The sequence below is a fragment of the Cyprinus carpio genome, chromosome A17, assembly GCF_018340385.1.
Source record: "Cyprinus carpio isolate SPL01 chromosome A17, ASM1834038v1, whole genome shotgun sequence".
Taxonomy (NCBI): Eukaryota; Metazoa; Chordata; class Actinopteri; order Cypriniformes; family Cyprinidae; genus Cyprinus; species Cyprinus carpio.
In genome coordinates, this window is record NC_056588.1 from 7,415,104 (window position 1) to 7,487,192 (window position 72,089).

At 38.3% G+C, this 72,089-nt stretch overlaps 1 protein-coding gene across 2 annotated transcripts; it reads left to right on the forward strand.

Annotated features, from left to right (window-relative positions):
* Nucleotides 1-13,215: 13,215 nt before the first annotated feature.
* LOC109099293 (B-cell lymphoma/leukemia 11B-like) lies at nt 13,216-60,326 on the forward strand. Of its 2 annotated transcripts, XM_042773823.1 has the most exons (4): nt 13,216-14,309; nt 25,804-26,193; nt 55,213-57,066; nt 59,068-60,326. In XM_042773823.1, the coding sequence occupies exons 1-4, from the start codon at nt 14,252-14,254 to the stop codon at nt 59,088-59,090; spliced, it is 2,325 nt and encodes a 774-aa protein (XP_042629757.1). In that variant the 5' UTR covers nt 13,216-14,251; the 3' UTR covers nt 59,091-60,326. The 2 variants fall into 2 exon arrangements, with proteins under 2 accessions (XP_042629757.1, XP_042629756.1); XM_042773822.1 differs by lacking the exon at nt 59,068-60,326 and having other exon boundaries at nt 13,217-14,309; nt 55,213-57,391.
* Nucleotides 60,327-72,089: the final 11,763 nt, after the last annotated feature.

The window sequence follows — 72,089 nt, forward strand, 5'->3', positions numbered from 1 at the left end:
ATCAAACTTTTAATGCTCTTAAAATTGTCTTCCATAATTTATTTATGCCATTTTATATACTTTGTTGCCTCAAAATCCCTTGAAAATACTTCATTGTATCTGGTGCAGCTTTCCCATAATAGAATTCTGGCTTGTGTCGCACTGAAAGTGATAGAGAGCATTTTGTGTTCGGTACATTTCTGTAATAAAAGAATTACATTTCTGAGCTGGGGAAAACGAATTTTGTCTTTGTGAGATCAATATGTGAGTGCTCGAAGAAATGTTAGGAGAAGAGAAAGAGAAAATTGATGTCTTGGTTCTGGTATGTGGCTTTGAGGACCATGACTTGTCTTCAAACTCGGGTTCTTTCTCTGGAGAGAATATACACATTAAAAGTCATGCTCTCTTTCAGGTGGACACTATGACCGCTAGACCAGCATGCCCTCTGAGACGTAACAACACGCAAACTGGTGAAAGCACTCCTCAAGTGACCAGAGTCACCAATGCCAATCACTCGGCCTCTGTAGGAACTGTAGAGACAGTGGTGAGATGTTGTGTTACACCACTCACACTTTGTAAAACAGTCCTGACATCACTGTTTCTCACATCCACAATATTCTTCAGCGGTTCATTCATATGCTTGACCCTAAATATGCAAACATAGATTATTGTGAGGATCTTTGCAGCTAGAGCTGGGAAAGTTTCATCCTCAGATGAAATGCAGAGGGTCTAATCTGACTGACTGGGATGCACAGTTTTCAGATTCAAGATTCACAGGTCATATAAGGCTACTGCGATCAGTGCTTCAGAGAAAGAAATAACAGAGATTTTTTGAGGTTCATGGCATTGCATTTTTAAATGTACTATACTTGTACTACATTCCAGACATCTGAGAATTGTTGTATACCTACTTAAAAAATAACCACTGGAACCACTTGAGGTCAGATCACCCCTAAATTCAGTGAGAAGTGTCATTTGGTGTCAGTTCAAGATGGTGGTGATTACATGCACAATACAGAGACAAAAATTGATTGATTGATTGACTGATTGATTGATTGATTATGTATTTGTTTTTTTTGTTTTTGATTTTTTTTCTTTTTATGGCATTTATGTACTTATTAATCATATGGTCTTTTTTATTTTTAGGTATTTTGAAAAAAGCAGTATAATACTTAATTTGAGTATTATTTATATACTGGTATATTATATTTTTATATTTTCAGTTTTCCCCGGGTACCCTAGCAACCACATAACAACACCCTAGCAACCATCACAGGTACCCTAGCAACCACATAGCAACACCATAGAAACTCTCTGAGTACTTTAGCGACTCCCTAGCAACCATCCCGGATAGCCTAGCAACCCCATAATAACACCTTAGCAATCATCCCAGGTAGCCTAGCAACAGCATAGCAACTTTTAAACTTTAAACTGTTTCAGACTGAAATTTAAAACTTTTTTGAACTTCTTAAACGTTTTAAACTTTTCAAACTTTTTTGAACTGTCTGGTCCGGCTTTCTCAAGCCAACTTAAAGTTTTTAAATAATTTTGTTATGTGCTTTTTGCCATTTTTATTAGTTTTCTTAAGTTATTCTTATATGTAGCTTTATTGCTATTTCAGAGTGGATTAGTAATTTTGGTACTTTAGTACTTTTAAACTAAAAGTTTTTAAACTAATATTTATATTTTTATTTCAATTACAGAAACCTATTTTTAGTAATTAATAAAAAAATAATACAGTAAAAGATGAGTTACATTTTTCTTATTGTTATAATGATGATGATGTAATAATAGTAATAATTATAATCATTATTAATAATAAAACATAAATTTATCTCATTTTATAACAGATTTGAAAGCAGCTCATTATGGCTGATTTTTGTATTTTATTGTATTTTTTTAAATCCAATTTCAGATTGAACCACTCCTAAAAATGTCTAAAACCAAACTGTGACTGCTAACTTTAAATGTCTGTTTCCAGTGTAATTGGACAGTTCTTGGATAGAACATGTTTTAATGTGGACCAGGCTTTATGCTGATGGTCATAAGTCTGGCAATGCAAGGCTACAGCTGCAGTATCAGACTCTCCTTCACCTTTTCCTGACCCCCTGTATTCCAACACTCTGACCCTGCAAAGGAGTGCCAGTCCCTGAGGTGTGACTTCAGCTCCACTGGCCTCTCCTCATCGGCTCTGCCTTTACACTGAACTCTCTCCCCTCTTCCTCTGCATTCTGCTTCCACAGACATTCGTCCTGATAGTGGGATGAGTTGGCTAGCTGGAAAGCCAGCATGCCACAAGCCATCTCGTCTTCCTCTCTTTGCTACGTCCACCTGAGAAGCCAGCTCATGTCAGCTGGGGCCCCTCGCCCCCTTCACCGGTCAGCCGGCTCACTGGGTCCTCTGTTTCTAGGTCAGGGTGGCGGGAAAATGGCTGTGGTGCATATATGGTTGGACACTAAAGCATCTCCTGTTTTCTATGAGCGAACTGTGAAAAGTGCAGTTCACCGGTGCGGTGTGGAAAATCATAGCTGATCAAAGGTGAATGTAGCATAACCTTGTCTCTCTTCCTTTCTGTCTCTTCTAGCTCAGGGAGAAGAAGCGGGGCGGGACACAAGATCTTTCTTAATGGATTTTCACAATAAGACCAGAGACTGACCGGGCTGTAGAGTGTCACACATCAAAAAGCTCTCAGTACTTTGCATTCTTTTTCATTGTATGCCATAAAAGAATAGTTCTCCCAAATTGTGAAATTCTGTCTTCATTAACTTCATTTGCCTTTATTTCTTCTGAGGAACATGGAAGAAGATGTTTTGCAAAACGTCCTGGCTTCACATGTCCATACATGTACATTCACCAGACACTTTTAACCAAAGCAACTTAGAGTGCATTCAGGGTATACATTTTTTATTTTTTTTGCCAGTATGTGTGTTTCCTGTGAATTGAACCCATGACCTTTTGCGCTGCTAACGCAGTGCTCTACTACTGAGCCACAGGAGCATACAAAGAGCCCAACAAAAGACAGAAACCAGAAAATTTTTTAAAGATATGCAACTCATGTCTAAAGCCATACAATTTAGGGATGCACTGATATTAAAATTCTGACAAATAACGATAGACCAATAATTATTTTCATGTTATGGCTGATGACCGACAAATTGTCTATGTTAAAATTCTCTATTAATGTGTCTAAACGAAAAAAAAAAAAATTAAATAAAAAAAAAATCAATCAATCATTTTAAATGTTACAATTGAATGTAGTCATTACAACATTTTAATGCACAATATGTAAAATGGATATTCAGGATTTTCTAAATATAAAATAGGTGAAATGATCATGGACAATTAAATTATACAATACCAGTCAATGTATTTATATCTATCTAATGACACCAATTAAAAAACAAAACAAAACAAAACATGTACACTGCCGTTCAAAAATGTGGGGGCAGTAGGCCTACATTACTTTTTTATTTTAAAGAAATGTAATATTTCTGTTCAGCAAAGATGCATTAAATTGACTGAAAGTGGAAGACATTACAGTATAATTTTACCCATGATTTCATTTCCATGTAAACACTTTTCTATTGAACTTTCCTATTTATTAAAGAATCCTGAAAAATGCATAACGGTTTCCACAAAAATATTAAGCAGCACAACTTTTTCAACACTGATAATAATAAGAAATGTTTCTTGAGGAGCAAATCAGCATATTACAATGATTTCTGAAGCATCACTTGACACTGAAGACTGGAGTACTGATGCTGAAAATTCAGCTTTATCATCATAGGAATAAAGTACATTTTAAAATAAATTCAAATAGAAAATGGTTATTGTAATAATATTTCACAATATTGCTTCTACAACACTTTTGCATTACGGTAAGGTAGTTCCAATATACAGTGCATCCCTAATATGATAACTTTGTGTTGAGACAATGTTGTTTCATTAAAAATTTCACAAGCTATGTTACATTGCTAGTTTTTATGAAAAGTTACATCAACTTTTGCATAACTACTTTTGTCTGACTGAGAATCACTCTCTCCTCCAAAGTGGAAGTGCACTCAAGTCATAGGGACTGATTTAATGGTAATGGTTTAAAGGCTACTTTCTTTTCATTTATTTATTTATTTTTTGGGAAGAACTATTATAAAATGGGTAAAATAATAGCCGACAGGTGAATCATAGCTCAGCAATCTGCAAAAACCGAACCCTTGGAGAACGGCAGTTTATATTGTCTCTGAACTTGCACATAGTGTAAGTACCACAAAGTACCACACAGCAGGAGCAAACCTCTAGAGAATAATCACAATAGAATTGTGCGTGTCTGCTGTTTACAGAATCAATTTCTGCAAGCACTTGTTATAATGAGCTGAATTGTTATTAGTAAAGCATAATTACATTAAAATTGATACAGGCTCTCGGCAGCATGAGCCTTCGATGGTAATTCTCTCTATTCTTTGCTGATAGGGCACGACGCCTGTTGACATAGCAGTGCTCATTACTGCTTGATTAAAGACTTGTACTTTAACAGGAATTAGGCTCCTGAACTGTACACAGATACTCTTCATATATTATTCAGTAGGCAATTAATATTTAATTGTGCTTTCATATTGGTGGAATGGCAACCTTTTAAATGTGACTGTGCTACCTCGACTGCTGTTAATTAAAGAGAGTGGTGCAAAGCACACACACCAGCAGGAGTTATGAACAGAACTGGCATTAGACGGGCTAGAGCAATCATACAATGGGGTTGTTAAGGCTCTGTACAGGACTGATTGCTTGTTGCCTTTGCAAATAGCTCTATAATACCTAAATGATACAAAGCAGGAGTGCATATTTTAGTTAAAAGGTGATTATTCCCCTTTGACTTCTTACTTATTTGTTTCTCATACATCATACCACATTGGCTTGTCATTTTCACCATTAGGAAGCATTCAACCAGATGAGGGCAGTAGTGGGTAGTTAATGAGTCAAATCCTGCAGTTAACGAAGGTGTCAGGCACAATTCTGATCTAAAGGCTGAAAATGTTTAATAATAATAATACATGCATTTTGACTGTTGAAAAATACAAAAACACTTACCAAGTGATTTGCAGTTTCTTCTTTTTGGGCCACCGAAAGCTTTGATAGCAATGGATATTGATCTTTTTTATGCTGTTGCTTAACTTATCAACTTATCATAAGCATCATTTATGCTTTATGCTATATTATTATTATTATTATTATTATTGTATTTTTAAAATTACTATTTATTTATTGCCATGGCCAATTTAGTCCCCACCAATTTATTTATTTATTTTTTAGTGTATTATAATAGTTACTGATGTCTTTTAATGTTTAATTTTTCTTTTTAGGTTTTTAAGGTTTTGTGGCATATTTGCTGTGGCAAGTCAACACTGTCAGAACTAAAAAGTAATTATTTGTTTATTTATTTATTTATTTAAGATTTCAGATCAAATTCATATATCATATGCAAAAATATTACAGTCTTGTTTATCATTTAAAATCCATTCTTACTGATGTTTCCCAGGCAAATCACTCTCACAATTTTTAACAATCTCAACAAGAACAAGTCTTCATCTGTGTCAGCCAGGTAGATGATGTTAGCTTGATGACATGTTTGCATCAGCAAAAGAACATTTGCAGATTGTTGAAACATAAAATTGCTATCAACTTCCTCGCTCCTGTCCTGGGCCTGGTTTTCTCACGCTCAAAGCAGAAGGCTTACCTCTAGACCAACAAGTCATTCTGTTTTTTACTCCCTACTACTTTTTAAAACAAAGTGACATCCATTTAACGTATTACATAAACAACCACAAGGAAAATCTATTTGGAATAAAAAAGTGTGTGAACTCGAGTGTGAAAAGATATTGCAGAGTTGCTGTGAGTGCTGTGCACTGTATTGTGTATTCCACCTTTTGGGCTAGTGTGGCATGTTGTGTGCTGATGAGCCATCGATTTTAATTCCAGATAGAGGCAGATTGAACTGATAATCACAATTCTGTCTAAACTAATTTATCAGTCACCTCTGCATAATTAAGGGCAAGCACTGTATTGATAAGGGATTAAAGCGTACTCGGATACAAGGCACTACATTTCCTCTAATGAACGCATCAGGCGTGACGCATGCTCTATGGTCGCAATCTAACATTATTAGGCTAAAATGGTCAATTTATTTATTCCTAATAAATCTTTTCCTGTAACACTGTGCTTTCCTGTGTTTAAAGTTAGAACTTCTTGTTTTTAACATCTTAGATGTATGGCTGGAACCTTTTATTGACCAGTCAGCATCCAGGACCATAAATATCCATTCATCTTTTATTCCAGATCTAGTTCCAAGCAAGCTTGTATGACTTTTCTCTTTTTCTCATTCTTCCCAGTGCAATGTGGCACAGTCTGGCTGTTGGCTGAAGGGGCTGACATTGAGATGGTAGATAACGCTCAATGACGGAGAGGCCGTTTGCTGCTGATCCTGGGGTGATGAATCACACAACCGGAAAGAGATGAGCTCAGAGCTCCAAGGGGAGAAATGTGAAACAAGAAAATAGTCTGCGAGAGGCCAAAATTAAGGCCCTGTCAAGACAGCGATGCAGGGCTGGCAAAGGAGGACATGGGCGGCCTGCGAGGACCCCGTGTCAAGCCTGCAGGAGGGAACGTAGTGTGATAAGGGAAGGTAGGACTTAATCTTCTAAAGTGCTGATGGTGCTGGATGGAGAAGACTACAGCTGGAACGCCATTATTCACCATCAGACTGCAGGGCCTGCGAATATTGTATAGATAGTGTGTGTGCAAAGACCTATTTGTGTAAAGTATTCATAGTGTCCCTCGAAACGCTGATTCCTGATAACAAGTCACGGCGACAAACAAATACAGCAGGTTCAGCCTGTGGGGTCACTGTGTGTGTGTGTGTGTGTGTGTGACATGTTGATTAACTCTGTCCATCGCTTACAGTTATGGTGTGAAAGAATCTGCATCACTGCTCTTCACATTATGAGCAGACCAAAACTGATTTTTCGAAAAACATGATTTACATTATAAAGGTCCAAGTTACAGTCTGACTGGATGAGTGATATTCAAAGCTGATATACGCACACCAGATTATTTGAATTCTATATATATCAAATTGGCTACAAACCAAAAAAGGGTTTAAAAGAGGTTGCAAGGGGTGTGATTGCGGATCATTTGAGGGAGAAAAAAAGACTGTACAAAAATATATTTTTAGGTCAGAGTTAATGCATTTATTAAATATGTATAATGCAACTTTTTTCATCATATTTGATTATTTAAAAACATATTTTATTTATTCATTTTGAAATTATTTAGAAATTAATATGATTTATTAATTTGCAAATAAATACATTTTGACAATAAATTAATAATACGAATTTATAAATAATTTCCAAACATTTTTTTCTAAATAATAAAAAAAATATTAATGAATTAATTTAATTTATATATTTATTTATATTTACTCGGATAGTGGCTACACTGTCAGCATGCAAAGTGAGTATCCTCTAATTACAGTAATATTTGAATAATATATTGGCTTAAGTACAGTGAACAAATGAAACATTTTTTTTATTTTAGAGTTTGGAAAACTTGTTTGAAAATTATCAATTTCTTTTGTAGTTCAGTTTGACATTAGTGGCACAGAAAATACACACTTTACTGATTTATTTATTGAACGTTGGTACTTTTTTCATATTGCTATTGCCTCCATTTTATAAAAGAAATTGACAAGTTAAGGACATGGTTAAGCCTCTTGTGTCTTACTACTTTGTAAATTCACCTTGCAGATATTTGGCAAAGCTGTTTCTTAACCATTCCTGCACGCATGATAACAGGGCAACTGGATTGCCATCGTTCTCTTGTACCCTGACACTTCAAAAATGGCACTGTTAGCATTGCTTATGATTGCATCATTGCAACATGCCTGCAAGAAAACTATGAGAGCTAATTTGTGTCATCATTTTTGTATTTTGCAGCAGTAGTGCCTGGTCTTCTTGTTGAAAGCGTGTCAGGCCTTTTGATATGGTACAGCCCCGAACCATCCCACAAGCTCTCGGTGGGAGGACATGTGGGTACGCAATCCCACACACACATTTGTCATCGCTTGATGTAAATAAGACCCGTAGTTACGGCTGGAGTAGTGTTATCGGTGTGAACTGGGAGTGACTTCTATGTAAGGATGACAGGAGATGGCCACCATACTATTCATCACTGCAAAGACCTCACGGTCACCTGACCAACACTGACTAGAGACAGTATAGAGACAATATGGGCCATTAAAACATGCTAGATTTGATGATGGACAGCTTTATGCCACAAACACCTCAGTGATGAAATGTGCTGCCAGGGGGAATGTGCAGGAAAAAGGGACAGCTGAGTGAAACTCTGTAGTCAGCCTGACATCAGTCATGAAGCTGAAGGATAAAGATGAGATCTTCTTCATATTTCTTCCCTTTAATCCCTGTGGTCTCCTCAAACGCCAGCTCTTCCTCCTCGTGGTGGTTTTAAGTTGACAGATCGGCACTCTAACACCTCTGCTGAAAGTTTCTCCACAAAGCAAGCTGGATAGTAGACGATCGCCTAATTTGTGGAGCACTTTGAACGCTGGAGGCTTACGAAGTTACATTAAGAAGTTGGGTACGTCCCTGTTTATCTACTTAGACTCCTTGATGGGCTGCCACTCCTGCACTCCTCTGAAGATTTTGAGATCGGCAGCCGGCAGTCGTAAATGATGTCAGCCCAGAGTGAAAGAGAGACGTTCCTCTAAACAAAAGCAGGCGATTAGATAACCAACTAGGGGATGGATAACCAGGGGGTTGGGACTGAAAAGGTAGCTAATTGTTGTGAATTTGCGCCTTTGGCAACGCTTAACTTTCCGATCTGATGCCAGGATTTGCAGGGCCTGCGTTCTCTCTTGGGAGCGGTGGAATCAAGCCTTTGTCCGGCTGCCAAGCAAACCGATTTAGTCACACTCTGTTGCCATTTTTCTTTTCAAACAGTCATGTTTTACCCCCCGGACCCACTTGCTGGGTCCTGGAAAAGTGCAGGGGATGCTCTGTCCCAACAGGGGTTGGTGATAGGAGACGTCCTGGAAGCCCCTGGGCAGAAACAAACCTGTTTGGTGTTATTGGCAGGCCTGAGGTTAAAGCCGCCCACAATATAGCCACTAGGCTTTGAGCTGAGTGATGACGGGAGGCTGAGATGTGATTTATCAGACATTCTTATCGCTCACATCTTTTATTGCTTGACAAAGCCATGTCTTTCCATTTTATCTCTTTTTCCCCAATGAACAGCAATTAAGGCTGACATTCCTTTCAGATTCAGTAGATTAATGTTTCTCTCTTGCTGGTGACATAGCAGGGGTGAGAGAGAGTTGGGGACAGATGAAATAAGATGAATCTTCATAGACTAGTCCTAATGAGCTCTATGATGTGGATAAGCTGGGTGTGTATTCGTATTCATTGTGATTTTCAGGGAATATTTAGATTTTGTTCATGTATTTCAAGAACTGATTTGAAATTTAGGAAGATTTTGTCCCTCTCAATTTTTTTTTGAAAAATGTCCTAAAAGCAATTTCCACAAATTAACATTAACATTTTTTTTTTTTTTGTACACTAGGCTATTTTTTTACAATGTATAATCATGTTTAATATAATGCATGACACACATTTGTAAATCTGTCATCATCAACACATTTTAGTTTAATAACTTTTCAAATTGTTACATTGCTATCTGCAAGCATACACGCATCCAAGGCATTTGTGATTGACTTACATATTGTTTTCCAAAGTATTGTTTGAGAGATGACAAGAAGTCGAGTAAAACCAAGAAGGTTGCTAAATGCTTCTTAAACATCTCTTTATATATCCAACTGTGAATAGATCATTTTGCATTTTCAGAAAAACATATGTAGATAACTAATTCCGACACAATGCGTGATTCGAAATTTTGGCATGAATTATTTAATAAACAAAGAAACAAATAATAATAATAATAATAATAATAATAATAAATAATAATAATAAAAAAAAAAATGAAGTGTGAAATGAGTGTTTGAGATCCATGCTTGTGAATCTTTGTGTCAGTAACTGGCCAATAGAGGGTACTGTTGCATTGCAAGTTCAACACATAGGAGCGCTAGATTGCAAGATATAAATATATCTCGTCAGGTGTGGTGGACACACTTAGTCATTATAAATCTCTCTCTCTCTCTCTCTCTCTCTCTCTCTCTCTCTCTCTCTCTCTATATATATATATATATATATCGTGGTAGAAAATTTAATGTCCTGGACTTTACATCACATATTATGGTAATTATTGCAGGAACATTGCAGTATTAAAATACAGAGTATTGTATCTAAATTCTGAAGTAAACAATTTTTCCAATATTTGATTTGTGATTCACCTCAGAACAAGGCAGTTTGTCTTGATAAAAACAATGATGCCTGTTTTTTTTGTATGTTTTTAAAGAACCCCATTTAATTGAGATGCACAAAATGTGTTTAATGTCATTTTGGTGTTGTCTCCTCTATAGGCTTATATATCGAAGTTGTCTTTTATGGATCTTGCCATAAATGAAGATCACCGTGTGTGCAAATTACCCATAAGCACCTAAGAAAAAATTGAAGGTCCAAAATACAGGTAACTTTATTAACATAAAAATAAAAGTGCAATCAACAGTAATGATACTGTATGTATTGAGACTAGGTTTTTTGTATCATTTTTAGATAATCATTTTAAATGCTTTGAATCTGTATATATGTGCACACATTTCCTGAGGTTAACAAGAACTAAAGACACTATTTATACACCCCACTAGTAATACACAGTGGAGAAAGTTTGCGCTAAGAGTTTTTTGACTGCAATTTGAGCCAAAACTATTGTTATAGAGAGATTTATTGGCATAAGGGGAAAATATTCAATACAAAACAGAGGACCGAGCAAAGTAAAGGATGTGTCCAATGAATTCATGCAGTAAAATAGGATTCTCAGTTGTGGGCAACCACTGCTTTTCAGAGAACATTTCATGCTTTTCATATGGAGAATAATCCAGCAGCAACAACCTCCTCCAATCCTGATTTCCAGGAAGATGATTGTAAATCATAAAATGTCATTTTTTTTGGCAACACCTGGAATTTCTAATGTAAATCAGTCAGCTATTCTTGCCTCACTTTAAGGAAACAGAGTCTATCTATCTATCTATCTATCTATCTATCTATCTATCTATCTATCTATCTATCTTACATGATTTACATGAAAGTTGGGGTGTTGTTTAACAGAGTTCAGGGGCGGAGGATATATCAGAGACAGCGGAAGGATATATGGCATTGTTGGCGAGGCTGTGCCACCCAGCGTCACATCTCATGATGGATCATGAGCAGATGGATCAACGCAGACATGCTCTCATCTGGGCTCTCAGCCTGAAATCTACCTGCCTCTGAACTGGCACAAGCCAGACCCTCTGTGCGCCTTTGGTAGCACCATGACTCTATTACTCACAAGTTAATCAACAGCTGAAGGTAGATACAGTCTCCATGAATTAAAACGGTAATAACTTGTTCTGTTCCCCTCAATCTCATACCATTAGCTTACTTTTCCACAGCATGTCTATCTAATTGGTTTCAATTTACACTAAACATGTTCACATATTACATGTTACTATAATTAAGTGCTATGGCAATAATAAAAAGAATGGCTAATTACACGCAGTTCAAGAAAATACTTACATATTTAGAGCATGTAGTTCATTAGCTTTTCTCAGCGTTAACACATGTATTAACACTTAAGTGTGACCTCTATTTTTTTTTTTATTGAAATATCAATTTAAACATATTAGCTGGTTATTTACATCTGAGAACATTAGTTTAACCCTAAAACTCCAAAACAAGGGTGATTACTGGTTATTTCCTGCCCTCTTTGCATTTGCAAATAGATTACCCAGAAAGCATGAATCATGGGAATTTATTTCAAATTAATAGTGATATCAGAGTGGAACATTTGTCACCATATTTAGTCAGTTTGACTTTAGTGAAACCTGTATTTTTAAAAAAAAGTAAATGTTGTAATTAAAAAAATAAAAATAATAATAATAATAAAAAAGATTTACAGTCTGATAAAGAATTTTTATTACTTAAGTCTTTTAGAACATAGTATTTTAAAGAACCTAGAAATGCACACACTGATCTGAAGTAACTGTTCAAAGATCCTATAATGGCAAAAATTATTTTTCAAACGACAATACATTTTTGCTGAACCTAAAAAAAACACACCTTTATTTTTAACCTGTGTATTTACTTACATCCCATAATATAGTTTTTTTTTTTTTTTTTTTCAGTTTCCATATCTCAGTAAGAAATTATCCAAAAAATCTGAACCACATGACCAGCTTTCATATTACTGATGTACTCTGTGTGAAACAGAAGCAAAGGAACATCGCTTGCATTTCACCCAGTAAACTCAAATCATGCAAGTATTTGCACAACACACCTTCTTATTTTCATTTCCTCCAGTATACAGTCTTGCATTTCCACTCATGCAACAGTTTTAATGTAGTGTTCATTCATTTGTTCAAATAGATTTGATACAATTATTAAATGCCTGCAATATGTGGATTTAAATGATAAAGATATACATTAGATTGCCTATCAAAAAGGATTAAGAAATGTACATTGAACACTTTACAATATTTTTCTTCCTTCTGATGTTCTTTTCCTCTCCAAATGTGGGTTTAATTTAATGTCATTTCTGTAAGACACAAAACACATAAAGAAGAAATGTGATGTGTGAGCATATCAACGCCTGTCTTGTCTCATGTAATTTATTGCATACGAGGTAAACAGCACACTTATGTCTCACTGAAGTATATTCTTTGTGCATCCGTCCGTGCTTTAATCTTTTCCATCAAATGATTTGAGATTTTCTGATTTGAATATTTACTGTTAATGCGTGACTATCAATATCACAGTTTCCCTATTCATTTATTTATTTGCATGCATAAAAGATGTACATTTAATGCGCATTCACATATGCACGCTAGCATCTATTATAAGTTTTTTTTTTATTATTATTATACATTTTTTTTTTTTGATCAAAACCATTTGCACCCCTTTCTCCTTTAAATTCATTGCAAACGCTGTAGTGAATGCAATATTGCATTGTTTTATTTGCATTAAAGCGGATACAGAGAAGCAAGCAGCGTACCGGTCTATCAGGCGCTGTGTGTTTGTGCGCGTGTATGTGTGTGTGTGTGTGTGTGTGTGTTTGTGTGTGTGTGTTTGTGTGTGTGTGTGTAAGACAGCGGCTCGCGATGTCCACGCTCTACACCACTGTTCTGGTGATCCGATAGTTGTGAAAAGCCACCACTAGTCGCCCCCAGTGCTCTTGCAGTCTCCAATTTTCTTTCCCACTGTAGACTTAACGTCACGTCCGCACTTGAACTTGAATTTTATCCCATTGTACGGAGGCAGCCCTCGCCACAGAGACACAGAGAGCTCCCGGAGAAGCAGGACTCCGCCATCTTCACAGAGGCAGAAAAGGGAGGAAAAAAAGCATCATACATTTGGAAAGGAGGTGGCAAGTCCATGTCGCTGGTCTCAAGTGCGCAAAGCCGAATAGGGGAGCAAGTGCAAAGAGTTGGAGAGAGTGCAAAGTAACTGGACATCACATGCACTTAGAGCCCAGGAGAAAGGAAGAACTGTCCAGTGCTTGGCACACGCAAGTGCCAACTCAAGGAGAAATTGGATTCGTTTCAACCAGTCTAATAAGTAATGACCGCATTTATTTTTTAGAATTATTTTGACTCAGAAAAAAAAGTCTAATTGCCTTTGACAAATCCACAAGGCGCAGACCGGACGAAAAGAGAGCCAGCAGAGGGTCCAACCTATCCAAACGCACCGGGCATCACGGTCTGAGACATTTCCAGTGGTTTCTTCACAACTGTCACTCGACAAGGATATTTTCGCCCTCGGACAGATCGCGCTCGGCACACAGCTGAAGTGCATGTGTGTGTCGTTGAGGTACTGAGCGTCTGCGCGTCTCTGGTCATCTGGAGAGCCGGAGCGCAAAGACACTTTCGCTTCTCTCAGATTCACGGGACCCCTATCTGTATCCACGGCCCGGAGCTGTGGCAGTTCTTTGGAAGTCCCAGGAAAAGTTAGTTACCGAGGGGGGGAAAAGCCCACGCCACGGACACGGAGGACAGAAGGCGCGAGCCGACTATTCCTTGTGCGGGTCTCTGGGCGATGCCAGTGTAAATGCCAGGGCAATGTCCCGTCGCAAGCAGGGAAACCCTCAGCATTTGTCGCAGAGAGAAATTATAACACGTAAGTCCATCTTTTATTTGACTTATTTGTGTTTCAGAGGTTATTCGGTCAAGTATCGCCATTTTTTTTCAGTAATAGGTGTGACGATCTGTGTGTGAGGGTTTGTGTGGTGTTAGTGAACTGATTTCATTAAAATGCGATTAATCTTTGATATCTTTAAAAATGCAATAAAATAGAACAGTTAAATTCATTAAATTAGTTGTTAATATATTTATAGCTTCAGCTTTGAGCTTAGTGTGACTTCAAAGAATTAAAAAGTGATTTGGTTGAAACTGAATTAAATAATTAAATACAACAATTTTCTGGACGTTCTTAAAAATCAAATCTTTCATTTAGTCTGTATTGTTTAAGTTCTGTTTTAATTTTAATATCAGATAGTTTGATTAATGTTAACATTGTTAGCAGGCCAGGAAATCAGAAACTTTAAATTGCAGTGATTAATCAAGCACTTGCAAGGTTTCTGTAAAGTTAAGTTTAGTTAGGTTAAATTAAAGTGTAGGTTAAGTGAGGTGTATGTTATTTTAATATTTAAAATCATAATTTAATCAATTATGCTAATTTAGAGTGAAATATTGTGTTTTTTCATTTTCTCTACTTTTATCCATATAAAATGTGGGCCTGTATTAGGCTATATTTGGTTATTAATTTTTTTTTCAATACATATATTTTTAGTTCTTTTATTAATTAATTCATTATTATAATTCTTTTGTTACTTTCAAAAAGTGGCATGCTTGAGTTGTAGGCCTGTCTTTTCAAATCCTGATGCAATGGAACTTTATGGATCATGTTTCATTTTAAACCAAAGTCTTTTGCACATTTTTACAAGATATTTGTAGTAGTTCTCAAGGGGAGCAGCTACCTGTAACCACCAAGCACAGGAATGGTTTAAGGTATTTACTTTTGCAGCGCATGCTGCACAGATGCAGTGAGTTTTTTTAATTAATTAATTTTTTTAAAGATTTTGTTAAATTGATTGTAATTATGCAACATCTGTGCTTTTAAATCTTAGACGTGCACTTGAATGAAAAGAGGTGCCAGAGCAAGGAAAATTATTTAAATGAAATTCATTTGACATCTTAATGTCAAATTAGGTGACACAAATGTCAAGCATGCTTAGTTTTACTTTAGTACTTTTACTTCACTGTAAAACTAAATAAGAAAACTTATTTTTTAATTGGCTTCTTACACAACTCATCCTTTTATACTATGCCTTTATTTTTGTTGAGAAAACCGAACTTTGCTATATCAGTATGAGTGTAAAAGAAACAAAGCAGGAATAGGTCTAATAATGTTTCTCACACTTAGCTTTGCCCCCGAGTCAAGGTTGTGACTGTAAAGCGTAGGTAATGTGAGGCAGACACTGATATCGAGAGACTTTCCCTGACAAAGTTATATTCAAAGCCAACAGTTATATTCTATTGCTTGAAATAATTTCCCTTTTAGATTTTTCTGTGAGAGACTTTTACATCATTTGCAGAAAACAAGTCCTGCAATTTATTTTGAAACAGTGTATTCTTCCTAGAATGCATCTGTTGCAATTAAATAATCTAATCCCTCAAAAGACAATGAAATCTCTCCAAAATTTAGTTTCATATTCATGCTTAAGTGTAGTCTAGAGAAACTAGATAATTCATAGCAGAGCCTAGTGATGTAATACCACCCAAATCTGTTTTGTGTTGCAGGGTTAGGGCCATGTATGCTGTGCATATATACATTTACACACACCATTCTTTCGATAATGGCTTAATCTGTTACTGTACATACACATAGGTATGCGGTTGCACTGTAAACATTTAGCATGCCTTTGCATTGTGTGTTTGAATTTACTGTTGAGTTTACAAATATGACTTACGACTTACAATTATGACTATGACTCATGACCAAATGAGAATGGACATGCTTTTAATGCACATTATCTGGCTTGCATTGCATGTAGCTAACTTTGCCATAGGGCATGCACGGTTCTTTTTGTATGTCGTCTGCATATGTGATTATGCCAGTAATTTATATATATATATTTTTCCAATTTAACTGTGCACTAGCATGTTCATGTATGCAAACCGATTGTGTTTACTGCATAAATGCCATCCGTTCAATATGTGTGTAAAACAATCATTCTGGTTTTGTAGAAAATGGCCCTTTTTGAATTTCTGTCGCTATAGTTATCACATGTCCCATCAGTCATTGCATGTACAATGGCTGTGGTTATTAATTTGGGCTTTAAATTTCAGAATGCTCCAGTTACACTAAGGAACTTTCCCTGAGTGCTTTCTCTCTCTCTCTCTCTCTCTCACACACACACACTTACTCACAAACGGACACAAATGCAGACGTGCACAGAGTAAAGCAGACGCCAGTTTAGGCATCAAGCTTTTGTATTTTTTTACATGCACACAGTGAGAGAGAGAGAGAGAGAGAGAGAGAGGGGAAGGTGGTCGACTTTTTCCTTCTTAGAAACTAGAGATTGAAAGGTGTTCATTGCATCACCAGTGACTGAATATATAGGGCTTCAGAGAGGTTCCTCAAACGAATCATGCCTTAGTGGGTTTTATGCAGAGGGCATGTAGGCCAGGTACTAGCAGATAGTCATCTGAGCTTAGGGGTGCGTTCTTTTCTCGTAGTTTAGAATTCTCCTCACATGCTGATTGTGGCTATGATTTTGATGTAACGAGTGTTTTTGTTTGTAGTAGGCAGCGTATGAACTCTTCATGCATGCTAGTGTGTGTGTGTGTGTGTGTGTGTGTGTGTGTGTGTGTGCGCAAATGTGCAAGCTCAAAGACCCTTGTTCACTATTATTCCATTTGATATGTGGCTGATTATGTGAAATAGCTTCTTGTAGAGCAGGAAATGTGGATGACAGTTGATATATCTGGTTTTTCTCTGTAATAGCTAAATTGTCAAATTTTGCTTTAAATGTCAAGGCCAAAAGCAGTGGTTCCAACCTCAAAGTTTAATTTTTGACGACATATTTGGAGCTAAAAACAAGGGTGTGTGTGTGTGCATGTCTGCTCGTCAGCATGTCTTCTGTGGTATTTAGTTTTTGTTAACCACCGTGTCTTAGCTGGATTAGCCTCAAGTTAGTGAGCAGTTTTTGTCTGCTCAAGTGTTCAAGTGTGTGTGTGTGTGTGTGTGTGTTTTTTGTTTATGTAATTTTGTTAATTTTTGTGTTATGGTGTTTTTTTTTATGAGGGTTTTGCAGTGCTGTACATCAGTAGTTTTAATGGTTTGGCAGGCTGTGGTTGTGTGCTACATTATGCCACTCAAACACATATTCTATAAACCCAGTGGTTTATTAGTTCTGTGTGAAATGTAACCAGTTGCAGTGTTTAGTAGATTTTTGCATTTTCATTACATGTTGGGATTTTCTTTATATTCTATTGACTGAAGTGTATTTTAAATTTTTTTTTAGTAAGAATTATGAATATCACATGCCTTCCAAACCCTTAACATTCTATTGGTTACTATAATTTGCAGACAAATTTCTAAATGTTTGCATTCACCTCAGTGTTCATGTGAACATGTCGTCATTGAATTAAATGAGATTTTTGACACCTGTTCAGTTTTTCATGTCATTGCACAAAGTGTTTTATAATGTAGTGATTTCAAATAAAAAAGTGAGGTAACAGATGTAGTCGTCAAATGAAGAAAATCAGATTACAGCGAGAAGGTAATTTTTCTCTGGTGAGCTGCGGAATTATAAAGTTGTAACATAAATTTTCAGCTCTTGCTTAAGATGCATGTTTCACATTAGACCTACCAGCACAGGAAACTGTTTTTATCGGAACTTTGCTTTGAATGCATTTAGGACATACGTTTTTATCCATGTCATCACATTTGAAAGATTTGACTTTCTGATAATAGCTTGTATTAAAACACAATCATACTTGTTTAGATATAAACAAAAACATATTTGATTATAGTAAAAAAAAAAAAAAAAAGTCAAGATAGCTCTGTGAATTTGGATGCAGACACAGGCGTTAATACAAGAGAGTTGTGCAGCTGCATAAATCCAGACTCAATGTCTTTTCCCATTTTTTTCTTTGATTTATTAACTTAATTAATTTATTTTAGTAAAAGGTTTACGTATGTATGAAATAGGCAGGGTTTTATTTAGAATGAAACAAGGCATATTTTAAGTCAAACTAAACAGGTCTGAAATATGTTTAAGTCTGCTATTTAAATGCTTATTTTATTTATTTCTGGGTTACAGTTCAGGGAATCAAATGTCCTTGTTTTTATTTAATTTTCTCTGTGTGCTGAATTGGGCCATGTTACATTTGCAGTGCTGAGTGTGCTGGCCATGACCTGCTAGGGGGAGCTCTAAGTCTGCCAGAGGGGGTGGAAGGCAGTTCTGAAATGTGTAAAAACATATTTCATAAATGTACTTAAATGGGTAAGTTGAGTGAAATAGGGGGCTGCCGCTTCCGGCGACTCGACAAAGATGTTTCAAACGATACTGCCATTAACACACATGCTCAGATGCAAACTGTCGACGCCTCACAGCAGCAGCTGGTTTTATAACATGAAGGCTCTGTCATTCTCTCTCCTTTTTATTTTTATTTATTTTTTTTTAAACTTTGTATTTAGCACTAAAGAACTTATTAAATTATTTACAGTGAGAGCTGGATTGCTTCACGGTGCTCATTTAGATGTCCAATAAGTATTTGATAGGTGTAGCTTTAAATATAGATAAGACATCAAGCATGACACCAAGACAAACAAATTTAGGCTGAACGTCACCTCGTTCGTTTTGCCAAGTGTGCTTAAAAAGTGAATGATGAAGTGGCTCTGGAACTTGTGGGCCCCTCTGACTTAGGACCTATTGTTCTTGCCATCTAAATAAATAAATTTAAGTCTGTGATATAAAAAATGGTAGCCTCTACAGAGCTTACACTCTCCCCATAACAATGGGCAAAATGTCTGCCTGGCACGTTTGATTAATATGCTTGTATATTCTCTCTTCCTTTCAGTTTCAGGTGGCTTTTGTTTGCGCCACAAGCAGGAGAGTGAGAGTGAGAGAGCAACAGAAAGCTGTCTCTGATGAAATGTACAGAAGTCTATGCCTGTCTGTCAGTATAAATGCATCAAGGCGACTGAATCCTTTGGACGGCATCAAAAGTGGGCATAGTTTTCCATGGCTTGATTTATGAGTCATAGATACTCATAATAGTGGCTTGAGTGTTTGACGTCCCACAGCTGGCTGAGTTCTGACCAGCTCTGAGCATTGAAACGCTCTGCTTCCTGTGCATCAGATGAGCGTGTTGTGTGGGAATGTGTTACTAGCTCCATGATTGTGATATACATGCCTTTTTGGTGCTATTTCATTAGAAACAAAACCATTGAAGGGTAAAAAAAAAAAAAAAAAAAAAATAAGATGCTAAGCTTCAGGTGATATTTATTCGTTTCACCTACCCATAATTCCATTTCTTGTGAAATTATTAGGTAATATCTCCCTGATGAGATTAGCTGATAAATGGTTAGCGATGCTTAGGCGGGCTCCCAGTGGACATCATCATGTTAATCTCTTTTTACCTGCAAGACGACTCATTTTCTATTTCCCTCCCTTTTTTAATTAAACAATGGCCTAGCGCCGCCACAGTGGCCGAGGATCACGCTTTTAAAATTCCGCCACCGCTGCTGTGTGCCACGATGATCCCTGTTCTCTTCTTGTTAACAGCTTCATTTGCACATGCGCCATGCTTTCCGCTCATACATGCACACCGCAGCCACTGAGCACGGTGGGTTTTAAAACCTTTGCATCTGCACAGAAGCGCTCAGCTAAATACAAGACGACGCTTTGGTTTATATTTCACAGGATTTTGCAAAGGCCTTCAGGCTAACAGAACTAAAACATGATGGTGTCCCTTGTGGAAGAGTGTTTTATGTCACATATTTAGCTAAACAAACAGGTCACAGAGAAGTTTTTAAGCAAGAGAAAACAGGAAAAAACTAGAGCGCTAGCACAAGGCGGAGGTTTGCGGTTTGAGCGTCAGTGCGTTTGACTATGGGTTACAGATTCATGACAGACTAATTAATTCCTGATAGATTCCTGTAAGTGCCGTTGCTACATGTGTTACACAGGCCTTTTGCGAATGTGAGATGACTAGAAAGACGTCTGTCGCTAACTTGCTACCTCTATGCCAACCTGTTTGTGTGTGTGTTTGTTTGTTTGTTTGTTTGTTTGCATGCTGTCTGAGTGGAAGGCTCAACCCAAATCCAGCCTGTCCTACTCAGCTAGCCTGCATCTGTGTTTTGTGCTTGGGTAGCGGGCAGCTCAGGGTAGGTATTTCAGAATTGGAATTTGTGGGGTGGGGTGGTGAGATTTGTGTACGTAGCAGCGTGACTAGCAAAGCCCCCACCCACTGCTTCTGCTCTTGTGCGGCTCGTTTTGATGGGAAACAGGAAAATAATGCACAAACAGTAAAGCAGAGCTTTTATTGTTTGATTAGACTGGCTTTCATTTTCAGCACGCTCTCCCCTCCACGCACACAGTTCTATGAATGGCTTTAATTGGTGGATGGTAAATCTTTATATCTGGACAGCATTATAAAGTCTTTCAAGATTTAAATAGGAAAATTTATGGACCCAGTAAAAAAAAAAAAGAAAAAAAATCTGTTAAATGGTGTGTTGTCTAATTAGGCCCTAACAGTTGCAATGGCTAAAAAACCCCCCTCAAAAACCTTTTTGACTCTGACTTTTCGTTCTGGTATCACTATGGAAAATCTCAACTGTTCACCTTTGAGCCAAATAGCGCTGAGCGTTAATGGTGGGGTTTGCAGGGTGACAGTCCGAGGATGAAAGGAACGTTAACGCGGGGCTGTTAAAGCGCTGTTACGTAACTTGCAGAACTTTGTGTGTTTTTGGAGGGAAAGCTAGACTGTACCGTGATCAGCCAAATACCTGTCAACAGCAATTTGGTTCCTTACAAACAAAAAGACTCCGTTAAGTATGAGTCAGAGGGCCCCTGAACAATGGTGCGTAAATCCAGAATGGAAAAGGATAAATCCAAAACTGTGTTAAGACATGCCTTGTGGTGCATTCGTTTTTGGAGGCCATGTCTTTTTTTAGTTTTTTGTTTTACTGAAATCCCATTAGAGTTCATTCTGAGTCATATACATGTAGCTTTCTTAGGTTAATGAGGCTTATTTTTAACATTACCATGTTTTACTGATTCCAGGATAAGGTAGCATGTGCATGAAAAATAATGTCTATTTATTGCACTTTTTCATTCAGAAATGAAATAGAGGCAGCATTTTATCCAAAGTCTAGATTTCATTTCATATCCTCATTTTTTAGCCAGCTATAAATATTATTCAGGCTTTCTTACTTCCACTGTCCCTCACCGTCTTTCTCTCTGGCTGCCAGAGAGTGCTTGATAAAGACAAATAACATTTGACATTTCAGTGGCCCTGATAGAATTATATGGAGTATTTGTTGAGGGATCAGAGAAAATCATGAGCGGTAATGTTACCTTGGTGACAGCATTGTTATCGCTGGTGAATGAGAGTGTGTGTGAGAGTGTGAGTGTGAAGAATTGCAGACTCTCACCTGTTTGCCTAGAGCAGGAAACGTACACCATCGGATTGGGCCTGCGTAGTTCAATTTCATACCTTCCAGAGAGTTATTTAAAGGAAAAAATCTCCTAAAAATGAAAATTCTGTATTGTATTTTTTATATGGTATTTATATACTTGTATTGATTTTTTTTTTTTTTTTTTATGCTAAAGTAGACATTTGGAAGAATGTCTGAACTGCTCTTTTCCATAGAAGCACCATGATAATTGCATATGTACAAGTGATTATTCACTGAAATTTTGCTTTACAATCACAGTTCTCTCTTATTCTATTAAAAAAAAGCTGCTTAGACATTCTACATGGAAAAACTTCATAAAGGTTTTGAATGACATGAGGTTGAATAATTGACATCTCGAAATGTTTAACTCACCTATGGATTAGTTCAGTATCTATGGGCAGCACTAAGACTCTGCCGTATGTTTACATGATTACAACACCTGGTGTGTGTGTGTGTGTGTGTGTGTGTGTACGGGGGTCCCTTCTTTTGAAGTGCGTACTAGTGGCATTGCTTGCAAGCAGCGTGTTTCCTGTGGTTGGCACAGACAGAGCAAAGAAGGGGACAGAGGGAGAGAGAAAATTTCAGCTGTGCACATTTTTTTTTTTTTTTTGTTACCACTCTGGGTTTTTTCTCCAAGCTGTCACTTTGATTCAGGTCTGTGCTAGACCTATGACACATTAAACTAACGCTTTCCACTAGCGCACCTCAAAATTCTCTCCCACAGTACAGAGGCTGGTAATCTCACTATTACCTCCTGTTATGCAGTTTGAGAGCTTATAAAAGCTTATAACTTCTTTTTTTATTTTATTGTACAACTTATTACCTGTTTGGCTAATTATAGCTGTTCATCTATTACAAATGTCAAAATATGCTCTGTGGTGCATGTTGTCTTTTTGAACTTGTAAATCATTTGAAAAATACCTCTTCCTGTAGTAGTGTTTGTTTGTGTATTTTTGTGTGTGTGTGTGTGTGCGTCTGCGCGCACGCGTTTCTGCTGGTGCAGCTTCCCAGGATGCACAAATGCGTGACATACAAACATGCATGCATATTGCTCATGTAAATGCCTGCAAGCAATCTTCATTTATTGGTCCAAATGCATATGCTTTTTTTTTTTGCTTGTGCTCACAGGTGCAAGTACAGTTACAGATATATGTAAAACAGTTTTTGTTGTGAGACCTTCCCCAGAGATAATTATTTACAGTAGAGTCCTTGCATTTAAAATTATTTAAAGTGTAATTTTATTTTAAGCATTACATTTTAAATAAAGGAACATTATTATGTAAAATGAAGTTTTCTCTCAAAAGCTTCTCACCTCTCTCTCTCTCTTTCTCTCTCTCTCTATATAAAAATGTCTGTGATTCAAAATAAATAAATATTACAATTTAAATAACAAAAAATATTTATTTGAAGTAAGTATCTACAATGTAGCCACAGTCTCATTTTTAATGCAGTGTACTGCATAGGTTGATGAGTCTCTGTGCAGGCCTTTCTCTTTATTTACATGCCGACTAATTTAATGCACAGATGGCCTGATATTGCCTGAAGGGGGTCTGTGCTCCACTCCTATATGTCTTAGTTGGTGGGGCTTGTTTTGAGGGGGGTTTAACTACTATAGTCATCTTCAGTTATTTCCTTCATTATAGTGCAAAATCTGAAAACAGTGCCATGTGTGTGCAGATGTAATATATATATATATATATATTTGTAAAGCTTTATTTAATTGAAATGCTTTCTCAATGTGATTGCAAAGTCTTTAGATGCTGTTGTTTAACAGGATGCACATCTAAAGTTCCTCTAATGTAGTACGTATCGTCTGAAATAAAGATAAGAGGGGGTTTAGTGGTTTCATTTTCAAAGCTGCATTCTGAGCTTGACATTACAAATCTGTCCGCATTCATAATTTGGACCGTGGACAAATTGCAGATGGATGCGCAGGCTGCTTGTAATTTATCATCGAAAATTAGTGGTTAGCCGTTCCTCTGGGAGATGTAAACAGGGCTACCTGTGTTGTGTGAGCAGTGTGGTCCGTTCCTCCATCTTTGTCTCTATCGCCGTCTGCCTCTTCTCATTGCATTTCTCAAAGAGACTTTTAGGCCTCGTATTGGTGAAAAGCGTGTAAAGTGCACAGGCCAAATTTTAAAATTAAAACAGTCTAATAAATTAATTTTCATTTGTGTTTTGGTTGTTCAGCAGGGTTGTTGTTTCTTTAAAAACATCCCACATTTGTCCTTTACTCTCTGACAATTTGAGAATTCCTCCCTTCATTCGCCTTCCAGATTCATGTGCACTTCAAAAATCCGCACCTGCTTGCTGTGTGGCTTTAAGTGTTGCTATGGTAGTGTTTTTCTTCTTTTTTTCCTGCTTACACCCAAATCATGCAGCGTGTTGAGTAGAAAGAGCATGAAAGCAGTGACAGGAAGCTGAAGAGTTTAAAGTGGCAGTCAGAGAGGTGTTTGTCTAGATCTTATGATTAGTATGGCGCAAGGATAAGCTGTCAAATGTAACATCAACAGAGCTGTCTGTCAGGGGGTCCCGAGGGGGCTTTGTCAAGGGCCTCTACTGTCTTTGATAAAACTGCTCTTGCACTCGGCGTTGGGCTACAAAGGGCCGATTGTGGCCACGTGCTGAAAGGTGAGGCTGTAATTTCAAAATGGAGGCAGAGGGACCGAGGTTGTCCGGCAAACTCTGTGGTTTGAGCACCCGCTGCTCCGCGCTGTTTATCTAGGTGACAGAATCAACCAGAAGATCTGCAGGGCCTCTTGCTCTCATGGCTGTGCAAATATCTCTCACAGCCAAAAACGGAGCCCTCCCTCCTTGCTTCTTGCTTTTTTTTCTTTCTTCTCCCTTCAGACTTTCTGTTTCAGGTCTGGCAGTCTCATTCTCAACTTCACAAGTACTGTAGTGTATATTAATAACAGTGCCTTGCTGTTGGGTCTCGGCCTCACATATGGATGTTTATCAAGAGTTGGCTGGTTTCAGGACAGGACACGCCGAACTAGAGCGAGGCGCCTCGTGTGTGGCTTTTGGGATGATTAAATTTAAGTCTGCCTTTATTTTCTGTGCTCAAAGTTTAGTGGAACTGTCATGGGACGTAGGTGAATGCTTAAACGGGCCCCAACATTCATTTCCTTTATTTTAACAAGCTGCCAAATAACTAAATGCTAAATGACCTGACCCTGAACTCTTAGAAAATGTGTGATTATGTCTCAAGTTCCATGCCATTTGTATTTTATTTCAATTTCCCTCACTGATATGGTTGTCGTTTTTTTTTTTTAGTGTGTGAAGGCGGTTATAGGGATGCATGGCTAGAATACAGTGGCAAGTTATAAGATAAAGATGAATCAACATTTGTTAATGCATTTAATTAGCATAAAGTGATTAGTGTATTTTTGAGTGAAACAGAATATTAAGCAGGAAATAATTTTGAGTGAGACTTGATTTTATTTATTAGGTTTTGATTGGATCGTGAAGGTGTATTATGTTATGCTATGTTAATATTTTTTTTGACCCAAGACCCATTTCATTTGTAGGAAGTGATGTATTTCAGAGTGAAACAGAAACAAAAATATTAAAGTTTTAATGTTTTAAATAACAATTTTACGCTATTGAATTGTATTAATGTATCTGAATGAATCTAAATGCATGAAGCAACGTATTTCAGAGTTAAACAGTATATTATGTGGAAATTATTTTAAGGCGGAACTTCACTTTAATTATCAGGATTATTTTTCCTCGCCCACATGGCCTTGGTTACATCAACAGAAAGAAAACTCATTTCAGAAGCGGAGTAAGTTATTAAGTTTAAATAATTTTTTTTTATTTGTTTAGACTAATATGCACCGTTTATTCGTGCACAGATGGAGCATTTATTAAGAATTTCCTATTATCTCAAAATGCTTCTTTCTTTTGCTCTCCCCTATAGCGGAAGCTGAGCATGTGGATGCGAGACTGGCCGTGGCTGATCTCCACTCTCACCCTCACCCGCTGCTGGATCCCAGTATGCCTGGGCCTCTGCCTCCGGGTCTGGGTGACCACGATCTCCTAACCTGTGGCCAGTGCCAACTAACCTTCCCACTGGGGGACATTCTGCTCTTCATCGAGCACAAGAAAAAGCAATGTCAGGGTTTGACGACCGGCCACAGCTGCTATGACAAGATGATGGACCGCAATAGCCCCTCGCCGCCCCGCGCAGAGCTGAGGAAAGTGGTGGAACCGGTCGAAATTGGAATCCAGGTGACACCTGAAGAGGAAGATGAGAGACTGTGGACGCCCCCAAAAGGAATTTGCCCCAAGCAAGAAAGTGGCCTGGCAGGTAGGTCAAACTCTCTCCAGAAAAGTTTTGAGCAGGCGTACGAAGCTGACGCTAATGAACCCACAAGTTCTCTCGCGCCAGTGTGTTTTCTAAAACTGATGTGCGCAAATGTACACTTACAGCCTGCAGAGTTGCAGACAAAGGGAGACACGCTTTCATTTACCTCAGTAGGACTCTGTGCGTCCTGTAGTGATTGTGATACCGCTCATCTGCGAGCCTCAAGAGAGATTGTTTTTCCTTCAGCTGATTTCATTAGGGGAGCCTACGCCGTGCAAAGTGAAACATCACATTACTGACTCAAAAGCCCTAAAACCCCCTGAAGGACTCTGGTAGTTGAAACAAATTGTGCAAGACGTGACAGAGAACTCACCCTACTTTCATGGAGAAATCCTGCCTGAGCCATCTGCTTAAAAGGTGAAAAGCTCATTAAAATTCAAATGCTTAAAAGAGAGAGAGAGAGAGGGGGATAGAAAGAAAGAAAGAAATAGAGTAGGATTAAAAGAGTGAGTTTCCTATTGAATAGGGGTAAAGAGGCAGTTTAGTTTAGTCCAGCTGTAGGGAGAGAACTCTCCCAGTTATCTTACAAAACAGTGCAGTCAAGTCCTTCACAAAGAACCCGGAGGGATCTTGGGAAATGGGTCTCATAAAATAATATTCTAGGTTGGACAAAGTTACCGGGGGAAACGCAGGGGAGCGGCTTATGACACTGCCTCGGTTTTTAATAACGTCGTTTTTTAATGCCTCGCAATCCTTATTTGCGAAAGTTACCCGCGGCATCAGAGACAATTTATTCCGTGCCACCACAATGCCTTGTGTATTTAAATGTCTGTAATAATGAGGCCGCTGCTAAATTACTCAGTACCTCACATGATGCAGGCAGACTTCACTCCCAGACTGACTGACTGGCAGGCTGCTCACACCGAGAGAGAGTGTTGGCGTCAGTTGTGAAATATGATGCAAGCGTCCACACATTCACGTGTAAACTGTTCCACTATAGTTCGTTGTTGATGTTTCCTTTTTAAAGATTGACTGGTAAATGTGTGCTTTGCTAACCACACACACAAAAAACTTAAGGTCAGGGTTCATTTTAGTGCACCAATATATTGTTTAAATATTTAAATATTTAATTAACTTTTAATAATTCTAGATAATAATATATATATTTTTTTCCTTTTTAAATAAAAATAATGCACAGTACAGTTAATTACTGGTAAATTAAGCTGTTATTTTCTTGCATATTAGTGGCGAACAGTGCAGTACCAAAATATGAAGGTGACGTTCTTTACTTCTTTCACTTTTCCCTTTTTTATGCACAAACGTCATTATACATTATACAAGTCAGCAAGAGTCAAATTTCATAGAATTATTATAATCTGAGTCAATTTCACTTGAAAGTGACAATTGTTGGGTATTTTCTGTGTATCGCCTATATTTTTTTTGTTGATGTAAACCTTTAAATTACTTATTCTGAGTATGATAAATTTTTGTTCCTAAAAAAATTCTCATTTTGTAAATGTTAAACAAAACATTAGCTTGAATTTTTAAGGACAAAAAGGAAGAAGGCCACTATTCATTTTACTTTTATTGCAAATTAAAATATATACTATGTATATATGTGACAGAATCAGATTGTCCAGTTAATGTTATTTCAGTCATTGCTATATAAAATTCCTAAATCTCTCTTTATTTTGATCCACATTTGTAGTTTGCGCTTATTTAAACATCAGAATTTGAAAAATGGCATATGAAAGGTGAACATTTGCCTTTGTAAACCATATTGCAGTTAGCAAAAGTAAATTTTACACCTTTCATTAATTCAGGGCTGGAGAGGGAGGCAGTTCGCAGAGAAGAATATAACGGCAGATGAAACATCCTCTGAAAGTGATTAAGACGCTTGAATGTCAGCTTGAGCATGCAGCTAAACACTCACAGGCTGCCTTGTATTCATAATTGCCTCCCAGCAGGTTAAAGTATTCTTTTATGCTAAACCTTTCCCGTTCCATTTGTTCTCGACGTGAAACAGAAAATGACACGCAAAAAAAACATTCAGCCACTCCGCCTTGAAAATAGCAGTGGTACTCTTGCTCGGCAAAGCACAGATCATTTTTCATGAATTGTTTTTTTTTTCTTGTATAATATATCTATAATATATCCATCTGCCAGCTTCAAGTGGAGAAATGAGAGAAAGCATGAGAATGCGGTGAGAGAGATGTTGATGAGGAAGACCACTTCTGAATCTATCAATAAGATTCTAAAAGCTAACTCTGATTAGACCAACATTATTTTCTCGAGAGTTCCCTCCTCTTTTTTTTAAGCCAGAGTGCATTTTGATCTTTTCATTAAACGGTCTGTGTAACCTTGACACATGAGCAATGTTGTGACAGGTTTTAAACTCCACCGCTTCATTCCTACACGTCAACCTCCATCACATCAGCCTTCTCCTCTTGGCCTCTCACATGCGATTCACCAATAGTCCAACAGGAGGAGCATCATTTCAGACCTTACTTCCTGAAGTTAACATTCCCAATGTCATGGCTCATATCTTGCGTATATTACGGGCCTTTAGGAAGAAAATCATCCAAGTGATTCTTGGTTTTTGGCTGAGTGAAGGTTCTAAATGGCAACTTCATTAAGTCACATATACAGTACGTAACTGTTCTCTAGAGACGTGATGATAACTGATTGTGTGCTTTCCTACGGAAACCCTAGAATCAGTTGAAAAAGACCCTGTGATAAAGTATTCTGATTACTGAAATAATTCTCCCAGTGGCTTTTTCTTTATTAGTGTGTATGAAAAAGTCAGCGTTATCTATGACAATATGGGACAGCCATTGAAGAGGAACCACTTGAGGGTTGAATTCAATATTTCTCGCATAAATATCAGCAGGACACAGGCTCGCTCAGCACCGTATTGTATTGCCACTTAGCCATCTTAAGTTTCAGCAGAATTTAATTATATTTAATAGCCCTAATTAAATAAAATATGACATTCTGCATACCCTCAGGCAATAGGAGCTGCTGCTGGGGGCACTGGGAGGGCTTGGTTTGCATGCGCGAGCCACTAGAGCCTGACACGCACAGCTAGGTTAAAACAGTTCAGTGGCACTGAAAAATAGGGCCCTGAGATGGCCAATATAGGTAGCTGTTACCACTGTGCACCATTAAGAAATACATACATAAATAAACAAATAAATAAGACATTTACCACCCTTTAATGCATCTAGATGACTTAGCCTGCTGAAGCTGGCCAGGCATTTAATGGTACCTGTTATTTAATTATAGATCTCAGATAGAGGTGCTGTGAACCATAATGCATTGTGCTGAAAATTTTCGCTGTGAGGATGCCTTAATTTAAGAGCAATAATTTAATATGATCTCACAAACCTGAAACAAAAGGATTATGAGATAATATGTGACCCTGGACCACAAAACCAGTCTTAAGTCGCTGGGGTATATTTGTAGCAATAGCCAAAACTACATTGTATGGGTCAAAATGATTGATTTTTTCTTTTATGCCCAAAATCATTAGGATATTAAGTAAAGATCATGTTCCATGAAGATATTTTGTAAATTTCCTACTGTAAATATATCAAAAAAATAATTTTTGATAAGTAATATGTATTGCTAAGAACTTCGTTTGGACAACTATAAAAGAGATTTTCTCAATATTTGATTTTTTTTTTGCACCCTCAGATTCCAGATTTTCAAATTGTTGTATCTCGACCAAATATTGTTCTATCTCAACAAACCATACATCAATGGAGAGCTTATTTATTCAGCTGTCAGATGATGTATAAATCTCTGTTTGAAAAATTTACACTGGTTTTGTGGTCCAGGGCCACATATTATGCACACAATCTTAGAATTTTTTTGGTTTAGGGTAGACTCAGTCTAAACTGGTCAAGTTAACAGATATTCATGACTAAATACAGCTGGAATAATCAAAATTCTTCAGGAAATGTGAACTTACTATTCCTCTCTTTTATTTGCCTATTGATGTTTAATTATCAAAATATGCTTTTGAATCCTCAGTCACTGACTTTGTGACATATAAGTGATCAGATGCAAAATTTGTACATTTTAAACATGCATGTATGATGATGGAAGATAAAAAGATTGTGTCAAGCTCTGTTTGTCATCTGTTTGTTTGTGTTCTACAGCATCCAACAGGGATGGTTGTGTTTTAGTTTTTCAAGAAAACCAAATCACATGTGGTGTAAAGTAAAGTGTATAAATAGAGGCTTATTTCTCCGAGTGTTTGGTGTTGGTTGTAATCAAGCTCTTCTTGGTGTGCATGTGTGGTGATGTAGCCATGTACCATTCCAAACCAATGTTGCAATTGCGGTTGCCTTAAATATCAGTATGCAAATTAGAGTGACAAATAGGAAGCAACCATTTCCTTTAGGGTTTTGATTTGTTCACATTTATTTGGTTGCAGTACTGTGTCAACATGACCTTTTTTGAGCATTAGGGTATTTGGGTACTCAAATTATTATTTACCTCAGTTTTATTTTATTTAGTTTTTTTTCTTTAGTTTTATTTAGTCATATTATGTTGACTGACGTTCAAGACATGTAAAAAATGTTCTAGGTATGTTTAGTTATATTTAGGTATGTTTAGGCTAATCACATTTTCGGTATGTAAATAGGTATAAGAAGGAAGACTAATCAAAATTCATTAAGCAAATGCTGAACATTCTATCAATGTTACTCTCAAATGATCTAAAACCAATATTTTAGATCATTTGATTTTTTAATTTGATAATACAGATTATTAAATAAAGATGAAATGTTAATGCATGTTAAGCAGTTTAGCAGTTAATTGAAGTTTAATACTTAGGGGATTTGAAATATATCTGTATCTGAAATATATAGGAAGGAATAAACATAAAAATATATTATCATTATTGTTTTTGTTATTAAAAAGTGACTAAAAAATGCTGTACAATTGCATTAGTGTTCAATCTAAAACCTCACAGCGGGCTGCATCAGTTAGCTCGCATTCTATCACCATAGGAACGCCAGCTGGCCACGTGATGGGATGGTGGACATGTCTTTTGCCATGATGGGCCCCTGTTTCTGTCAGCGTTTCACTCTCTCGCCCTCTCTCGATTTCACACCATCCAAGCACACTCACACAGCTTTACACGTCTAACAAGTGCTGCGACAGGGGGAGTTATTTCTGACCCTTGGCTCACCAGATCGTCGCGGTGAATATTTCATGAGACATGCTATATTTATAAAGAAATTTACCTCAAACATTTTCCTCTCTCATCCTGCCTCTCCCTGAGAGTGATCACACCGCTGGGCTCCTTTCGCTTCGAAGCCCGCACCTGCCATTAATGCCGTCTCGAGTCTAGTGCCAGAACCATTTGTAGGTGTTATGCAAATTGATTGATCAGGAGCCAAAACGCTTGATGTTTGGGGCCTGACACCCTCAGTGTCAGCATATTGGATGGTCACAGATTCATTGTAAATGGTAATTAAATGTGCACCCAAGTCTTTTTTTTTATATAATTATTTATTTTTACTTCATTTAAAACTTTAACACATAAAGGAATGAACAGTTCTTCAAAATATGTCTAAAACATGACCCCAGTCTTAGTATAAAATGAAAAAATATTTTTACAGTTCACCTCATGGGGTCCACCATGTTGAGATCAAATGTCCAACTGAATAAAATCACATTATTAGATTATTTTAATAGACACTTTTGCTTGCAGAATAAATTAATCATAGCTGACTGTGCACATCTCTGCTTTGGTAACTGAAAACTTTAGCACAATTCAATAAAGTACAACATTAAAATATTGAGTGCATCTTTAATTATTCAAATATGCAAATTGATTATGTTCTATTTATGGAGCACACTGTAAAATATTTGCAGTGTACTTCAGATTTTATTTCTGAGTGATAAAATGTGGTTATAGTATCTCAGTAGCGAGATTGTGGTGTATCTCTAATCTCAGAGCTTTTAATGCTCTGGAGAACGATCCGGTCCTGGCTACAGTGATACTGAGCCTGGCCAGCCGGTTCCTGTTACCTGCCCTCACTTCCTACCTTTTTTTGAGGTTTTGCCCAGAAAGATTTGTCTCAGAGTTTTTGTTTTGCAGTGGTGCGGTGCCAGCATGGTTTGCCAGCGTTGTAACTGTGCATGATGTGCTTTATTTTGAATGTTAGCTTTTATTTAGATTTCATCTTTGTTTGTTATTAGGCATTAGGTTGACTTTTTTTTCTTTCTGATGTAATGTCTAAATTCAATATTTACAGAGGGGAATTGAGAGAACATGTGCTGCCCATTAGATGTTTTACATTGTTATAAAGCAGAATGAATTTTGAGTATTGTACATCAGAAGATGGTATATTTTTCTTATTTTCTGCCCAGCAGAGATGAACATGCACAGTCCAGAATAAACAGATATTTGGATCCTCCCTCGTTGCGCAGAACATCTCAATTGAGAGTACATGTCCCTCTCTCAGAATCAACATATACACTGGGAGGGCTCTTCAATAAATAATGACACAACACAGGCGCAGAGATATCGAAAACATTCCATAATATGACACACATGCCATTTTTTCAATTAAGATTCACAAAGACTTGGCAGGAGGATGGCCTGCCCTGGTGCAGAGGCTATGCCTGAATCAATGTGCACAGATTGATGTGTGTTTGATTTAACATGTTGCCTCAGACACAGTTCTCTTGCTGTTCTTCTTGTTTTATTCCCTTTCAGTTGTTTCAGTAAAGCCTGAAGTCAGACTAAGCGGCTGTTTTGAAGTGATAATTTCCCACTTTTGTCTAGTTTTCCCATTTATTTTGCCTCACTTTTTAAATGTCTGCATTAGCCACATTAGCCATTGTCTACGTTCAGATGTATAATGCAGCATTTTGCTTTTTTCCCTATATGTGCATTTCAAATTTGCAGTCTGGATAGTATTTTGCAAGCAGGATTTTTTTTTTTATGTTTTCCTAGACTAGATGTATCATTGCACCTTTTAAACTTATTAACACTTTAGATTAACATTCAATTTTGCATTAATAGTTTGTTTACTGACTCAACATGCTAAGCCATTGCATTTGAAATAATTTGCATTTTTACATTACCACAAAATGTAATCAAGCTTGCAAAATCAATTCAATTTATATATTTAGAGCTATTAGTTTCCTGGCCGTCAAGTATCTGATTTTAGCAATATCTGTTAATTGGCAGTTGGTTTTGTGGCCCTCTTCAATTAATTTCAAACCATCCTCCGTAGTTATGATGAAGCCTTACATGCCGCTAAAGCAGTTCCCTTTAGTGAACCAGACTTTAATTTCTTCCCTCCTGTGTGTTTAATCCACTACTTCAAAATTCAGGAAAGTGCTACCTTTACTTAGCTTTTGAAATGCCTTCCAAATCCTTGCATTTGGGTCGTGTCCAGCAGCGGCAAGAACAGGAAAAGCCATGAGGAGTGAGAAGCTGAAAACGAGAGAGAGAGAGTGAGAGAGAGATAGATAGAGAGAGTGAAAGAATGAGAGAAAACAGTTTTAGTCATTAATAGACCATAAAAAAGGAAAGCTGCATCCATGTTCTTCTCAGCATCTTGAAATCCTTTTCAGATTTTTGCCTCGTTGCCTTTTTCAGTTAATCACTTTGCATGCACTCATTTAAATATTAAAATTTTTCTTTAATCATCAAAGGCAGTGAGCCTCATGCATATTCATATACGCACCCCCCCCCCCCCCCCATATCCGCAACCCCCCCCACCATGCTTCCCCCAGAATTACAGGTTCATTACCTCGCTCCAAAGCCAAACAGTCATTACCAAGAGCCAGCTTTTTAATTGCAGATGCCTGGCCATCATCGCCTTACTGCTAAGATTTAAACTTCCATAAGAATATAAAAAAAAGATTTTGAAAGTTCGAAATAACTTAACATACTTGTTATACATTCTCTGTGCCTTGGAAAAAAAGTACAGAGAAGAGAGAGAGACCGAGAGCAAGAGAGAGAGAGAAAAACCTGTTCTTTGGCTGGAGCTCTGAATATTTGTCAAGAGGCTTGACGAAAGTTGCATTTGCATAATGACTTTGTAGTTCTGCATTAATAAAATTTGCATATGAAGCCGTGTTAATTACTCCTGATCAGGCTTTTTTGCATTCATGCATGGTAATTTTCTGCGACTTGCGAGAATTGATGTCCTGGCGTCAGGGCTGTGATTGGTGGCAGTGGCGCTTGTGGATGTGGGGATTTGTGTGTGTGTGTTTGCGTATTTGTGTTTTGGGGGGGGTCAGGAGGAGATGGCGTCTGATGTACTGAAGAGAAAGAGGAGATGGCACATTTGTGTCTTTATTGCATCGCTCTCATGCTGTTGTCTCAGATATCTCCTGTAATTGGTCTAAGAAAAAGAGCAGTCATTTAAACGGCTTTCTATGTAATGAAACGTCATAAAGCAAGCAGAAGAAAACAGCCCCTCAACTGCAGACAGGCATTTCAAATCTATTGTTTGGCCTATTTATTTCTAAACAAGACGACTGTTCTCTGCAATAGAAGGCTTCAGTGTCTTTACCATCTGAATGGGGGATGTTGTGAGAATAGAACCAAAAATAGGACCGTTTACCTTCCTAATTTTCATTTTGTTCCAGATCTTCCCGTTTTCTTCCTCCTCTAGTTAGCCCCCTCCCTTTTTGTCTCACACCTGCTTGGTTTAATCCGTCTTATTGCTATTATACAATTAAGTAACATGTTTACGTTTCGCTTTCTTTTCTTGGTTTACTTAGCGTCATCTTTTTTTCCTCCTTGCAAACCTGATAAAATGTTTCTAATTGGAGTCTTTTTTACTTGCATGTGTGTGTGTGTGCTTTTTTAATATCTGAGTATTTTACCTTTGAAATGAGCTCCGTTTAAGGATTTGCCTTAGTTTAAGCAAATAAATTTGTACACTTTTCACTAACGTTACCTTTCCACTGATTTTTCTTTTCCCTTTGTCACAGCCCTGCTGTGTTCAAGCATTTGCTTATGGAATTTTGGCCCCTCACTTGTGGTTTGGCAAAGTCATCACACAACACTGTGTTGAGCATGCGTGTGTGTATGTGTGTGTCCGGTTGTGTGTGTATGAGTAAATGCCCCTTGCTTGCAAGACTGAGAAGAGTGTATGTGTGTTTCTTTCTCTTCTTTTCTTTTATAGAAACCGGTGGTCTTCTTGTCATTTTGAAATAGCGACAGAATTAAACACAACTTTTACCAGCATGAGGATTCTGGGGCTGGTTCCAAAACAAAGAGATGTGTTTTGAGCCAACAGACGCTCAGCATATGAGCGTTATGCTGCAATGCACTGAGTGTGTGACGGCTCTTGCATACCTGAAGCCTGGCGTTTTCTAAATGCTGCCATGTGTGCCATCAGTGTTGTGATAATGGCAGAGAGAAACTTACAATGCCGCTAAACCCTCAAGGGTTGTGCAATCATAGCATCCCGCTTATATTACATGCATCAAATGAGAACTTAAACATCTGAGCAAGTGATTTATTTGAGCAAGAGGAACTAAATTGTATATTATATATACAATATAATATATATATATATATATATGTATATAATATATATATTATTAATTTAGGAAGGCAGAGTTGAGCCAAAATTGACACTCTTTAAATTTATGTATTGGACGTTTGGACTTTGAATTGAATTGGCCACACCCCACAGGAAGTTGAATTGGAAAGATAGGAAGAGGAATGTACTGAACTGTAATTCAAATAAATTAAACTTTTTTCCTTTCTTCTTTTTTTGGAATATATATGTACTTTCACATTGGTCCACAAAGTAAATTTATTAAATATAATAAAAATATTAACTAAATATAAAACAATATTTGCCAGTTTGCAAAGTTTGTATCTTTTCTAGTTAATTATTTTTATTGATTTCAGTACAGTTTATTTCTGCTTCCTTTAAATTTGAATTCAGCATCCTTTCTGTTGTCCCAATTCACCCCCAAATAATTAGCAGTTTATCGCTTTTGTCACAGACGAGGGACTGACAGACTTCCCAGCGATCTGTAAAGAAGTAAACAATTCCCTCCTACTGTAATTGTGAGAGTGTAATCTTGTGTGCTCTGGACTGCGTACAAGCTTTAAGAGGTTACTATATCCCACATGAAGACATCAAACAGTCCCTGTGCCACTTTGTGGCTGTAGTATGGTGGGATTTTAGTCTCTCCCAACCACAGGCAGGGAATAAACTTGTCACTAATTTGGACTGTGAGCGCTGGCATGGCTCTGTGCACACGCTGGTGGCTTTCACCCTCATGCTGGCCTTTGTTTTATTTATTTTTCAGTTTCTTTTATTGTCAGCAGAGATGTACAAAGCACACAGATTTCTCCTGCATCACTCGTGCAGAATTATTAAAGGTAACCAACAGCTTTTAAATCCTCTTAAGATTTTAGAGTTGACTTCTCAAAACCAAAAAGGTATATAGTGGTATTTTGTATTTATCTTCATTTGTTTAGCCCTGTCCTCCTCCTGCAGGTTTGAAAGCTGCTGCACTATTCAGGAAAACTGAGCACCTTCCTGGCTAGCCTTTTGCATATCCTTACAGAGGCTCCATCAAACTGACAGTGTTTGTTTTGTGAACTAGTCTCCATGAAGATTTGAATTTGTAAAGCGGGGGAGATGCTAGGGACGAGAGCATATTGTAAGCCCCTCAGGCTGGGTCTAAGCAGGCCTAGATGGCAGTCCCTCTATACCTCTCTCTAAAGCCGATTTGGCAAAAGTGGATTGGCGACGCAAACAATGGGGCGGGTGTAGAAAGCAGTGGACAGGATGGGATTACCAGGTTAGTGCAGGTTCCTCCCAGCGTTTGCACATTCTCCTGGGCCGTTCAGGCTTTTTGACATGGCGCGTCTGAGGGAATTAGTCCATCTTGCCAGTTTAAATCCGAACCGTCTAATGAAGCCTCTCAAGCCTGGAATACTTCCCACAAAAGGGTGTTGCCATTTAGCAGGAGAAATCACCACTTAACAAAAGCTAATTTTTCCCTCTGTTAGCTCAGGAGGATTAGGGGCCAGCGGTTGAATAATACAAAGTTTGTGGATCATGCGGAGAGGTGGGGGAGAAGCTTTTAAGAGTGAAATTAAAGCCCGGTGACAGTCTACGGAGGGGCTGTTTGTCAGTGTTGAAGGTAGGAAGCGTGGCGGAGTGCGTTCGGAAGGACTGGAGCGCTCTATGGAGATTGCGTGCACTGGTGTGCGCGGGCGGGTGGCACAGCTTGACGAATGCGTGTTGATCCCCTTGTTTAGGGGGTTTTAAGTCTACCCAATTTCACATGCTAACGGTCGCAGAGCGGGCCCTAGACATTCCATCCTGCCAGGGTGGTGGCTCTAGCCGCTTTAAGCTGAAATGCATCCTGCAATATTGATATTTGTCCCCCTGGGTCTCTCTCTTCCCCCCTCTGCCTTTATTCCCCTTTGCTCTATACTGTCCTCTGTCTTTCTTCTTTTGAAACCCCCGGCATGTAAAGGAGCAAAATGCCAGGCCTTTGTGGATATGGCAGACCTATAATCATGCTTCTCTTACAGTAATTGCTCTCGTCTGTGGAGTTTAGAGAAATCTCTCTATCAAAGCGTTGGCTGGAGCAGGGGATCACGCGCTGGCATAGTTCGATTGTCCCGTGAGATGTTCTCAGGTTAACCCTTTCCCTCGCCTTTCACCGTAACAAACCGATTGGCGTTTGGTGAGTCTGCAACTGTTTCCAAATTTTCCATCCACCCGTCCCTGTTTAGGTTTGGCACATGTAGCTATCAAGACTTTATTTTGTTCCTCTGTGGGTGAATTCTGGTGTTACTTTACTATTTACTCTACACCCGGGACTGTCTGGGTGGCAGCGTGGTGAAACTAGAGCAAGTGTCTGCTTTCATCGAGTGCCGCATTCCCTCCGATTACTCATCAGAGGATCAGGCTTGTGCATTTAATCCAACCTCTGTCTTTATCGAAACACAATAAGCTCAATGAAACGCTTCCAATTATTCCCTCAAAATGGCATGAAAAAGTTAAAACTGGCTGCCCATGCTAACGTTTTCCTTACTTAGAATCAATTGGATTACTTTTTGAACTCCTGAACAACAAATATTGGTTAATAGCTGTGCTTGTCTGATAACTTCATATCTTTGACAAAAGCCGCTGTTGTTGCAACCTTTTGGAAGGCCAAAACCACCCATTGGCAGGCTAATTCATTTGCTAGCTCAAGGGCCTTTTAGCTGTAAACAATGCTGGACCTCAGCCAACAGCAGTCACTTATTGTGCTTTAATACACGTCCTTCTGATTAGACGCAGGAAAATAAATCACTTTCTTCAGCACTCAAAGCCACCGGAGAAACCCGCTGGTTAATCCAGCAAAATTGCTTGTGGCGGATGAGTGGAGTAAAGAAGAGAGTCCTGTTATTTTAAGATGGCACCCCTGTTGTCTGTATAGAAAGGTGTTAATGCACCTGGCATGACTTGAAGGAAAAATTGAAGATGAAAGGAATATCTTTCAGGTAATTGAGCCACTTTTGTCTAGTTACCCTCTCTATCCTCTTAATTAGGACCGAGTTTTCTTAGGAAAGCATTATATGCATGTGGGCAGTTAGGCAGTTTTTGTGTTAGGCCACCCTGTTCACTTAGAGCCATGCTAAGTCTTTATGCTGTGTCTTTATATGCAGAATTTTCTTGTGTCCCAGGTGGCCATGTCTTGGTCGGGAAAGATCTGTAGACCCCCGGCTGGGAGCATCGCTCTGTCCGCAGTCTGTGGCCCCTGTTGTTGGAAGAGGATGCCATGTGGAATTTTGCCTCTGGCGGAACTTTGGCCATCTGCCTAATTTGAAAGTGAGAGGTAGCATGTGAAATTAAATTAAATGGAGGCCAGTGCATCAGCCCAGTTTAATTGGGGCTGGAGAGTCCACTTTCTCTGTTTTTGCCAATTCAAACATCACTTCCCTTGATGGCACTAACCGATCTCTCTCTCTCTGTCTCTGCTCAGTTGGTCTCAGAAATCAGATAAGAATTGCAAGGCTAAATGAGCATCATTAAAGTTAATCAGCAAAGCTGAAATAAAGCGGAAGGTAATCGGCCTCGTCCTTAGATGGTAGTGATATCAATCAACCCTGTTTAAACCTGAGGTGTGAAATGAGTGGTGTGAAGTCAGTCAGTAAAACTAAGCAGCTCTTTAATTTAATATTCTGCTAGCTAACTTTTTCACTGTGACCTTACAATATATTTCCTTGTTAATCAGTTTTTAGTGTTGATTCACAGACCATCATCACCTTACCCCATGTCACGTGATCATGGTTTTTAGTGCCCTTATCAAGACTGTGTTGTCTGTGCAGTTACAACCTTCAATGTCTAAAATGTGCGTCTGGATATCCCAGCTGGCACGGCTCCCTGCCTGCCCCCTGCACATTTCTGCACACACATCACAGGGACCTTTTATAGTGCCCTGCTCTCTTTGTGAAGGGATTGCTGAATGCCCAGCTTTTTATAGTTACATTTAAAGGGAGTTGGATGCCTGTCCCAGCTGGGGCTCATTATGGTATACGCCATCCAAAAATGCATGTGTAATTAATTCGCTCACACAGGCCCCCATTTTCCCTCATTGCTTCGGCTCCCAAGACCCACCTGGCCTCTGCTCTGTGCTCCTTCTACACCTCTGAAGGACTCCTCGGCGGACCGCACAAGTCTCTGCTCATGATCAATAACCCAGCAGAGCAATAACATGCATGTGGATCACCCTCTAAAATCCAAGGGTTGCACTGGCAGAAAGCGCTTGGCTTTTAGTAATTTCCGGTTGATGTGGAATAAAAGAGAATGAATCATTATCCTTTCAGTTTGCACAATGCCTTTTTTCTTGGTCTCTTTTCTTGCAGTCCTCTTTGGGTGTTTGAGACACTTTGACATTATTTCAGGGCCACGCTCAGCCATAACAGAGCTGGAATCAAGGAAAGACGGTCCGTTTTGGCTCTTATTGTGACATCGTTCCCAGGCAGTGATGTAAATTCTCTCAAATGAAATGAATAGCTCAGCTAATGCAATTTTTTGAAGTCAAATTTTTCCTCTCTGCTGAGGCAGTGCCAGTGCTCTTTGACAGTAAGCATTTTCCAGTTTTCTAGTGTCTGACTGTCCAGACATTTTTAGTGTCTCTGTTCCAGCTCTCCTTGATGGCATGGACTGGGGCAACCTAGTTAAACTTTTAACAGGTTTACTTTCTCATTTGCTAAATCCACACTGCACTTTGTTTACACTAATTTGACTTGTACATAAAGTTGGTTAAAGAAAGAGAAAAAGTGTCTTAAAATCTTAAAATCTATCTTAGGCTGACAGCAGTGTTTTGGAACATGCTAGCTGGTTTCTGGCTGGTAATATTCTGGTTGACTGACTAAGAAGTTCCAAAAACCAGCTTGACCATCATAAGATGAAAGAAAGTCACAGAAGAAAAGAAAGTCATACAGCTTTGGAATGACACAAGGGCTGAGTAAATGACAGAATTTTCTTTTTAGGGTGAACTATCCGTTTTACCAAATGAACTAAATATCTTACGGCATCAGAGCATACAGTATATCAGTGCATATTTGAACAAACAATCCTTTGAATTTCGTCCCAATGTTTATAATGTGCTAGAATGTCAATGGTTGACCAGTTAGAAGTGAGGAGTTGATATTTAAAGTTCTTCCTTTGCTGAGGACCAGGTTTTGGGAGGAGAGAAGGGGGCGTTCGAAGAGCTCTGTTTCTGGCAAATGAAAACAGATTGGACTGGTTATGGGAGAGGGCCTGGTTTCAGTTATACTGGAGACAGGCGTACTGTGTGAATGCCATACCCCCCACTACCACCACCCTTTCCTCCATTTACAGTCTCTGACATGTTTTTTCCAACATTACTTTCTGCTGTGCTCTTTTCTTAAGTTTTTTTTTTAAGCATTTTTTTTTTCCAATTCCCTTTTTCACTTGGGAATTAAACGGAAGGAGAGCAGCTCACGGATCCTGTAATCATGCTCACCATTTTGAGACATTTATTTTTGTTGTCAGGGAAAAAAATTGGTTGCAAAGAGTTAAAATCTCACTCACAAAGAGCATTTTCAAGCGTGTGGTTTGACACGCTGAGCATGCCAGGGTTCATGCCGCTGAGAGTCATGTGATTATCATCATCTCTATGACATCGGGGCCATTTTACAACTTCAACTCACGGTTATAATCATCCCTTGAGAAAATGTTTTCTTTGCGCTGACAGGGAGGGGTACTTTGTTTGTGCTGACTGGAGCACCTAATTTCTCTTATTATTTTGTCTAGCTGAATGCTTTACAGACAGGGATTCCAAACATTGCCTGGGTAAGGCAGACCTGGCCCCCTTCGAGTGTGCGTCTTAAAAACCCCCGGCCTGTCAGTACACAAACCTCTGTCTTTTGTTTGCTAATTGCAGCTACATCATCCTCCGTGTTTGGTCTGGCTCAGTGATTTAAATATTTCATGCAGTTTGCAGAAAGGCTTTAGTTACAGTCTTTTTTGTGTGTTGCTCTAAAACAACATTTACATTCAGTTGCAGTGCAGCCGAGTGCCACGGAAATGAAGTGCTTGTGCAATTAGTACGTTATTGCTAGCTGTTCCTCCCCGGTCTGAAGTACAGAGTGGGCCTGGACACAATGGCTGGCGTGATTATTGGGTGCATTTGGTACGCCTGATTACATTTTACAGGTGCTTGTTAAAGCGAGCCTTTCACACTCCTGACTGCCTGATGATAGGAAGCACCTCTTGCACAGGTCATGTGTTTATATACGTGCGTGTGTATGTATATGTGTTTTCACCACCCCAGAGGTCCAACAGTCTCAGCTGCCCCCTGTCACAGCGCAGTCCATCAGGTGCAGCTTGCGTGTGATCAGGCCCTTATAAGGGATGTTTAAGATAGAGGACGCACATCCTCCCCCTTTCTTCAGCCCCTCGATTCCTACTATAACCAATGTCTGGTATGAATCTGCTCTTCCAGGACACAGTGCACGGTTCTCTCTGTCTCAGCAGTGTAAACACAGAGAACTCGGCCAAAGCACATGGATGCTGCCTCCGAAACCACGTAAGCACACTCACAGGTTTGTTCAAGTATACAGTACTTAAGGGTTGACTGCTAATGGTTTTAAAGGTGCTGTAAGTGTTGTTAGCCATTCTGGAACTTCTATTACTATACACCTATGATTAAAATATAGAAATTTCCTGAATAGGCAGAAAAAATAATAATTGTCCATTTGGATTAAAAAAAGTGATGAAATGTTACTGTCAGATAATAGGGACATTTTCTACGTGCCAACACTCCTACAGCACCTATTAATTTAGCTAGTTACTCCAGATTGACCACAAAAGGTCTACCTGTATCCTTAAACTTCTGGCATTTTTCATAAAGATTTCTTTTAGCAATTAGGACCCTATTTACATGACTTTTTTTAAGTAATGCACATCATCAGAAAGAGAATGAAGAGGGTTTTTTAACGGTGAGAGAGTGAGTGAATTGACAATTGTGAGGCAATTGCTCATAAAAGTCTATTTTTTGAAGGTAGTAAGAGATTTAGCTGTTCTGTTAGTATGATTATGCTTCATAAGATATCCTGCTAATTTTTTCGGATGCAAGCATCACCCATAAAATGCACCTCTCTCGAATTTCCCCCAAGCTGGCATCACTGCACCAAAATTGCTGGATAAATAAAGTTGCCCAACCACAAGCCAAAACCTAAATTTTGCTCTGCCGTGGGAGACATTTTTACACCCACTACTGAGTGTAAACGTGTTTAGGAGTCCACAGACCGATCAGTGAGGCAGTTGTTTGAGTCACCTTCCTCATACATTAGTCTGACAATTACAGGAGTCAGTCAAGAAGTAACTCAGGATGCTGGATTTTTCTACAAATCTCTGCCTATAGCACAACAGTTTCAAAAGCACCTTTTCAGTTCTTTTAAACAACTTAAAGATTTTTATATAGTTCAGAGGTTGCTGTTTCAATTACAGTAGGTATCAATTCTGTCTCCAATATTTTCCCTAAACTTACTTTAGGATAAATAAAAAATAGAATAAGAAGTTAGTTATAAATCTGATTTGATTTGCATAGGCCAGATAATGTGGTCTTGGATGAATTTGACGAGGAATATTTGAGTTCATATTGCATTCTGTTATTTAAGTGAATGGGAGCACAGTTTGTCACATGTCCTGCAGGGTACCTGATAAAAGTACTTTGTTACTAAATATATATATATATATATAGATATATATATATATATATAATATATATATATATATATTTATATATATATATATATATATATATATTTATTAATTATTTTATTTATTTATTGAATATACAGTACATTTTCACAGGTTATTATGTAGATGTAATGGCAGTGCCTGTGCCCCAAAGGACTGGAGACTTGTTATATCATACAGAGCCAAAAAGAGACAGTTGAGCCAATAAGCGAGGCATATCATGTGGGGATGCTCCCTCTTGGGCCTGTACACTTTGGACCCTCTCACTCTGGCATGAGGGCAGACTGAAGAGGCTGTCCAAAAATCTGTTAGTTTGTAGTCCTGTGCAAATCAGGCTTATGGTGCGTTCACAGTGGAAGCACCAGTCATGGCATCGATGCAAAAAAAACGGTATGTGTCCAGTTAGACAAAAACATGACATGAGTGGCAACAAAACAAACATCCTCGCTTTAAACATTTAGACCATGATTTAACAATTATTAAAATTGTTAATATTCACTAAATGGATGTGATTATCCGTATCTATCTTGCCAGTCACTTGTGATGTTTTTGTTTGATTTAGCATTCAGGGTAATGCGGCATTCAGAAATGAATTAAGAGTGCTATTTAAATTCCTGAATTAGAATATAGGGAAGTGGAATTGTGATTATTTTATTCAAGGAGGAGAAATGTAATTTATTTGTATTATAATTTATTTTTATTAGAAAAGCAAGTTTTGACAAACATTTGTTTGAGTTTAAAAAATGAAACTTGAAATTTGAACATTCGCTTCTTCAATTCTATTCTTATGTTTTAAACCCACAACATCTGCAATTCTGAGAAGTTCTCTCTTGCATTTTGAGGCAGGCAGGTGAAGCTGGTGCTACTTAAGACCTGTGTAGCAGGATTAAGAGGTTTGAATTGCCCCCCTCCCCCAATCTAATCTAAACGCTGCCCACTTCCTTACTCTCCCACCCCCCTTCCCAGTGCTGACCAGCCTGATGCAGATGTTAAGCCATGTCTGTCCCATTCACCTCTAATCCTTTTAATTTGTTAACATGACACAGGCTTTCATACACAGAGCTGCTGACTTAGGTCTTCCGCATTAGCTCGGGTTCCACATCTAGAAACTACTGAAAGCATCTACCTTTTTCACACTGTCACGCACACACGGCCACACTTCCACACGGGCACACTTATGGTAATTTTAAAGCCTTATTTAAAAGCTGATGTTCTCCAGAGGGAGTAAATCCAGTGGACTGGTAATGACAGTTTGACATCCACCTTTCCCCCGTCCGCAGAGAGGATGAAGGGAGATGAGACCTTCTGTTCTCCTTTAGCTCCCTCTGCTTGACAGTGACCCAGCGAGCCACGGTTTCCTGACATGATGTTAAAAGTTCTGACCCACACACGCACGTTTGCACACACTCCCCGCCTATCTACCGCTGGCCTGTTTTGGAATGACATGACCTCATTGGAGAGAAATTGTTAATTCTTTTCTCCGCCTTGCCACTTTGCTGTCACTGGGTGAGTTAATGAATTTAATTCATTCTGATTTTCCTAAGCTGCTCAGTGTTCATTTAAATTCATAAGAAATAATGCCAGTAACCCTTCAGCTCTGTACCCCCTCCCAACCTGCCTAATCCCTGCCTCCCCTAATCTCACGTGAGGAGATGGGCCGTGGCGCTGCCACATGCACCCGGATTTTGCTCCACACGGCAGAGGAAAGGAGAGCGTGTCTTTGTCAGTCAGGGGAAAAGCTTTAACACAGACAGTCATATAAATGTCAGTTCTCACGGTCATGCACTTTTCCTGTCAGAGATGAATATAAATAACATCCTTTGCGTGAAATTATGACAGGATAATGGACATTCATGTTGGTTTATGGGAGTAGAGGTTTTGGCATTTCGTAAGGGCTCCATGCTCCACCTTAAGCAAAAGTTGAAATGGCTAATCACTTGTGGTGAAAATTTTTTGAGAACTCTCTTAGTTACAAACTCAGACTTGATTTACCATTTGCTGTTAAAGAAGATCCAATGCTTGCAAAAAATGTCTAGGTAGCCTCAAAGTTAGTGTAAAGCCTTTAGCCATGTTGCTCATGTGGCAGATACCAGACTGAATCTGGTTTGTGTACTGCAAAAATTATATTCTTAAAAAGTATTTGTGTATTGTCTTCCTGTTAAAATATATCCAAAAATTTGATGTATGTATCTTTAATATGCGTATATTTTGTGTTATTTCACTGGCAGATTTTAAGTGTGAAGAAGCTAAAATAAAGACAAAATACACTTTAGTCATGATGTAATCCATGAACATTTCTTAAAGTTCTAATTTTATGCAGTGTTGTTTTTCAAATAAATTTATCTTGTTTTAAGGATTTTAGGTACTTTGTCTGTAATACAAGACTGCTTCTTAAAAAATCTTTGCAGTGTGACCCCTTTCTTCCCATCATTTCCAGTCCTGTTTCTCACGTGTGCTTATAAAAAAAAATGGTGATAATGACAAAATAAGATGCGACATATGTAATTAACAGAAAAAAAGGGGAAAAGAATTGGGAGAAAAAGTAGTGAAGTAGTATTGTCCAAACTGCTGAAGTGTATTTATCCTCTTGAACTCAACCTGTCCAGTTGGGGATTTGGCAGAGAGGAGGCAGAGAATGTAAAGCAGATGTTTGCTGTGGGAAATGGCTGTGCGCTGTCCAGTCTAGGTCTGCACTAGTATGTCAAGCAGGCTGGAAAAAAAAACAGCTGCTTCTAGATTCCTTTGCCTCATTTACACTTAGTAAATCACTCATGATTCCCTGCTCCCCTGCTGAATGCTATCTCTCCCCCTCAGATCTGTCTTTGTGGCAGACATTGCTGTCTCCGCTGAGCACATTCTGAGATGTGTAACTTTGCGGCTAAGAATGCCCCTGCTCTTTATGGCACTAGTTCACAATTATCTCTCCTCTTTGAGGCTTGCGGAGCAGGTGTAGCTCTTCCTACATGTGTACGTCACCTGTGTAAAAGTGTGAAGTGTTCCTCTGTACGAGGGGAAACCGGGTGCAGGCGCAGTTCTGACTTTCCACAGCTTTGCTCACAACAGCACAATGCGCCGGGACTGATTTGCATGTAATTGTTACCTCCGATTTGCCATGATAGTCATAAACAAGACATTAGCAATTCAAGGTGAGGAATTAGAGGCCTAAGAGACTCCCAGATCACACACATGGTAATGAAGCCCCTGGCTTAATAATGCAAGAAATGTCAGGAAACTTTCAACAAGCTGGGCGGACGGGAGGGAGGCACCCTGTGCCTAGGGCTCATGTCATCTTTGTTCTAAATGCAAATCAGCTTGTCGTGACATTGACTCTATCAAATTTGGGGTTCTCAGGTACAGGGTTTTTAGTGGTTGGATGTTGGTCTTAGCTTAGTCTCCTAGGTCCAGGACTTTCCCGTCCTGCGCCACCTACTTCATGGCATTTGGAGTTATCGATCCACAACACGGAGTACTTGTTTTTGTGTTTTCCTCTATGTTTCTTATTTTTAATCTTCTTGCAGGAAGACTTTACCACAGCAAAGCGCTGGAGAGAGTCAGTCTGTTAACAGGAACTCAATCCGCCTAGTCTGCAGGTACCATGAAATACAAGGAATATAATCTTGACCTTAATAATTTAAGGACTCCTGTGTGTGAAAAACTCCAGGCAGTTCAAAGAGAGATGACTCCAGCTCAGAAAGGGAGACTTCTAACGCTCTGGAAATTCCAAGGTTATCCGAGTAAGTCCTGGTTAACAGGATGTCCAGTTTTGAAGTGGGATTTGCAGTCCTATGTGACCAATTTTTTCTCCTTCTTCCCTTTGCTCATCTCCAGCATGAAAAGACAGAGTCTCCCAAAATAACTCCAAAGGTTAAGATATTAATTAAACGTTAAGGGGCGAGAGGACGGATAATGAGGGAGACTCATCACAAACAGACTGCCTAGTGCTCCAGTCAGGAAGCCTGGGATGAATGAAGGTACCAAATCAGTTGCTCTCCACTCTCGGTCTCTGCAGTCATTACACAAATTACCTCCCAGCTTCAATATCCGCCTGCACCTCTTGCAGTTGTCATAAGTAGCCCTGGTCATTAGAGTATGCTGGGTAATCAGATGGAACAAAATTCATCCCGAGCAATTAAAAAACACCTCCAAGACCCGGTGGCTGGCAATTAAACCTTTCACTGCGCATCTCGACCATCATCGTCTTGGTTGTTTTTCTGTTAATCTAATAACTTCGAGTGAAGTATTTAAAAGCTTGACTTTAACACAATTCCTTCTCAAATCAGATGTTTAAGCCCTTTTCTTCCAAGTTACCTTGCATCTACAGTTTGTTTAAAAGCCTAATCTGTTCCAGAGCATGACAAATACCCTTTTGATTTTGCCGTAATAAGGCATTTGCATACATTTCTCTTATTTCACAGCACACAGAGTTTAGAGCGGGGAATGAACGCTGTAATTTGATGGCCTTGACACAGTTGACATTAATCGTAAACTGTCTAGTGATTGGCACTTTCCCAGCAATTGTCGATCTAGAGGTAAACCTGTTTCCTTCACCGACTGGTGCAGCCTTCCATAATAGCCATGATTTAATTTAGCTATTTAACCTGTAATTCCAGCAATATTTATTGAAGAGCAAGGGGAGAAAATTGGGCCATTAGGCGCTGAGGATGAATACATTGAGATGAAAATGAACACGCCTAACTGGTAGTTGACCTTCGCGTTTTGTAGCAGTTTTTATTAGCGCGGGCCACAGTAATTACTGCAAATTGAATCATAGAGAAAACTGAAATCATTTGGTAATGAGCATTTTTATTCGTTATTACACTTTCCGACTGGGCTGTGAGGTATGAAGTCTCCGCTCAGGGCCGGCATGCACTCCTGAGAGGATTCCAGTACATGGAAGCCCGGCTAAATTAACACTGCCGAATATTTTTTCTCAGATCTGCGCCGTGAAACGGTGTTAACCAGCTTCTCCCACTCACACCTCTTACGGGTATAAAGACATTCATTATAAAAATCTCTCTTCTTTTTTTTTTAACCAGATGATTTTCTCCTCGAACCTGAGGTGATGTTTTGTTGTTTGGTTTGTTACAGACGGTGGCTGGATTTTGTTGTGTGCCATCTTTAAAACAACATTCTCTCACATCCTTAGATGTTGTTTTTCTGAGCCAGAGAGAGATTGGGGGTGGGGATGCCAATTTATTTGTGAGCATTGTCTTTTTTGGACGGCATATGGCACGTCCTGTAAGACGTTGCAAGATGCAAATTCAGGGGAGTCTGACTTTAAATGAAGCAGTGACAGTGACAGGAGCCCTTTTGAAGAGCACACATCACAGTACTCAAGGGAGGAACAGCAGGGGAGACCCACAATGCCGTGCGGCTCTCTCATTCTCTCTCTCTCTCTTTCTCCCCTCTCTGTCTGCACCACCCACCTCTTCCTTACAGTACGATGGCATTCATCATACAAGAGCCCAGCATTACTGTATGCATGCAGCCCTCATTTACAGGCTTATCCAGCACTCTCCATTCCTCAAAGGGAGGCTAGCCATAGTTGAAATCCTGCAGCCATAACATCATCTTAGTTCTACCAATGTTTACAGTCTTATTTTGTGTTTTATCTGAAGTGTCTTACTTTGTTAGCGTATAGCGGTTAGCGTGAGGTGACATGCTGTGTCGTTTACGTATCCATGGATTATTTCCCTGTTCTCACAAGGGACACCAATTTGCCCCCCCCTCTCGCCTCCCTCCGTAGATTCAGATAGACAAGTATTTTGCCTCACAATTGCATCTCTGTTTGATGCGGTCATCTGGTTGAATAGAGACGTGTGGGGATTCTTTACACTTAGCTGCACAGTGCTTTGCAGCCAGACGCCGCGCTTGAATGAGGCTGCCGCCATGTTTCACGAGAACTGTCTCTGCTCTGCAAAACAGCAGCTTGAGTCCTAATTAATGGGACATGCGTCGCTCTGCATATCTTTCCGAGGAGAATCTAACTTAATTTTCGAGCAAGGTGTCCACACTAATTATCGTTCAACAGAATAGTCATCCCGAAGCCTGTGGAGTTTAGTCCCTCTAAATTATCATTAATCAATATTACAAAAAAATAAATAAAAAATAGTCTGGGAGAGCACGCCAGGATAGGGATGAAGATGGAGCTTATTAGAAACGTCTCAGAAGAAGTTTACATGAGGCAGGCCTTACTCTAAACAACCATAATAAAACCAGAGAGTTAAGCTTTGGCGAATCAGCAGAATTACCTGAATTGGATGTACCGAATCTTTTTTTGTGTGTGTGTGTGTGTGTGGGTGGGGTGGGTGGGTTGGGGGGGGGGGTTGTATGGAATATGAAGGAACAGTGTAGTCTGGGATGTGATTTCAATGTTACTCTCTTAGAAAAATTACCCATAATTCTAAGCTGTCAAATTTAGCACATCACGGTACTCTTAAATGCGTTTTCAACACAAGTACCCTTAACCTGTTCTTATTAACAATTACGGAAATTTTTCACTTTTCAGCAGCTTCATTTTAATTTTGTTTCAAGTTGAAAAACGTTTCCAGACCACCATGATGAAGCACTTATGTCTCAAAGGCATCTCGGTCAGTGGCGTGACTCTCTTTACAGTACTATGACTGTAGTTTCTGTTGGAAATTTGGATAGCATAACTGTAAATGCCGAAAATGGGACACCGGACTCCCTCGTGGGCTCAGAAAAGCTACCGTGCACGAGTGAGCTAGTTTCTCGCTCTCCCTTTCTTTCTTGTGCGCGCTTTTCCCTCTTTCCTCTGTTAGCTATCCAAGAAGCCCCCTGCCAAAGCTGTGTGTGAACCACAGCCAAACAAAACACAGGCAGCCGTCCAGGCCAGCGCGGCACGCTTCCACTAATAGAGAGAGAAAAGCTTCCAGACCCAACACGCTACTTACAGGACGGCAAAATTCTTTACGCTAGATAATAACTTAATGACAGCCTAAATGAAGTCCCTATAGTGAAAACCACTGTCAGCAAATGAGCACCTCATTAAAAGATGCTATATCCCTTTCCTCCCCCCTCCCTGTCAATTTATAACCCGCCTTTATTGTGTCAAAAATCTCAAATTCCTGGAGATTTTTCTCCTTTGTCCTCGCAAGACAATCTGCTTGTGTCTCATTCACTAACACACACACACATTCACCCTATGCTTACAAAGCAAATAATTTAAACTATGTAATAATTTATGCCAAAGCAAAAATTTTTTGCTTTTTAACTCTCACTCCTTTTTTATTATTATAATTTTTTTTTTATATGATGATATGGTGTACTTTTAATCTCATTTATGGTGCAAACAACAAAAGCCAATCCATTCACTAAGCACATCTTCAGGTGTAATTTACACTCAAACATTGGCCTTGTCACTGTTAACGACTACCGCAAAATAAGCGTCATGGTAAATTTGTGACACTGACTGTGAACTGTAATATAAAGATGGCAAATTGCAGAGAATACATGTTGAATAATTTTTATTCCTCTTTTATTTTATTTATTTTTATTTTTTTTTATTTTTTTTTTTTTTGGGTGTGAGGTGTAGTGTGTATTATTGTACCTCTCAGTGCGATGCTGAAACCTATTAACTGTCATCTTTTTATTTTTTTGGTTAATGTGTCTTTAAGCCCGGCCGTTTAAATCAGTGTGTGCGAAGAGCCACGATTGTTATTAGTGATAATTTCTCTTTAATTGAATTGGGGTCTGCATGCACGACTGATACTGACGATGACACACACTTTCATACAAAACCTTCCTCGTTCTCCTCTCCCGCCCGGCAGCTGGGCCTCGTTGGGAATATCTAATTGAAAATAGAATCAGCCAGTGCTCAGCATGAGAAACTAATCACTTAAAACTTATCAGCAGAATGGGCAGGCTGCTATTTGGCCCTTTCATTTCCAAATCTGAGAAATCTAAATCATCATAATGCACTACAACAATAAAAAAAAAAAAAAAAAAAAAAAAAAAAAAAAAAAAGATGTAATGTGGTAAAAAAAAAAAAAAAAATTGTAATTTAGCTTCATGCTTTTTATTGTATTTGCAAAGGTAAATGTGTACATATCTGTGCTTGTATACATAACTATGACTTTTATGAGATTTATTGGTGGATGCTATCTGAAGCAATCTTTTAAAGTAAATTTTAGTTTTATTATTGTGTATGTGTGTTGGTATATATGTAAAAAAAATATTAATCAATTTAACAATAAAATCAATTTAAAATAGCCTAACAAAACCGGACTCATAATCCAATAAAAAAAAAAAAAAATGTTTTTTTTTTTTTTTTTTGGAAATCACATTACGATTGTTATGTTTTGTGCATTCCATTTTATTTTGCCTTGGGTATGTCTGCATTTATGTATGCATTTTTGTATTTAGGAATGTGTGTTTTAGGTGCATAGTTAGTATTAGCACATTTAATATTTATGTATCACTTTGTAAAATATTACCTGTATAAAAGTGTGTCGTGTGATATTTAGGTCTAAATGATTCCTTATGGTTATTTTAGGTGGAAATGTGTGCAAATGTGTGTGTTGATACAAGAATCAGCGCCTCATGCTGACACATAAACCGGGGATGCATCCACCTAAACTCGTAGTGTTAGTAGCAAGAGAAGTGCTGCACGTTTTCTCTCCCGCTCTCTATCCCTCTCTCTGCCTCTCTCTTCCTTTTTTCATATGGAAATGTGAAATAATAGGGTGATTAAATAGAGCTGTATATTAAAGTACAGCTGACATTAGAATTAGCATAATGTGCTCTCGCCTCGGGCTGCATACTTTATTTGCCATCTGCGTCGGACTCCAATCCTCTCGGGAGTGCAGGCGCTGAACACTTCTCAATAAACTCACGCCCGAGTCCCTTCAGCACGGCCACAAATACCATTTCAGGCAGCGGCCATTGATTCGTCTTAATTGTGGGGCAGAAATGAACATTCGGCCCCCTGATGACTTCTGTTTGTCTGCGAGAGTATCAGCTAGTACAGTAGCCTGTGTTTTACGCCCCGGTAGTTAGCATAGAGAAAGGCGCTCTCTCTTTCTCTTCTCTTCTCTTTTCTCTCTTCTCTCTCTCTCCCTCTCTCTCTCTTTCTCTCTCACACACACAGAGGAAAAGGACAGTGCCTGGTAAACACAGACACTACTTGTTTTCTAGGCCTCCTTTACATGGAGCATTAGTCTTTGAAAGCATCTGCCATAAAACAACAAGAGGAGGTTGGAGGGTTGTGTGTGTGTTTTATGCGTGTTTGCATATATGGGGCTTACGCTCTGTCCACTGTAATTAAGTCAAAGGCTTTGCAGGACAACGGTAGAGGTAAACAGATGTTCTTATAAATGTACAACATCCACATAATAACATCTAGTGGAGAATGCATTTTTTTTCTCAGCGAACCTTTAAAATGTATTTAAGTGCTTAAAAAATGTTTCATCTTTCGAAGGTTCAAATGGTATAAATCTCAACAGTAATTATAAAATGTACCTTTCTCCCCTATTGCATTTTTTTATTAATTAGTATCAGGAGTTATTCAAAATCCAATAGGCAATCATTACTGCAAACTTAACTTATCTGTTGTATCAAAAAGCAAATTGCGCTTTTTTCAGAACTGTCTTGAGGTCACTTTGACCATAGGAAAAAATAATTGTAGAAGCTTACAATAAAACAGTGGTTGGAGTGTATTTCTTAGAGTTTAGACCAATCTGAAACCGATATTAGCATATGATTTATTATTTTATTTTAAACAATAAATATGTGTGTGTGTGTGTGTGTGTGTGTGTGGTTATTAAATGGCATTGGGTCAGACCCCAAACAGTACTTGAAGTTCAAACTATTGATGATGATATTTCTCTAAGCACAGAAAGGGTGTTATGATACCTGCAGAAGAAAATGTCACATTTTGGGATGCATTTTTTTATGTTGTTAATGTGGCACTTTTGAAAATTTAATATGTGCACAGCACTACTCCTTTTTTACTAATTTACATGTTTGTGTGCTTACTGTTCAAATTGCTTGATGAAATATTGCATCTCAGTACACCAATAAGATGAAGCTTTAGGCTACTGCTGTATATAATCCCTTGTCTCTATTTCTTTCAGATGAAAACACGCTCCCCTGTTTAGCATTGCTCTTCGGCAGCATGTAAAGGAATGCTAGAACAGATACTAACCATTCATTCTCTCTGCTCTTTTTGATCCTTCACAATGGCCATGATTGAAATAGACACCCATGAGGTCTTCCTAGTCCCAGCTCCTCCGAGCCCTGTGTGTGACTGCTGCCCCATTGTTCTTTCTACAGTCACTCGCTCTCGCTCTCGCACACATAAATATATATGAAAACACTCATAAAGGTACACAAAGCACAGCCAGAAATCAAATACCCGAACAATTACATCAGCATATGTTATTCTGTGTATCCTAAATTGCCACATTAGGTCAGAACAGCAAGCTTTCATGTAATAAATAAATGAAACTCATTTGCTAGTACACAATTACAATTTCGACTTTGTAGATTCTTTTAACACCAGGGCCCCTGGAGTACAGCAGAGATGGTTTAGAGATCCTTTTTCATTGCATTCTCAGTACACTTGGCTTGTTTGTGCTGCAATGGTAATGAGTCCCCTTTGCATGGTGAAACCGGTGTAACAGTGAAGTTGTAGCATCAATTAGTCATGTACAGTTAAAGCTCCAGAGCTGCACCAAGCACAGGAGCCACATTTTAACACATCCTCTGATCTGAGAACTGATACTGTTCACACTTTACCTGAACCCAGAGTGAATGCAGACTTCACACGTTCACTTGCTGGTATTTAATTATGATTAAAATACCTGAAATATGTATACAATAAAATTGTTATCAGTGAAATTGTTCAATTAATTCACTAGTGAGCCATTTTTTTTCTTTCTCTATTCAAATTTGCTCTCAGAGAAGCAGTGATTCACTGTAATGTCATTAAGAAGGGAGGGGTCTTTCCAGGAAGTGTAACTATAGTATAAGATAAAAATGTGAGACGAAGTAAGAAAAACAATCTTGATAAATTCTTAATGGAACAGTAAATAATACCCTTGAGCTGTTTTAAATGCCACAGACTTTAACACTCACACCGGTGTGCTTTTTTCCCCCCATAGCCTCTTAAATCACAGGCAGTGTTTTCACTCTTTATTTGAAACCATTTATCTTGATGTGTGCTCCCCCTTTCCCCAACCCACACCCTCCTCTCTCATTTTTTATTTGTTTCTTTGAGGAGACAACTTAAGTTTATTTGTTTGATAGTGATGAGAGTCCCCTAAATCACAGTTTAAGTTGTACTTTTCCAATTTGGTGACATATTACTCTGGCATCCTAGGACAGTCTCAGTGCTTGGAGGGTTTCCCAGTTTAGAGTGTTCTTGCCTGGCATTATGCTTCTAAAATGAGTCAGTCGTTTGTAAAAGCGAAGATTAAAGACAAGTTGAAATGGGGAATGCGATGTTCCCACAGCACCAACCCTTCGTGGAGCAGAATGGAAATTGACTTGTCACAGCTCTGTTAAGTATGAGTTGCCCTGTTCATGTGACAGCCTGATGAGTACACGAAAATGGCCATTGGCCAAAGTGTTCAATACCTCAAACCTTTGTTCTTTGTAACATGTAATCATGCTTGACCCTATGCCTCATTTTTTATCAGGTCAGGTTTATTTACCAGGCTTAAATTTCTGGCATTCTGACACAAGTGTTGCGAAAGTGACCTACAGAGGTTTTAAACTGAAACAAAAATAAAGATCTTTGTTGTTTTCTGCTTGGTTACAGGTAGAGATGAACCTTCGAGTTACATATGCACAACGTGCAAACAGCCCTTTACCAACGCCTGGTTCCTCCTGCAGCACGCTCAGAACATGCATGGGATCCGCATCTACTTGGAGACCAACCCCTCAAATACCTCCCTGACCCCACGGATCACTATTCCTCCCCCTATTGGTGCTGAATCCATACCACAGTCCCCATTAACCAACTTTTTAGGGGACAACAACCCCTTCCACCTCCTACGGATGACTGGGCCTCTACTCCGAGAGCCCCCACCAGGCTTTGTTGAAAACCGCCTGCCTAACACGCCTCCCTTTGTCAGCCCCCCTCCTCGCCATCACTTAGATCCCCATCGCCTAGAACGCCTTAGCGCAGAGGAAATGGGTTTAATCTCCCAGCATCCCAGTGCCTTTGAGAGAGTGATGCGCATGACACCCATGGCCATCGAATCCCAGTCCATGGATTTCTCCCGCCGACTTAGAGAGCTTGCTGGAAACAACAACTCCACTCCACCGCTGTCACCAAGCCGTGCCAACCCTATGCATCGCCTCCTCAATCCCAACCCCTTTCAGCCCAGCCCGAAGTCGCCCTTTCTGAGCACCCCTCCACTGCCTCCCATGCCCCCTAACAGCACCACCCCGCCACAGACACAGGCCAAGTCAAAGTCCTGTGAGTTCTGTGGCAAGACCTTCAAGTTTCAGAGTAATTTGGTTGTTCATCGGCGAAGCCACACGGGTGAGAAACCCTACAAGTGCCAGCTGTGTGACCATGCCTGTTCTCAGGCTAGCAAACTGAAACGCCACATGAAGACCCACATGCACAAGTCTGGCTCTATGACAGGGCGCTCTGACGATGGCCTGTCCACCACCAGTTCACCCGAGCCAGGCACTAGTGACGTCACCGGGGAGGGTATGAAGAACAGAGATGGTGACTTTAGAGGTGAGGGCATGGGCCCTGAAAATGAAGAAGAGGAGGAAGAGGAAGAAGAGGAGGAACTAGAAAATGAAAGCAGGCCTGAGTCAAACTTCAGCATGGACTCTGAGTTCAGTCGGAATAGGGAAAATGGTTCAAAGCCACCTTCAGATGAGAAGAACCTCTCCTTGGGGAAGATGGTGGAAAATGTAGGTCTCAGTTCTATCCAGCAGTACAATAACTTAATAGTTGACAATCGGAAAAGGCTTCCGTTCTCCAAAAGGATGTCAGAAGGGCAGAGGGATGCAGGTGACAACGATTCAGTAGTGGGGGAAATGGACCAAGTGGAGCGTGCAACTGTGAATGGAAGGAACTGTGGCTCAGGCGACTCTTTCTCAGGCCTGTTTCCCCGCAAGCCCACTCCCATCACCAGCCCCAGCCTCTCCAACTCATCTAACAAGAGGATCAAAATTGAAAAGGATTTGGACATACCCCCAGCCCCCCTAATCCCATCTGAAAATGTTTACTCCCAGTGGCTAGTGGGCTATGCAGCATCCCGCCACTTCATCAAAGATCCCTTTCTTGGCTTCACCGATTCCAGACAATCTCCATTTGCCACCTCCTCGGAGCACTCTTCCGAGAACGGCAGCCTGCGATTCTCCACGCCGCCAGGGGACCTGTTGGACGGGGGCCTCTCCGGCCGCAGTGGTACCGCTAGCGGAGGCAGCACCCCACACTTGGGTGGGGGGCCGGGCCGGCCCAGCTCAAAAGAAAGCAGGAGGAGTGACACTTGTGAATACTGTGGGAAGGTGTTCAAGAACTGTAGCAATCTGACAGTGCACAGACGCAGCCACACAGGCGAGAGGCCCTACAAGTGTGAGCTTTGCAACTACGCCTGCGCCCAGAGCAGCAAGCTCACCCGCCACATGAAGACACACGGCCAGCTCGGTAAGGAAGTGTACCGCTGTGACATTTGCCAAATGCCCTTCAGCGTCTACAGCACGCTCGAGAAACACATGAAAAAGTGGCATGGGGAACATTTGATGACGAATGAGGTCAAAATTGAACAAGCAGAGAGAAGCTAAGCCAGATTTCCTATTTTGCCTCACAATTCCTTGATTATTAAAGGGGTAGCTGGATACTCTGTTTTTTTTTTTTTTTTTTAATTTTTTTTTTTAGTTTTTGTTGCTTTTCTGTTTGTTTGTTTTTTTCAGATTAATGGTTTGTGTTAGTTTTGTCCTAAGAAACTGCCATCTGAGAATGATAAAGACATTGAAGAAGAGAGAGAGAAAAAAAAAGTACAAATTAATTTGGAGCTGGTATGTCACCTATCTATTAGTGGATACATTAGACAATATTTTATATGGAGCCTTTAACTGTGCAATAATTTCTGTATTTATTGGATTTTTTATGTTTTGACATACAGTATGCAGGTTCATTTTTTATTTCATCATTTTTTATTCCATTATCTTATGATTTATTTCAAATGCTGAGATTTTGTTTAAACCCAAAAGACATCCTGAGATTTTTGTTTGTTTGTTTTTAGCAAAACAGAGTATCATTTGAGAAATCCATAGGCCGCTGCTTATGATGTAGATTATTTAAGCTACACATGTAATTTCTTGAAGAGAAGCCGCATTCAATCTTCAAATTTTGAAGAAAAGCTGAATTGAGAAAGCTTTGTCTTTCTTTTGTTTTCCTTTTTTGTTTATTATTCATACTTACAAAACGAGCGGACAACAATCCTTAGACCGTGTAGCACGAACTGATTTTAAACATGTCAATCTAATTGGGAATGTGGCACTGAATATCAGTTCTAACAGTAAATCTTAAGAGGACTGTGAGGCTTAAAACCTCCGTCTACCCGAAAGGAGAGGGGACTATAAAAACAGACAAAAGTCAAGGCAGCTGCTTATCGGTACCTAGTACCGACCCAGACAACGCTAGTCATAGGATGGATTGTGTTTTAGGTCTCACTAGGTCTCAATAGTGAATTTTAATCGCCAGCACCCTCTCCATAGACACTGCACTTAATCAAACCCATTTGATTTTGCTGGACAGCACAACAGTGGTAGAAGGAAGACGGCTTTTAAACAACTCAGGGTGAGCGTATAGCTACTTCTGCCAAGTCTGCTATCTGATCTCAGCCGTCTTCTCTGATAAAGCAGTCCGGTTCTCTGGTTCAGCTCATTCACAACCCTCACCTCGTCTTCACACTTCATATTACACTGCCAACCACCCCTAAATGTCATGATCAACTCCATCTTTCCTATAAAAGTGGCTTGTCATACTACAGCGTTAAGTTAAGGGGACAGACGTCTAGGCCAGAGGATGAAACAGTTTTCGTACACTAGGAGAGTGATTTAAACACACACACACAGACACACTCACAGAAAAAGAAAGAGAGAGAAGGGTCTTTACAGTCCAATTCAGGTTATTAAACCTAAAAGCACATTAGTCAAAGGCAAGGCAGCACCACTGTTCTGTTTTCATTGACTGGCATTTAAATCTAAATATTGTTATTTTGTGTTCAGTTATGTTGTTTCATTTTTGGGTATTAGTGTCTGCAGTTCTAGAGGGAGTCACCACTTTAACCAGATTAGATTAGAATTAATTCAATTATATGTTCATCAATGTTGTCATTCTATTAGAATGTTTCTTAAATCACTTGAAACAGCCCTATGCATTTTTGTACATATATATGTATATATATATATATATATTTATCAATCATTTTGAGAAACAAATTTATACTGCACAGTAAATCTGATTATAGTTAAAAATGTGTATGATATTGATTTATCTGGTTAATCTGGTCATGTCCCTTGTGTCAGAGCCATCAGCAGGTATGCAGATTAGTCAATTGCACAGTAAAGAGTGTATGTCATGACCTGTTGAGCGTGTGCTAAAACAGTAAGACAATTTTTTTCTTTCTTTCTTCTCATTCAGGACTCCCTGTGATGTGTAGTTGAACGCATTCTCAGAAGTAGCAACACGCTTACAGAATGCACAGCTGAATTTTCCCTTTTCTTTTCTCTTCTATCCAACTGATTTATTGGCAGTTAAACAGCCTTCTTTCGACAAGATGCCCTAACCAGCGCAAACGATTGAAGCGAGGGAATATCGTGGTTTAAAAAGAGCAAAGCAAACTAATGAAATAGAAAGAGAGAGAGAGAAAGAAAAGTAAACATACACAGCTCTTTGCAGTTGACCCGCACTTTATTATTTTGATTTTCATGTTTGAAAACGTAGTGAAAACGGCTTCTGAGCAAGAAATTATGTTAAAATACGAATTTATTGGGCCTTGCTAGAGGGAGCATCTGAGATTGAAGTGCCAGTGTTGATAGGCTTGGCTTTCACAATGCTGGCACTATAAAAATGAAATTAATTTATTTGGACAGTTTTTGTACTGCCATTCAATTTGACATGAGTGTGCCTTGAATACTGATCTTCCTATTTATTGTCTTATAAGACAAATGCAACACTTTTGTGAAGCAAAGAAAAAAAAAATTAAGTCCATGTGGTTTTAATCTGCTTCTAAAAGAATAATCATAAAAACAGATACGTCATTTAAAGAACTAAGTTGATCTAAAATGTAAAGTAGCCAGCATAATACTAATGTGTGTCTATGTGTGTATATATGTATTCATATGTACATATAACTGCACAAAAACACACACAATAGACAAATATATATATATATAAATAAATATATATATAGATATAGATATGTAAAATTTTTCACTTCAGGACAAGACTGCGTCCCTTGAAAATAATGGATGATTCTTTTGCTACAGCTAGTCAAGGAAGAGGCTGGACAAAAATCAGGAACTACAGAAACTTAAAAAAAAAAAAGAAAAAAGAAAAAAATAGAGAAAAAAGTAAAACGTTTAGTGCACTCTGTCTTAAAATACGTTTACAGTATTGAAACAAGTACAAGGTTAAAATGATATGTGTATGTGTGTTTTAAACAAACAAGAATTTTCTTTTTTTTTTGTTATCAAGTTTCCTTATAAAGTTTCTCTGAATGCCATAGTGGCGTGTGTATATTGGTTTTTGGTGACGGGATTTTAAGTATATATTCATATGACATTTCTCTTGTTTACTGTAAAAGTATACCAGTATTTGTAATATTGGAGAATGCCTGGGCATTTTACAAAAAAACTATAAAAGAAAAAAAAAAAGAAAAAAAAAAGAGGAAATTAAAATAAAAAAAACATTCCCCCCCCCCCCAATTATCATTTCTTTGTTTTTCTTTTCTTTCTTCTTCTTCTTCTTCTTTTTTTTTTAAGAAGTTTCATTTTACAGTCCAATTTAAATTGTGGGTCTTTAAAATGTTTTGTCACTGTAACTGTAAAAGTCCTGAATTTTAGTAACTTTTCTGCCTTGGGTGTAAGAAAATAAAGATTAAATTAATCAAAAGAGAACTGCAATGGGGTCAGCGACATTTACGTATGGAAAGATGATCACAGGAAAAATACTGAGGTTCCTGTCATGTATATCTTTCTGATTTCTTCTTTGGTAATGGATTTTCTTAATGGCTGGAATGAAATATGTGTAGGCACTATGATGTGTTTATGTGTGTATGTTGTATATATGATATATATATATATATATATATATATATATATATATATATATATATATATATATATATATATATATATATATATATATATATATATGTACACACATTTGGCAGGATACAATTGTGAAGATTGAATTAAAAATGTACAGTTAAAGAAGAGGTTGTCTGACCTTTTACTGTAGCTACATATAAAACAGTAAATGTTTTGTTTACTCTTATCTTGGTTGTAAATAATTTTGATATGCTTGCCCAGACTTTGTTTTGTTTATATTTTTTTTTTTTTTGTTTCTTTTTTTTTATTTATATTTTTTTTTTTTTATTTGTGTTTTTTTTTATTTGTGTGTTCTGGCAGCAGTGTGTTTTTTTTTGTTTGTTTTTTTAAAACATCTGATTTTTGGGGTGTAATACCTCATGTCTGGGGCCTGTAAAGTTCAGGTTTTTTTAGCATGAGAAGAATAGAGCACAAATACAAGATGTTTTAGTTGTCCAAGTCATTATTGTGTCATCATTTTCTGATCAGGAAGTAAAGAAAAAGGTCTGGAAATTTTGGAAGGTCTTTCTCTCTCTTTCTCTCTCTGTCTGTCTCCTTCCCTCTGCACGCACACATACACACACACCCACAGGAAACAGGCTCGCTCATAATGTCTAAAATAATCGACACAGGGGACTTTCAAATGTGTAGGTAACAGGATAGCCGAGCCAAACCTCGCTGTATATGATCTCTTCAATTGTGTGCAATTCACATCAAAGCTTTTTGCCTTCAACCAAAGGCTACAATTAAAGTCATCAAGAGCTACTAAAACTGACCACACTCATACAGACACGAATCAATCAACCTGACCCACCATTTATACTTTCAAACCCTTTCCCAGAGTGTATTAGCCTCTGGTATCTGCATCTAAAAAAAGATGTGGCACTTTGTGGAGGTCAGAGAGCTCTGTATGACTGTTTGTCCACTCATTTATACAGTATGTTCATCTCAAACTGACAGTTATGTTCACTTGTGTTATACTAGTTGTTTTTGAAAGCTGCCCTTCTGTGTATATTTTAGTCTTTTTTCCTCCCGTATTTCTTCCTAGCATTAAACGCTGATACACCTTTGTTTGGACTGAGGCAACTTTGGTATGCAGGTCTTGAATAAAAAAAAAACTACTGTTTACTCTTTATTTCTCGAGTCATCATAAAATTTGTATTTGTTATTGAGGTATAATAATGCTTTTTATATGTAACTGACATGAAAAAACAAGTGGGCGGGGCCGTAAGAGGGAAATGCTTTGTGAGGTCACAAAATATTCAACCGTATCACTGATTTATCTTCTGTTTGCTCTGATGTCATATAAACAGATCAAGCAAGACACCATGTTGTAACACTACTGAAAATAATTGGCTTCAGGGCATGTTCTTATCGTGTGGGAAATCTTAAGGGAACGCAAGACTTTTTAGCTTAAACATATTTGTTTGTGTTTAAAATCCTAATGATGTGTTCTTAGTTGCAAACAATTTTCAGAGGCTGACAAGTTAGACTGCTTTAGAATGAAAAGAAACACAAAAAGATGCAAGCACTCGTTTGTCATTATGAGGCCATTTTGTGGAGAGTGGCAGAGCTCCATGAGTCGGAGGGATATGGAGCCCCTCCTGGGACCTGTCGAGGGTGGGTAAGTTGACTGATGGCAGGCTCTGCAGGTGCCCCATCCGTCGCGGGCCCTGGGCGGTGAATTAGCGCTCATCCCGACTGCTACGGCATCATTAAGCCCCCTCATATCTAACTCTCCACGGTGTTAAATACCCAACGTAATGCTCTCCCTCGGCCAACCATCAAAACCTTGTGGCACATCCCGGAGATGTTTAAAACTTCACTTGCTTAAAAAAAAAGGCTGGATTACCCCCTGTGTAAGACTAAAAACATGGAAAAGTATAGAAGTACTTTCTGGACTGGCCAAATAAAACACTTGCGATATAGCATGCACAGCCCTGAGTTAGTACTGAGAGGTGTTACTTAGCACAAAGCAAACACTATTACATAAAATGACTAGCATTAAATTATATTATACCGTACCCTGAAATAGCTCCAAAATTTCAGGCAGGACCTCCAGAACTATATAAAGTACATGATGATGTGTGATGTGCCGCCCACATATTTCTAGTTTTGATTTAATTGTGACTTTTTTCTTTTTTAAAACTCTCCAAAATAGAATCCAAGGCCACAATTAGCCCTGCCAAGGCAGTACAGAGATGGACCAGAGCAAGTTTTGATTTGGCATCATTTTCAAGGCAGGCGGGTAATTAAGCTTGTCCCTGCCTGGCCTGATCTTTGAAGTCTCCTGTAGGGGGGATTATTCCCACTGAAAGAAAAGAAGAAATGGAATAAGGGAGGGTGGAAAAAAATACAGGGGAAATGAAAGATAGAAGTGAAGGAGAAGGGAAAGTGGCAAAAAGAATTTTCCAAAATTAAAGTCCAGAATTAAGGAAATAAGTGGAATAATTCTCATTAGCATCTAAACAATAAATACACCAATATAGCTCAGCACGATGAAACACTTTGAAAAGTATAAGAAATGATAACATATGCTTTTAATACTTTGAGTTGTGGTGCTCATATGGATGATTCAGGTTTGAATCTGATTATGATGTGTCCCAATTCTATTCCTCTTTCACCATAATTCTCTTTCTGTCTATATACTGTCAGAAATAATAAAAATAATTATAAAATAAAATTATCTTATGTGAGATAGGGGAGTATCAGTTCTATTCCCTTCTTTTCATGTCAAAAGTGTGTGTGTGTGTGTGTGTGTGTGTGTGTGTAGCAAGGGTCACATTTGCCTTTTTGGGGAAAAATGCCAAATAAAAGAATTTTGAATTTCCAAACATATGTTAGTTATATAGTAAAATAAGACATAAATAAGAGCCTTTTTTTCTGAATTGTAGGAAAAGGAAAATTACATCAACTGTTTGAATGAAATGCCAAAAGTTCTATTATAATCATCTTTATTAGAATATGTTTAAGGGGAGTCGTTTGTATGCACACATCACCTTAATAAATTCATAGTGTATCAGATCCAGTCTCTGTGTGTGTGTGTTTGCAGGCCAGAGCTCACCTTCTCATTAACCTGTTCCTGCTTATTTCCATTACATAAACAGCAGCAGGATTAAAAGACACGCTTGGGTAATTCAGAAGGTATGGAATTATTTCGGCTCAGTCTGACAGCGTGCACAGACCTCCCCTCTCATTAAAAGGCAACTTCAAGTGACTTAAGCCACAGTCTTCGCTGCTGAGCCAGGGTGTTGACAGGTACGCTGAGACTTAAGACTTCAAGATCAACATGGCTATTCTTTCCCACAAAATCCCCCACCGGGCTTCAAGTGACGGCCCGAGATTTTACTGTCGGATGGGGAGGGGGCGAATTCAATCTTTGAACTTTTTTCTCTCTCTCTATCTCTCTCCCTCTCTCGCTCTCTTTTTTTTGGACTTGTACCTGATCTAGGGGGAATAACAGAAAAAGAAGAGGAAAAGTAGAATGGTACTCTTAATTATTGTAACGGAGGAGTCTCTGTGGAAGATAGCTCAATGAGGGAGTCATGGCAAATCAGGGATTCCCTAGACTTGTGTTGTAATTATTAAAATTATTATTCAACCAACATGTCCTTGTCCAATTGATTGGCATGGCTGTTTCATGGCTGTTTCCAAAAGCAGTCACTCTCTCCTCCTCTTCTCTCGCTCTGACAGACAGATCAGCATGACAAATGACAAGGAAACTAATCAAATATGCTTGAATCAATTTGAGGCTTAACAACTGTAGCATTTCAAGTTAGAATTGTACGGAATAGCAGCAGATGCATAAATATCGGCACTTGGCAAGAAAACAGCACATTAAAGGTTTTACAATATACAGTATAACTGTACAAAGAAAATCAGTTTTCAATTTTTTTTTTTTTTTTGGGTTGAAGGGGTTCATGAAAGAAACAGTACTACCTAGGAATGTACTGATGGCCATATAATAGTCCAAAATAGATAATTTATAAATATATAGATAACATAATTTCTGCATGACAAAACACACATGCACACGCACAAACAGAAAAAAAAGATAAAATACAAAACATCAGAGCTCTGATGCAGCAATAAGCACATGTGCTCCAGAAATACTGAAACATGGTGCTCGTGTGGACGATTCAGGATCAAGTCTAGCCTGTGACATGTTTGAACACTTAATTTCTTTCCCTATAATTTCCAGTCTTTTCCCATTATAGAACTGAATGAATGAATAAGCAGATGAATGAAACAAATGTAAACTATGAATGCACTGACTGCAAAATAGTCCAAACCGAAACTATTTAAAATCCTGTAGCAAAATGCAAGTAATAAAATAACTCGTATTAGCATTTAAGCAATGCATCCATAGTCCTGCATGGTAAAACACAGAAAGTCAGAGCTCTGATGCAGCGATTAGCACACATGTTCCAGAAATGCTGAGACATGGTGCTCATGTGGGTGATGCGGGTTCAAGTCGAACTTATGTTCTGATTACACTGTTTCTACTATATAGCTGTCTAGATAAATAAATAAAGAGAGAGAGAAAGATATATATATATATATATATATATATATATATATATATATATATATAGAGAGAGAGAGAGAGAGAGAGAGAGAGAGAGAGAGAGAGAGAGAGAGAGAGAGAGAGAGAGAGAGAGAGAGAGAGAGAGAGAGAGAGAGAAATGTGCTGGTAGCATCATATAGGACACACAAACTTCAATGAAGATCAATGGTTCTGTCAGTTATCAAACTTTTCTAATCAAAGTCAAAGAAAAACACTATGTCTAGATGTGGATTGAGAAGGTCAAACTAGAGAGAAAAAAAAGCACAAAAAGCATTTAAAAAAAAGGACCAAGACATTGAGACAAAGAAAATTCCTTTAACAGCACACCAAACCAGTCACTCAAATGTCACATTTCTGTTTTTTTCCCCCTATACTTTTTGCCTTTCCTTAAGTGACAACAGGGTGAATACTTTAAAAAGGCTGCTCCAAAGAACTGAAGGCTCTGGCGAGGTGCGTGGTGTCTTTTTGATATTCAGATTTGCCTGCCTACACAGAGCATTATGACACATTTGGATGATCGCATTGTGGGATTAGGGGGCTGCCTTGTCATTTTCAACAACAATACTGCGATTTAGGGATGCTATTTCTCACACTGCGGCTCGCATTAACGCCAGGCCCAAAGATTTACATAAATCTTTGTCTTAAGATGAAAGAAAGGGTTTGAGACAATGAAGTTAAGCTGCAGAAATGGGAAGGAAGGTGTGTGAGTGTATGTGTGGAGGGAGGGGGGTGTTAGCAAATGGGAGATGGGGAAAATACATATTTTCTTCTAATTCATCCACTGCACTGTTGATACAAAGATACATAATGCCTCTTTCTTATGCTCTCATCATAAAAAAAATAAGCTGGAAAAATAAACATTAGCTACACACAAGACACAGAACAGAAGCAAAGTATTACTCATTCAGAGCTGATTTACTGATTCGTCTTTCAGCGAATCGGCGCGTTCCTTAATCATATTGCCTGTAGCAGTCATTTCCAAAACTGACCTAGATTGTTGCACCACCCCTCCATGATTGGATTCATTTCCTGTGATTGTGATTCGGTTTACATCGCAGGCAAAAGATTGGAATCAGCCAGTTTTTCTCTAAGGTTACTGTCGAATGCAGATTTTCAAGAGTGGATTGAATCTCGCAGCCATAATTTTTCTTGCTAAAATTTGTTTCCTGCACATACCTGGTTCCACTTCCCTTTTATGAAACAAAAGCTGATAAGCCAAAGATAATTTTCATAATTCTTACCCTGCATACAAGATCACAGTGGTTTATGACTCCCAATTTGAAATGAAAGCTGAGAAATTATTGTACTCGGAAATATGCACAAAAGTGATGAATTTTTGTTCTCTTTAAATAATAAAATTGTACAAATAATAAATATAATTTATCTATTAATATGAATAATAATAATAATACTTACATATTATTAAATTAATAATTAATATTATACTAAATAAAAGAATGATGCATTTCTTAGCTTCCTATTATAATAATATAAAAATAAAAATATAACTTTTTAAAAAATATAAATAAAATATATAAATAAAACAACTGTATTATAATTTATTAATTGATTTTGAAAGGTTTACGTTTAAAATCACAGATTTATATACTATATACTATACTATACTATTATATATATATATATATATATATATATATATATATATATATATATATATATATATATATATATATATATAATTGTTATGTTATGCAATACTTTGCTTTAAAATAATGCAGATAAGAGACACTTTTCACAACTCACACCAGACCAAGATGTGCAAGGTGTATTTTATTGGAATCTATTTCCATAAGGAGCAATTTACAACACCAGGGCTGGGCAGGATCCATATGTCCGACATATGATTGGATGCTTCCCTGCTGCTAAGAGCAAGTGCCACAGATCTGTGCCATGGCAACACTTTGGTGATTATAATTCAGACAGAAAGGTCATTATTTATTGCTTTTCCTGCCTGCAGCAGACACTGGTGCTGTCCCTCAGTTCATAGTAATAAACTAAATAAATGACAGTGGACAGATGGCCCACCTTGAACTAGTGAAAAAGGTTATTTACATCTGTGGATACTCACAATCAGCTCGCTCTAGATCACTCAGCACTGACAGTCTCGACAAGCTGACATCAGATAACAATGTACAGAGATCTTCTCTCTCTCTCTCTCTCTCTCTGTGTGTGTGTGTGTGCAGTGCTCAAGGATTTTTTGTTCTTGTTGTTGTGATCGGTTCCCAGGTTCTGGACTCCTAAGAAACCTGACATTGTAATCTGGGCTATGTTTTATTTATGGACCTTACCGAAGCAGATAACGGCTGTTTTAACAAACAAAGATGATTGCTTCAGGGGCCACTCACTCGTCCTGAGGTAATTAAGACAAAGTAGCTCCCTTGGCCAGGAGGCGGATCCATACCACCAGCTATTATTTCCCTTAAAAAAAATGTGTGAGCAAGAGAAAGAGAGAGAGAGAGAGAGAGAGAGAGAGAAAACACATGTGTGAAAAAGAGAGGGGCTGTACTTAGAGTGCGTGAAAAGAGAGCATTTGATTCAAAGGGTCTTTTGTCATGTTTTATCTGTGCTTAAACCTGCTAGCCGTCCTTGTGCTATCAATGAGGCTAATGCAATATAAAGCACAAGCCCAGCTGTACAGTGGGATGCAAAAGTCTGAGACCTTGCTGAAAATCTAGGATATAAAATCTAATTTAAACCTGAAAATAAACAGACAGATGAAGTATGTTGAAAAAATTGTAAACTACAAAGTAATAATTTTATATGATAGTGTAAGTCGCTTTGGATAAAAGTGTCTGCTAAATGAATAAATGTAAAATGTAATAAGACATAAGATTTTGTACTGTTTGTACATCACTCTTTAAATAGGCAAATTTTGGACAGACGGTCACATGTTCTTACTTCCACTAAAGCACAAGATGCTCTTTGGATCATCTCAAATCATGCTGGAGAACATGCTCAGATTTTATACAAATTAAAGTGCATGTTTACGCCCTCACCCTTTTGCCGTTTCATACACCTATGAATGACTATATGTTTTTCCCTTTGTAGGAGGCAAAAAGCAAAGTTTTGTTGTTCATTATGCTTCCTTTGATACAATAAGAGTGAGAAACAGAGATGACCAAGCTTCAAAATTCTGAAGAAATTATATAAAAGTTTTCCATACAATTTATGCTCTATGTTTCAAGTTCATGTGAAAAGCAGACTAAAAGAGTGAGAGAGGTGGCAGAAGTATGTGATAAAAAATTATGTGCATGCCATCTAATGTATACACACAAAAGCAAAGGAGGAGAGATTTTTGGCTGAATGCGTGCTTTAAAATGGAGTGGTTTGTGGAAACAGGGACCTGGGCTTTAGCCGCAGCTTGTCAGGCGCAATGAATGGGGCTATCTGTTTGTTGTAGGCCTCATCCCTAGCCATGTTTATTTGTAAACTGAGCAGACAATATGAAAAGCTGGGCTGTACAAAGACCCGAGACTGCCAGCTGGCTGACTGAGGGTATTCATGCCTTCCCTCAACCCCTTTCACAATGGCAATACCCTCAACAGACGCCTGAATGCATACAGACACATGCACGCACATACATACACACACACAACCTTTCATAATAGCCCTGAGAACATCTTAAGGAATTGCAGAGTCCTGCTTGTGTCCACTTAAACGACGCACACACTCACATTAAGGAGCCTTGGGCCCTTGCCTACTGTGAAGCCGTCAACTTGCGATGGCAAGAATGAGGAAGACTGTTTTACCAAGTGTGTGTGAGTGCACACATAAGATTTACAAACCGGCCCCAAACCCCCAGTGAGAAAACAAATTGGTCTCTTTTCCTGTTCACATCAATTGATGTTCTATTAAGACCAGATGGCCCTGATTGGCCTGTCTTGCAGAACATACATGGAAAAATGGCGATGCCTATTAATTTTCTGTCTGCTCTATGAATATTTAGCCCTTGGCTTGGTAGTGAGGAGTAAAACAGCACTTTTGACATCCATAAGGGATGTTTCAGAAACCCTCAACCTTCAGCTCAGACTCTTGGAGAGCTTAAGAAAGTGGTTGACCTTATATTGATACAAAAGAAAAGTCTGTCAATAGGAGCATGCTGAAAAATAGACAAGCACTCTCGAGCAATAACATATATAAGACTGGCGTCTCTCTGTGTGAGAGGGTGTGATTCTTATAAGATTCATGCACAGTTTGAGATGGCTATTTCTGAATTATCTCTGCTTCGAGCATTGACATCTCTGTGTCACACACTTGGCTTTCTGTTGTGGAAGGTGTGAATAGAAGCACGTAACCTCTCTTCTATCACCCTGAACCACTCAGAAAAAACATCTCATGCATCTTCAGTGCATTGCTGGCTGAAAGGTGTTTTATAAGGCACGGTATGATATATTGCACATGGAGGCATTGATTTAAGAACTGCTCACCTCTTATAAACTCTAACCTTGAGTTTTTTAAAGAAACTGAACAAAACCTACAATATCAGGTCATGATACACAGCTTGATACACAGTACAACATGTTTGAGGCTTCTTATAGAGAAACAAGCGATTTTTCATTCATTGTTTTGACCTCACACTCATCATCCCAATTAGATTATCTTACAGTGTGGCACAGCCACATGCTCGGAGTTCGAGCGAGCCAATTCACGTCCCTGAGCAGCAATAACGCTTTTATTGACTTTTGTTCTGAATAGACGGGTGATGACTTCTTGACTGAAACCAAATATCGTTATGGATACCATTCTCAATGCAATAAAAACCTCACTCTGAATCTGTGTGTGGCATGGTTGTGATATATGCTCACTTTTTGTGTTTCCTCAGACAGCAGACTGATGTCCACATACGCAAAATGTAATTCCATGTTCTGTTGTTCCTGCAGCTTGTTCTGATTAGTTCAGCTTTAATTTGTGGATGATTTATTGTTTGAAAACAAATTATAAATCCATAAAAAAAAAATCACTTAGAAAATGTGCTTTCATCACTAAAATAAATTAAGCTTTTAAAAAAGTAAGTAAATAGTCCAGTAAATTTTATAAAATTACTAAATTAAATTATAATTATTAAAATCATTTTAAGCTCAGCTGAACAAATAACATATGCAACAATTCCCATGTAAAGCAGATTCCCTTTACGCCACACTTCAAGAATGTGAATAACAAAATATGTGTTGTCTAAATTGTAAGACAAAACAAACAACATAAAACTGCATGTTTTTGATCTCAATATTTGGTACATAAAACCCAATAACGGTAACAATCAATGGCTGAGTTTTGTTGACAAATGAATTATTCTGAGCTGAAAATGAACTCCATGTATCACAAAAACAAGTTACCAAACTTGACAACAACCTCAGCAAAAGCAACAGAGCAAATAACACTGGAAAACTGTAATTAATTATTCATGTCCCAGTGCATACTGGGAACACCTACACTATAAAGTTAGAGAATTTTATACCATTGAAAAGTGCTCAAGTTTACATTGAATTAACAAAATCAGAACTTGAGATCACTATAAATATACCAAACCCAAGTAAAGCTTAAAGTTAGCATTTTAGAGCTTTAAATTCTACAAACACAACTGAGTATAAAATTATATATATATATATATATATATATATATATATATATATATATATATATATATATATATATATATATATATATATAATAAAAACTTTTGACTGCATTTTCTAGTTTTCAGCTGCTTTGCATGGGATTAGTCTAGGAGAGGAAATGTTGAAGTAAGGTGTTATTTTATGTTATTTTAGACCTGTTAGTGTTTAATGTTCTGCTATGTTAAAGATTTAGACAAGTTTCTTTTGGATCATTTTTGTGGTTACCATTGTGCTGAAGGGCGGAGCTTGTTGCTTAAATTATTGGTAGCTACATTATGAAAACTGTTTGTATGTGGTGCTTTATTTCAGTAAGCTGTTATTTATTTAAATATAATTGTTTTTCTTTTTTTTTGTAGCATTTTAATTGTGTGATAAAGTTTTCCTAAATTTCAGGATGTTCATGGAACAAATCACAAAAATAAATAAATAAAAGACATACATTGTTTTATGTATAATTTCACCATCTCATACAAATTATTATGATTATTATAATATAGAGTACACGGAAAATGACAGCTCTTTCTCTGTGTGGTGTAATGATTGGTATCAAATTTAGTCTTTTCTCTCCTTTCTCTCAAGGGAAAAGTAACATTCATAATATCAAAGAATTTGCAGAGCTTTTTATTAGGATTCCAGATTGAGGTCACCACGTTTGACCCCTAGATTTGCCATAGGTAAAAAAAAAATATATATATATATTACTCTTAAAAAAAAAATATATAAAAAATAAAAAAATATTTTACTCTTAGTCTTTATCATCTCTGCATTAATTTTATTGTCACACAATGCAATTATCCTGACACCCCTTTAGGGGAGAAATGCTCAGACCTATCAATTGCCCTAACATGAAACGATGATGAGCCGGAGAGCCTGAGAAAGTGTTTTCTTTTGACTCAGCTTCACTTCAAAGTCTTGTTACAGGTGAAGTCCTGCACATATAAAAACCACAGTAATCCTGCTCCACACTACAGCAGGCAGTCCTTGCACATTTTCTAAATGCCAATTTGTGTCTAAGATGAGGCATAGACTGTCTAAGTGAGCTGTACATAGTCAAGGAAAGGACATTTCCCTTAGTAGAGACTTTCGGTGGCTCACATGGGCCGAAGTGCAATGAGCTGACCTAAATGAGAGGCCTCTGTAAAACCAGGA

Excerpts from the sequence above, each read along its gene's own strand:
- LOC109099293 (XM_042773822.1), top strand. The coding sequence starts at position 14,252 with ATGTCCCGTCGCAAGCAGGGAAACCCTCAGCATTTGTCGCAGAGAGAA. Across the intron at positions 14,310-25,803 it reads GCAGAGAGAAATTATAACAC|CGGAAGCTGAGCATGTGGAT; the intron begins GTAAGTCCATCT and ends TCTCCCCTATAG. Across the intron at positions 26,194-55,212 it reads GCAAGAAAGTGGCCTGGCAG|GTAGAGATGAACCTTCGAGT; the intron begins GTAGGTCAAACT and ends GCTTGGTTACAG.